Source organism: Somniosus microcephalus, unplaced genomic scaffold (assembly GCF_052327205.1).
Source record: "Somniosus microcephalus isolate GS21.2 unplaced genomic scaffold, FLI_Smic_1.0 scaffold639, whole genome shotgun sequence".
In the NCBI taxonomy this organism is placed as follows: Eukaryota; Metazoa; Chordata; class Chondrichthyes; order Squaliformes; family Somniosidae; genus Somniosus; species Somniosus microcephalus.
In genome coordinates this window covers 7,039-79,127 of record NW_028225826.1, presented here as the reverse complement: position 1 = coordinate 79,127, position 72,089 = coordinate 7,039, and the positions used below count along the sequence as shown (strand labels likewise).

Here is a 72,089-nt window from a genome sequence, read left to right as displayed (position 1 = left end):
ACCGTCACTCCGCACATTCCCACAGTCACTCCGCGCACAATCCCACCGTCACTCCGCACAATCCCACAGTCACTCCATGCACAATCCCACCGTCACTCCGCACAATCCCATCGTCACTCCGCACAATCCCACCGTCACTCCACACACAATCCCACCGTCACTCCACACACAATCCCACCATCACTCCGCACAAGCCCACCGTCACTCCGCACACAATCCCACCATCACTCCGCACAATCCCACCATCACTCCACACACAATCCCACCATCACTCCGCACACAATCCCACCGTCGCTCCACACACAATCCCACCTTCACTCTGCACAATGCCACCGTCACTCCGCACAATCCCACCGTCACTCCACACACAATCCCACCGTCACTCCGCACAAGCCCACCGTCACTCCGCACAATCCCACCATCACTCCACTCAACCCCACCATCACTCCGCACTCAATCCCACCATCACTCCGCACTCAATCCCACCATCACTCCGCACACAATCCCACCATCACTCCACTAAATCCCACCATCACTCCGCACTCAATCCCACCGTCACTCCGCACAATCCCACCATCACTCCGCACAATCCCGCCGTCACTCCACACACAATCGCACCGTCACTCCGCACAAGCCCACCGTCACTCCGCACACAATCCCACCGTCACTCCGCACACAATCCCACCGTCACTCCGCACAATCCCGCTGTCACTCCGCACACAATCCCACCATCACTCCACTCAATCTCCCCGTCACTCCGCACTCAATCCCACCATCACTCCGCACACAATCCCACCATCACCCCACTCAATCCCACCATCACTCCGCACACAATCCCACCATCACTCCGCACAATCACACCGTCTCACCGCACAATCCCACCGTCACCCTGCGCACAATCCCACCGTCACTCTGCGCACAATCCCACTGTCACTCCGCACACAATCCCACCATCACTCCGCACAATCACACCATCACTCCGCACAATCCCACCGTCACGCCGCAAAATCCCACCGTCACTCTGCGCACAAACCCACTGTCACTCCGCACTCAATCCCACCATCACTCCGCACAATCCCACCGTCACTCCACACACAATCCCACCGTCACTCCGCACAATCCCACCGTCACTCCACACACAATCCCACCGTCACTCCGCACAAGCCCACCGTCACTCCGCACACAATCCCACCATCACTCCACTCAATCCCACCATCACTCCGCACTCAATCCCACCATCACTCCGCACTCAATCCCACCATCACTCCGCACACAATCCCACCATCACTCCACTAAATCCCACCATCACTCCGCACCCAATCCCACTGTCACACTGCACAATCCCACCATCACTCCACACAATCCCACCGTCACTCCGCACAGAATCCCACCTTCACTCCGCACAATCCCACCGTCACTCCGCACTCAATCCCACCATCACTCCGCATAATCCCGCCGTCACTCCACACACAATCGCACCGTCACTCCGCACAAGCCACCGTCACTCCGCACACAATCCCACCATCACTCCACTCAATCTCCCCGTCACTCCGCACTCAATCCCACCATCACTCCGTACACAATCCCACCATCACTCTGCACAATCACACCATCACTCCGCACAATTCCACCGTCACTCCACACAATCCCACCGTCACTCCGCACAATCCCACCGTCACCCTGCGCACAATCCCACCGTCACTCTGCTCACAATCCCACCGTCACTCCGCACTCAATCCCACCATCACTCCGCACAATCCCACCGTCACTCCACACAATCCCACCATCACTCCGCACACAATCCCACCGTCACTCCGCACAATCCCACCGTCACTCCACACAATCCCACCATCACTCCGCACACAATCCCACCGTCACTCCGCACAATCCCACCGTCACTCCGCACACAATCCCACCATCACTCCGCACACAAGCCCACCATCACTCTGCACAATCCCACCATCACTCTGCACAATCCCACCATCACTCCACACACAATCCCACCATCACGCCGCACAATCCCACCGTCACTCCGCACAATCCCACCGTCACTCCGCACAATCCCAGCATCACTCCGCACACAATCCCAGCATCACTCCGCACAATCCCACCGTCACTCTGCACACAATCCCACCGTCACTCCTCACAATCCCAGCATCACTCCGCACACAATCCCACCGTCACTCCGCACACAATCCCACCGTCACTCCGCACAATCCCAGCATCACTCCGCACACAATCCCAGCATCACTCCGCACAATCCCACCGTCACTCTGCACACAATCCCAACATCACTCCGCACACAAGCCCACCATCACTCTGCACAATCCCACCATCACGCCGCTCAATCCCACCGTCACTCCGCACATTCCCACCGTCACTCCGCACACAATCCCACCGTCGCTCCGCACAATCCCAGCATCACTCTGCACACAAACCCACCGTCACTCCGCACAATCCCACCATCACTCCGCACAATCCCGCCATCACTCCGCACAATCCCACCATCACTCCGCACAATCCCACCGTCACTCCACACAATCCCACCATCACTCCGCACACAATCCCACCGTCACTCCGCACAATCCCACCGTCACTCCTCACAATCCCAGCATCACTCCGCACACAATCCCACCGTCACTCCGCACACAATCCCACCGTCACTCCGCACAATCCCAGCATCACTCCGCACACAATCCCAGCATCACTCCGCACAATCCCACCGTCACTCTGCACACAATCCCAACATCACTCCGCACACAAGCCCACCATCACGCCGCTCAATCCCACCGTCACTCCGCACATTCCCACCGTCACTCCGCACACAATCCCACCGTCACTCCGCACAATCCCAGCATCACTCTGCACACAAACCCACCGTCACTCCGCACAATCCCACCATCACTCCGCACAATCCCGCCGTCACTCCGCACAATCCCGCTGTCACTCCGCACACAATCCCACCATCACTCCACTCAATCTCCCCGTCACTCCACACTCAATCCCACCATCACTCCGCACAAAATCCCACCATCACCCCACTCAATCCCACCATCACTCCGCACAAAATCCCACCATCACCCCACTCAATCCCACCATCACTCCGCACACAATCCCAACGTCACACCGCACAATCCCACCGTCACCCTGCGCACAATCCCACCGTCACTCTGCGCACAATCCCACTGTCACTCCGCACACAATCCCACCATCACTCCGCACAATCACACCGTAACTCCGCACAATTCCACCGTCACTCTGCGCACAATCCCACCGTCACTCTGCGCACAAACCCACTGTCACTCCGCACTCAATCCCACCATCACTCCGCACAATCCCACCGTCACTCTACACAATCCCACCATCACTCCGCACACAATCCCACCGTCACTCCGCACAATCCCACCGTCACTCCACACAATCCCACCATCACTCCACACACAATCCCACCGTCACTCCGCACAATCCCACCATCACTCCGCACACAATCCCACCATCACTCCGCACACAAGCCCACCGTCACTCTGCACAATCCCACCGTCACTTCGCAGAATCCCACCGTCACTCCGCACAATCCCACTGTCACTCCGCACACAATCCCACCGTCACTCTGCACAATCCCACCGTCACTCCGCACAATCCCACCGTCACTCCGCACACAATCCCACCGTCACTCCTCACAATCCCAGCATCACTCCGCACACAATCCCACCGTCACTCCGCACACAATCCCACCATCACTCCGCACAATCCTGCCGTCACTCCACACACAATCGCACCGTCACTCCGCACAAGCCCACCGTCACTCCGCACACAATCCCACCGTCACTCCGCACACAATCCCACCGTCACTCCGCACAATCCCGCTGTCACTCCGCACACAATCCCACCATCACTCCACTCAATCTCCCCGTCACTCCGCACTCAATCCCACCATCACTCCGCACACAATCCCACCATCACTCCGCACAATCACACCGTCACACCGCACAGTCCCACCGTCACCCTGCGCACAATCCCACCGTCACTCTGCGCACAATCCCACTGTCACTCCGCACACAATCCCACCATCACTCCGCACAATCACACCATCACTCCGCACAATCCCACCGTCACGCCGCACAATCCCACCGTCACTCCGCACACAATCCCACCGTCACTCCTCACAATCCCAGCATCACTCCGCACACAATCCCACCGTCACTCCGCACACAATCCCACCGTCACTCCGCACAATCCCAGCATCACTCCGCACACAATCCCATCGTCACTCCGCACAATCCCAGCATCACTCCGCACACAATCCCTACGTCACTCCGCACACAATCCCACCGTCACTCCGCACAATCCCACCATCATGCCACACACAATCCCACCATCACTCCGCACAATCCCACCGTCACTCTGCACACAATCCCACCATCACTCCGCACACAAGCCCACCGTCACTCTGCACAATCCCACCATCACGCCGCTCAATCCCACCGTCACTCCGCACACAATCCCACCGTCACTCCGCACCATCCCACCATCACTCCGCACAATCCCACCGTCACTCCGCACAATCCCGCTGTCACTCCGCACAATCCCACCGTCACTCCGCACAATCCCGCTGTCACTCCGCACACAATCCCACCGTCACTCCGCATAATCCCACCGTCACTCCGCACACAATCCCACTGTCACTCTGCACAATCCCAGCATCACTCCACACACAATCCCACCGTCACTCCGCACAATCCCAGCATCACTCCGCACACAATCCCACCGTCACTCCGCACACAATCCCAGCATCACTCCGCACACAATCCCACCGTCGCTCCGCACAATCCCACCGTCACTCCGCACAATCCCACCGTCACTCCGCACAATCCCGCTGTCACTCCGCACACAATCCCACCGTCACTCCGCACAATCCCACCGTCACTCCGCACACAATCCCACCGTCACTCCACTCCGCACAATCCCACCGTCACTCCACACACAATCCCACCGTCACTCCGCACACAATCCCACCGTCACTCCGCACACAATCCCACCGTCACTCTGCACAATTCCACCGCCACTCTGCACACAACAACAACACCAACAACTTGAATTTATATAGCACCTTTAAATGTCCCAGGGCACTTCACAGGAGCGTTAGCAAGCACAATTTGACACTGAGCCACATAAGAAGATATTAGGGCAGGTGACCAAATGCTTGGTCAAAGAGGTAGGTTTTAAGGAGCGTCTTAAAGGTGGAGAGAGAGGTAGTGAGGCAGAGTGGTTTAGGGAGGGAATTCCAGAGCTTATGGCCAAGGCTGCTGAAGGCACGGCCACCAATGGTGGAGAGATTATAATTGGGGATGTGTAAGAGGCCAAAATTGGAGGAGCACAGAAATCTTGAAGTGTTGTAGGGCTGGAGGAGGTTACAGAGATAGAGAGGGGGCGAGGCCTTGGAGGGATTTGAAAACTAGGATCAGAATCCGAATTACACCATCACTCTGCACACACAATCCAAATTTCACCATCAATCTACACACAATCCTAATTACACTGTCACTCTATGCTTCACTGAACGAAGTTCATGTCATACCATAACACTACACGCAAACTTAGTCAAATCACTACGCCACACACAATCCAAGTCACACCATCTCCTTACACCACTAGTCTACATTTCACTAGTGACTGAGAACAGGTACACCACTAATCTCCATTCCATTCCAGTCACTGAGAATAGGAACACCACGACCTTTACCCGACTACTGTCCCTGAGGACACCCGCACAAGTAAATACCACTATGGTGGATGACTACAGACACACCAGTACCTCAACCACTGAATGACAGAACAGCCGCATTGTTAACCTTTACTGAAGGCATGCACGAACTAACCTCCACTACAGTGATTAACAACAAGCACTTCACTACTGTAACCAAGGACAGGCACACCACTGAGCTTCAAAGATCCTTGGGCACTCTTGATGAAGAGGGAGTCTTCCTGGTGTTCCGGCCAACATTCCTGCATCATCGAACTCTGCTGAAACCAGGTTAACTAGTCAGTCACCTTCATTACTTTTTGTGGCATTATGTTATGTGCAAAATGGCTGCTGCATTACCTTCATTCAACACAGTGTCTGTCTATCTCCCCAAACAGGGTTGATCTCTCACTCTCTCCCTCTCTCTTTCCTCAACTAGTTCTCTCCACCTTTCTCATCTGCTCTACCAACCCAATGATGTCGGCGGGAGGCTAGATCGATTTTTGTGGTTGGACCTCATTAGCATTAAATAGGTGAACGCCAGTGTCTAAAGGCAGCACACCATTTGGGAGGGCATGAAATTCAATGGGGCAGACATGGACCATGAAGCAACACCTTAAAGGACAGGGATGGAAAGGTCAGAGGGTCAATGGAATAGCTTATTATACCAGATCCTAGCAATCTCCATTAATACCAGGTCCTAAATGGTGAAAAGCTCGAAACAGTGGAGGTCCAAAGAGACTTGGGGATCCATGTACATTGTTAAAATATCATGAAAAGATGCAGAAAATAATCAAAAAGGCTAATGGAATGCTGGCCTTTATATCTAGAGGATTAGAGTACAAAAGGGTAGGTCATGCTGCAGCTATACAAAGCCCTGATTAGACCACACCTGGAGTACTGTGTTCAGTTCTGGGCACCACACCTTAGGAAGGATATATTGGCCTTGGAGGGAGTGCAGCGTAGATTTACTAGAATGATACCCGGACTCCAAAGTTTAAATTACGAGGAGAGATTACACAAACTAGGGTTGTATTCTCTGGAATTTAGAAGGTTTAAGGGGTGATTTGATCGAAGTTTTCAAGATTTTAAGGGGAACTGATAAGTTAGATAGCGAGAAACTATTTCCACTGGTTGGGGAGTCCAGGACTAGGGGGCTAAAAATTAGAGCCAGACCTTTCAGGAGTGAAGTTAGGAAACACTTTTACATGCAAAGGGCAGTAGAAGTTTGGAACTCTCTTCTGCAAATGGCAGTTGATGCTAGATCAGTTGTTAATTTTAAATCTCAGACTTTTGCTAACCAAAAGTATAAAGGGATTGACATGAATCAGTCATTCATGAAAGAAAGACTTATGAAATAATACTGAGTGGCCTACGGGTGGCGCTGTCCAGGGAGAGTATAAATACTCGGGCACGGGCCCAGCTTGCGCAGGACATTCTTAACAGGAACTAGTGAAGGACACAACTAGACCTCCATGTTGTAAAACAGTTGATTAAAGCTTTGTGCCTAGTAGTTTTCTTATGTCAGGGATTTCTTTTATTCATTTATGGGACATGGGTGTCACTGGTAAAGCCAGCATTTATCGCTTATCCCTAGTTGCCCTTGAGAAAGTGGTGGTGAGCCGCCTTCTTGAACCACTGCAGTCCGTGTGGTGAAGGTACTCCCACAGTGCTGTTAGGGAGGGAGTTCCAGGATTTTGACTTAGCAACAATGAAGGATTGGCGATATACTTCTAAATCAGGATGATGTGTGACTTGGAGGGGAACTTGGAGGTGGTGGTGTTCCATCACACTCCTTACTTGTGCTTTGTAGATGGTGGAAAGGCTTTGGGGAGTCATGAGGTGAGACACTTGCCGCAGAATACCCAGCCTCTGACCTGCTCTTGTTGCCACAGTGTTTATGTGGCTGGTCCAGTTAAGTTTCTGGTCAATGGTGACCCCCAGGATGTTGATGGTGGGGGATTCGGCGATGGTAATACCGTTGAATGTCAAGGGGAGGTGGTTAGACTCTCACTTGTTTGAGATAATCATTGCCTGGCACTTCGTGTCGCGAATGTTACCTGCCACTTATCAGCCCAAGTCTGAATGTCATCCAGGTCTTGTTGCATTTGGCATGGACTGCTTCATTATCTGAGGAGTTGTGAATGGCGCTGAACACTGCAGTTAGCGAACATTCCCATTTCTGACCTTATGTTGGAGGGATAGTCATTGATGTAGCAGCTGAAGATGATTGGACCTAGGACACTGCCTTGAGGAACTCCTGCAGTGATGTCCTGGGGCTGTGATGATTAACCTTCAACCAGCACAACCATCTTCCTTTGTGCGAGGTAAGACTCCAGCCAGTGGAGCGTTTTCCCCCCAATTCCTACTGACTTCAATTTTACTAGGGCTCCTTGATGCCACACTCGGTGAAATGCTGCCTTGATATCAAGGGCAGTCACTCTCACCTCATCTCTGGAATTCAGCTCTTTTGTCCATGTTTGGACCAAGGCTGTAATGAGGTCTGGAGCCGAGGGGTCCTGGTGAACCCAAACTGAGCAGCGGTGGTGAGCAGGTTATTGGTGAGTAAGTGTCACTTGATAGCACTGTCGACGACAACTTCCATCACTTTACTGATGACTGAGAGTAGACTAATGGGGCAGTAATTGGCCAGATTGGATTTGGCCTGCTTTTTGTAGACATGGCCACAGTAAATAGTAATTCTAATAGGTCTAAGAGCATTAAAAAAACAAGCCTGAAGGCTTTGTGTCTTAATGCGAGGAGCATTCGTAATAAGGTGGATGAATTAGCTGTGCAAATAGAGGTAAATGAATATGATTTGATTAGGATTACGGAAACATGGCTCCAGGCTCCAGGGTGGCCAAGGCTTGGAACTCAACATCCAGGGGTATTCAATATTCAGGAAAGATAGGCAAAAAGGAAAGGGAGGTGGGGTAGCATTGCTGGTTAAAGAAGGGATTAACACAATTGTAAGGAAGGATATTAGCTCTGATGAAGTGGAATCTGTATGGGTAGAACTGAGAAATACCAAGGGGCAGAAAACATTAGTGGGAGTGGTATATAGACCGCCAAACAGTAATGCGGAGGTTGGGGATGGCATTAAAAGGGAAATTAGAGAAGCGTGCAATAAGGGCACAGCAGTCATCATGGGTGACTTTAATCTACATATAGATTGGGCTAACCAAATTAGTAACAATACTGTGGAGGAGGAATTCCTGGAGTGTTTAAGGGATGGTTTCCTGAACCAATATGTTGAGGAACCAACCAGAGATCAGGCCATCTTAGACTGGGTATTATGTAACGAGAAAGGATTAATTAGCAATCTTGTTGTACGAGGCCCCTTGGGTCGGAGCGAACATAATATGATCGAATTCTTCATTAAGATGGAGAATGAAGTAGTCGACTCAGAGACTAAGGTCCTAAATTTAAATAAAGGAAACTACGATGGTCTGAGGAGCGAGTTGGGTAGGATTGATTGGGGAATGTCACTCAAAGGGTTGACAGTGGATAGGCAATGGCAAACATTCAAAGACCGCATGGATGAACTACAGAATTTGTTCATCCCTGTTTGGCATAAAATAAAACAAAAAAGGTGACTCAACCGTGGCTAACAAGGGAAATTAGGGATAGCATAAGATCCAAGGAGAGGACATATAAATTGGCCAGAAAAAGCAGTAAACCTGAGGATTGGGAGCAGTTTAGGATTCAACAAAGGAGGACAAAGGGATTAATTAAGAAAGGGAAAATAGAATATGAGAGTAAGCTTGCTGGGAACATAAAAACATAAAAGCTTTTATAGATATGTGAAGAGAAAAAGATTGGTGAAGTCAAGCATAGGTCCCTTGCAGTCAGAATCAGGGGAATTTATAATGGGGAACAAAGAAATGGCAGACCAATTAAATACATATTTTGGTTCTCTCTTCACAATGGAGGACACAAATTACCTCCCAGAGATGTCGGGGAACATAGGGTCTGATGAAAGGGAGGAACTGAAAGAAATCAGTATTTGTAGGGAAATGGTGTTAGGGAAATTGATGGGATTGAAGGCCGATAAATCCCCAGGGCCTGATAATCTACATCCTAGGGTACTTAAGGAAGTGGCCTGAGAAATAGTTGATGCTTTGCTGATCATCTTCCAGCATTCGATGGAATCTGGAACAGTACCCATGGATTGGAGGGTAGCTAATGTTACCCCACTATTCAAAAAAGGTGGTAGAGAGAAAACGAGGAATTACGGTAAGCCTGACATCGGTAGTGGGGAAAATGCTAGAGTCCATTATAAAAGATGTAATAGCAGAGTGATGTAAGAAAAAGGAGTCTCACACATCAAGTAACTTTAAAGTAAGCTTTAAGCAACTTATAATCACACTATATACACAAGAGAGGTCTTCACCATGCCTCTGGTAGAAGCCCCTTACAATACTAAGCAGTTCAGTATTTATACCAGTCCAACAGGAAGTGATGTGTGACAGGAAGTGATGTATGTACAAAGTTCATAGTTCACAGTTCACAGTTCACAGGAAGTGACACATAACTTCCCGGAAGTTATCATTATTATCACATTCTTCCCTCCTGCAGGATTAGAAGGCTGTGGTCTTCCTTTTGTTCCACAGCCGCCGAACGAGGAAGCGTCGCACCCGTTTGGGTTCCCGTCATAGAGGGTCGCTGGTCCGCTTACATGCGGTTGGCCATTGGTCAGAGTCTGTGTGGCCTGGATTACCCTGTGAAGGGGCGGGGAGATCATGGCTTCGTGTACGAGCCCCAATAGGTTCAAAGTCGGTCTGCCTCTGTTCAGAGGGAGGTGCAGGGCTGGTCTGTGGTGGATCAGTACTTTCATGCGCGGTACTGGGAGGGTCACAACTTTGAGTACGGGGTTCTACCGGCACCAAGCTAGTTGGTGTCCGATCAGGATCCTGGAGAGGGGTACCCGATAGGTTCCAAGAGTTTCCTGGTAAAATACCATCACCCGATGTCCCACTAGGTCCTGGTGGGCAGGGAGCCAGATCCCGTAATGATACGGTAGATTCTCGGCCGTCGGGATATCGTATGTTTGCATAGGTGGGGTTGGCATCGGTTAGTTCGACCTCGTCTACGAGAGGGTCATTTTTAGACGTCCGAACGTATCTTCGGAGTAGAACAGGTCCAGGAGTAGTTAGCCATGATGGGAGTGATGTCCCATGAGATGAGCGACGCTGGAATCCAAAGAACCGCTCATGAGGTGTAGTATTTGTGGCTGTAGAAAGAAGGGACCGTATAGAGTGCAATGCATCCGGAAGCACTGCTTCCCATTGCTGGTCTGGTAGGCCCCGAGATCTTAAAGCAAGACGTACGGAATTCCAGGTGATACCGTTATACCTCTCTACCTGCCCATTTCCGATGGGATGGTATGGTGTTGTTTTGCTTGTAGCAACTCCCCGTTCTGAGAGGTAGTCCTTGAGTTCCCTTGACATAAAGGATGGACCTCGATCTGAGTGAATATAAGCCGGCATGCCACAGAGAGAAAATACCTGCTCAAGGCAGCAGATTACTGTGGATGCCAGCATATTGGAGCAGGGGAAGGCAAATGGAAAACATGAATATTCATCAATCATGGTGAGCAAATATGTGTTCCGAGTGGAAGAGGGCACTGGGCCCTTAAAATCGATGCTAAGTCGTTGCATCGGTTGGGTTGCGTGTATGAGCATACCATCTGAGGGGTGGAAGAACTGAGGTTTTAATTCCGCACAAAGCCGGCATTCTGAGCATATTTTCTTTACATCTCCAGTAGAAAAAGGGAGATTCCGTGATCGTACGAAATGTAGCATGCGCGTAACGCCAGGATGACACAATTCGTTATGGACATCTATGAGAGTAGAGGATGACATAGCGGAGCAGAATGCCTGTGTGAGGGTGTCCGGGGCCACATTCTCCTTGCCAGGTCGATAGTGAATGGTATAACCAAAAGAGGCCAGTTCCATCCTCCAAAGTTGTATTTTATTATTCTTAATTTTGGTTCGTTTTCGATTATCGAGCATGAAGGCGACTGATCGCTGGTCCGTGATTAATGTAAAGTGCTGGCGAGCTAGAAAATGGTTCCACTTCCGTACTGCCTCTATGATGGCTGTGGCTTCCTTCTCAACCGGAGGATAATGTAGCTCGGCACCTTGTAAGGTCCTGGACATAAATGCTACAGGACGACCTTCCTGATTTAGAGTAGCCGAGATCGCCACCTCCGAGGCATCACATTCGACTATGAAAGGGAGATTCTCATCGATGGAGTGAAGAGCCGCTTTCTCCAACTGTTTTTTGAGAAGGTTAAAGGCTGCAACAGCCGCTGTTTCCAATGGAAATGATCTAGCATGCAGCAAGGGTTGGATTTTGTCTGAAAAATGAGGAATCCATTTAGCGTAGTATGCAAACAGACCGAGAGCCCGACGTAAAGAAGCCGGATTCTTAGGTGACGGGAGCTCTTGGAGCGGGCGAAGTCTTTCTGGGTCTGGCTTAATGATACCATTGCCTACGCAGTAGCCAAGGATGTTGATGGTCGGTTGCGACTCAACAGATTTAGATTCATTCAAAGTTAAGTTACGGCGATGGAGGGCATCCCGAAATTTTTGGAGGTTGGCGTCGTGTTCCTGTTGATCGTGACCTGCAATAATAATGTTATCAAGATAGGGAAAAGTGTCCCTTAGGTTTTTCTGTTTAACCAGGCCATCCATTGCCCGTTGGAAGACAGCCACTCCATTAGTAACCCCGAATGGGAGGCGACGAAATTGGTACAGCCGTCCATTAGCCTCAAAGGCCGTGTACTGCTTATCTGAGACCTTCAAGGGTACTTGATGATAGGCACTTTTCAAATCGTAAGTTGAGAACACTTTGTATTCGGCCAGTTTATTAACCATATCATCAATGCGTGGCAATGGGTAGGCGTCCAAGTCAGTATATTGATTGATGGTTTGCGAATAATCAATGCATAGTCGTTGTTTGTGAGGTTTTAGAGGGTTCTTGACAATGACGACTTGAGCCCGCCAGGGCGACGAACATGGTTCAATGATATCCTCTGCTAGAAGTCGAGAGATTTCAGCCTCAATAAAAGATTGGTCTTCCTAATTAAAGCGCCGCGATTTCGTTATTATTGGTTTGCATCGAGGCGGAATACTGGCAAATAATGAGGGTTCATCAAGTGAAGCTGCTGATAATGCACAAAACGGTAATTTAGACGGTATATTAAAAATAGTAAGTCCAGGTTTGGATCCGCCGAACTCAATGGTGAGTTTCTTATGCTGTTTTTGGAAATCCATCCCTAAGAGGAGATCACTACATAAGTCCTTGAGCACCGAAAGTCGGGTGGAGGGATACAGGCGACCATTAAGTGTCATATCAACAACACAAAAGCCGGAGGTTCTGGTATTAAGTGATGACTGAGCCATCGCAATTGCCTGGTCCGATGGGAAGACACGTAGTTTCAATTTCGCAACAATCTGTTCTTTAATGAAACTATCAGTACTTCCTGAGTCAATTAAGGCACCTAAGGTATGCCCTTTAATTGAAACTTTTGTAGCTGCATGAAACAGGTTCTGTGGGCAAGCAGCTGTAATTGGTGTCATTGCACAGAGAGTGGCTGAAACTCTCGGTGTGCTTCTTCGGGAGAGAGCGCGAGAGGAAGCTTGATAGGTCCTAGCTGGAGCATCTTGATAGGCCCTAATTGGGGCAGTTCGGTAGGCCTTAGCTGGATAGGCCCTCGTAGAGGCTCTTGATTGGCAAACTTTAGCAAAGTGTCCTTTTTTTCGCAATGACTGCAGATCGCATTGCGAGCAGGGCAGAATTTCCTAGGGTGAAAAGAATCTCCACAAAAGAAGCATTCCTTCCTAGATTGCCAAGAGGCTGCTAAAGTGGGGTCATCCTCCTCTTCTTCATCAGAATTATCAGGATTAGATTCCTCCATGATAGGGTTCACCTGAGACCACTTGAATTGTCTGGTTGCAGTTACAGCAGCAGATCGAGATCTGGGCAGCTGATAGAGGTCTGCATTTCTCTTTGCCAAATCCAGAGAACAAGCTAGGTCAAAAGCTTTTTGTAGCTCAAGTGTTTTACTTTCTAGTAGACGCTGGCGTATAAATGGAGAGGCAATCCCGCAGATGAAAGCATCACGAATCATTTCTTCGCGGTACAGCTCAGCTGAGGCTGCCTGAAAGTTACAATCTATGCTGAGCCTGCGAAGTTCTTGAAGGAATTCGTTAATCGATTCCCCTGGCCCTTGTCGGGCTGTGGCCAGTAGATGTCTAGCATAGACCTCATTTGGAGTCTTGGCATACAGTTTCTTAAGTGCCCGAATCACCTCATCGTAATTATCCCATTCATCAACATATTCAAACACTGTTGGGGTCACATAGTTGATAAGTATCCTCAGTTTAGTAGGAGCATTCGCTTTACATTCATCCAGAAAATTCTCAAAAGTACGGTACCAATGCTTCCATACCCTGCCAGCTGCTGGTGTGTTTGGGTCCAAGTCCAGACGAGTAGGTTTAAGGATGTTTTCCATGATGGGTGGTTCCCTGGATCCTTAACTCCGAGTTTGTCCGAAGGTCTAGTATTTGTGAGTGTAAATACTAAGTTGCTTAAATTGATGTAAGAAAAAGGAGTCTCACACATCAAGTAACTTTAAAGTAAGCTTTAAGCAACTTATAATCACACTATATACAAGAGAGGTCTTCACCATGCCTCTGGTAGAAGCCCCTTACAATACTAAGCAGTTCAGTATTTATACCAGTCCAACAGGAAGTGACGTGTGACAGGAAGTGATGTATGTACAAAGTTCATAGTTCACAGTTCACAGTTCACAGGAAGTGACACATAACTTCCCGGAAGTTATCATTATTGTCACACAGAGCACTTGGAAAACAGTGACAGGATCGGACAAAGTCAACATGGATTTACAAAAGGTAAATCGTGCTTGACTAATCTACTGGAATTTTTTGAGGATGTAACTGGTGAAATAGATAAGGGAGAACCAGTGGATGTGGTGTATTTGGACTTTCAGAAGGCTTTCGATAAGGTCCCGCATAAGAGATTAGCGTGTAAAGTTAAGGCACATGGGATTTGGGGCAAGGTATTGACTTGGATAGAGTACTGGTTGGCAGACAGAAAGCAAAGAGTTGGAATAAACGGGTCTTTTTCCGAGTGGCAGGCAGTGACTAGTGAGGTACCGCAGGGATCGGTCCTTGGACCCCAGCTATTATCTCCAAATTTCCCCAAATTTGCAGACGACACAAAGCTGGGTGGGCGTGTGTGTTGTGAGGAGGATGCCGAGAAACTCCAGGATGATTTGGACAGGTTGGATGATTGGGCAAAAGCATGGCAGATGCAATATAATGTGGATAAATGTGAGGTTATCCACTTTGGTGGCAAAAACAGGAAGGCAGATTATTATCTGAATGGCAATAGATTGGGAGAAGGGGAAGTGCAACGAGACCTGGGTGTCCTTGTGCACCAGTCGCTGAAGGTAAGCATGCAGGTGCAGCAGGCGGTTAAGAAGGTAAATGGCATGTTGGCCTTCGTAGTGAGAGGGTTTGAGTACAGGAACAAGGATGTCTTGCTGCAGTTATACAGGGCTTTGGTGAGACCACATCTTGAGTATTGTGTGCAGTTTTGCTCGCCTTTTCTGAGGAAGGATGTTCTTGCCATGGAAGGAGTTCAGCGAAGATTCACCAGGCTGATACCTGGGATGGCAGGAATGACGTATGAGGAGAGATTGGGTCGATTGGGCTTGTACTCGCTGGAGTTTATAAGAATGAGAGGGGATCTCATTGAAACTTATAAAATTCTGACAGGACTGGACAGACTAGATGCAGGAAGGATGTTCCCAATGGTCAGGGAGTCCAGAACCAGGGGTCACAGTGTAAGGATAAGGGGTAGGCCATTTAGGACAGAAATGAGGAGGAATTTCTTCACCCAGAGAGTGGTGAACCTGTGGAATTCTCTACCACAGAAGGCAGTAGAGGCCAATACATTAAATATATTCAAGAAGGAGTTGGATATATTTCTTAAGGCTAAAGGGATCAAGGGGTATGGGGAAAAAGCAGGGACCAGGTACTGAACTTGGATGATCAGCCATGATCGCATTGAATGGCGGAGCAGGCTCAACCCTGGTGGGGGGGGGGGAGAGCGGGTGGGTTCCAATCCAGTGGCAGGGGGGGAGGGTCTGATCCCGGAGGGAGGGCTGATGGTGGGGTGAGCTTGGGGAGCTGGGAGGAAGCACTCCTGCTCCTCCCGGCCCACAAGGATTGGTCCCCGAGTCTGTCCTTGCCTCTCTTGTTGAATGGCGGAGCAGGCTCGAAGGGCCAAATGGCCTACTCCTGCTCCTATTTCTTATGTTCTTATGATCCTGTGACTTCAGCCAACCACATTCCTAAAATCTGGGTGTACCATACATTTTAAGTTGTTTATGTTCTGAGGCTCCCCATGCTGTACAACATTCTCTAGACAGTTAATGGGCGTCCAGTCTTCTGCCAAAGCAGCTCTTGATCCGATTGCAGGGACGTGGGGAAGAGAGGCCAGGACAACTCTTCCTCTGATTCTCACTCTTTCCCTGTGGCAATTGTTTAACATTTTTCTAGATGGGAGCCAATTTTTATCTTCAGGTCGAAGTCGGTTCGCAACTGGCGCAATTCCCGCCTGAAAGGTCAATAGCGCCCAATTATCCCGATTCGTAGATGGTACCAAATCGTGTGGTGGAGTCAGGAGCTTAGAAGCAGGAAATCGATTACAACTGGATAGAATGAAGAAGTGGGCCCAAGATTGGCAAATGTTTTTCAATGGAGATAATTGTGCAATTATGTAGATAGGTGTGCAGAATTCAGGTGTACAGTACAGCACGAGTGGGAGCAGGTTAAACTTTACAGGGAGAGTGAGAAATTTGATCGTTGACTGTTCCCTAAATGATCAAGCTCATTGTCAAGTGGCCAAAGTGAACATGACCCTGGGTTGTATTGCCTGCCCTGTTCAGAATAAAACTAGGGCTATATACGGCTTTGGTGAGACCTTGTCCAGAGTATTGTGAACCAATCTGGTCCTCTCACCTCAAAGAGGATGTTGTGGATCCAGAGAAGGTACAGGTTACGCCAACATGGATGATCCCTGGCCTAAGTAGAGTTGTCAGCCATGACTCAGTGGTAGCACTCTCGTCTCTGAGTCAGAAGGTCCTGGGTTTACATTCAACTCCAGACACTTCAGTACAAATTCTAGGCTGCCACTCCAGCGCAATACTGAACGAGTGCTGCACTATCAGAGGTGTCATCTATTGAATGAGAGGTTAAACCGAGGCCCCGTCTGCCCTCTCGGGTGGATGTAAAAGATTCCATAGCGCTATTTGAAGAAGAGCAGGGGAGTACTTCCTGGTACCCATCTCCCCTGTGCTCGCTGACCTACATTGGCTCCCAGTTAAGCAGCGTCTCAATTTCAAAATTCTCATCCTTGTTTTCAAATCTCTCGCCCCTCCCTATCTCTGTAATCTCCACCAGCCCCACAACCCCCACCCCCCCTGAGATATCTGCGCTCTTCTAATCATGCTCTCTTAAGCATCCCTGATTATAATCGCTCAACCATTGGTGGCCGTGCCTTCTGTTGCCTGGCCCCTAAGCTCTGGAATTCCCTCCCTAAACCTGTCCGCCTCTCTACCTCTCTTCCTTCCTTTAAGACGCTCTTTAAAACTTTCCTCTTTGGCTAAGTTTTTGGTCACCTGCCCTAATTTCTCTTAATTTCGATCCGTTATCCCCCCCTTCGATTTCCTCCCCCCATTTGATCCCCTCTCCCCTCCTTTTGATCCCCTCTCCCCCCTTCGATCCCCTCTCCCCCCTTTGATCCCCTCCCCCCTTCTGATCCCCTCTCCTCCCCCTTTGATCCGCTCTCATAGAGTCATAACGGCACAGAAGGAGGCCATTCGGCCCATCAAGTCCATGCCAGCTCCCTGTCGAGCAATCCAGTCAGTCTCATTCCCCCGCTCTATCCCCATGGCTGATCTTGTACCTCATCTCCACTTTCCTGCACTATCCCCATATCCCTTGATTCCCTTAATATTCAAAAATCTATCGATCTCTGTCTTGAATATACTCAACGACTGAGCCTCCACAGCCCTCGGGTAGAGAATTCCAAAGATTCACCACCCTCTGAGTGAAGAAATGTTTCCTCATCTCAATCCTAAATGGCCGACCCCTTATTCTGAGACTGTGACCCCTAGTTCTAGACTCCCCAGCCAGGAGAAACATCTTCCTGCATCTACCCTGTCAAGTCCTGTAAGAATTTTGCATGTTTCAATGAGATCACCTCTCATTCTTCTAAATACTAGAGACTAAAGGCCGAGCCTACTCAATCTCTCCTCTGATCAGAAGATTACAAGATAGGTAGGGATGAGGGAGGAGATTTAACCCATATTAACTCATCCACCAGGAATAAAAACCTACATTTTCCTCCATCGTATCATCTAACTGAGCACTGAAAAATCTAATGTCCTACCTGGACAACCATTGCAAGTGTTAATCGGCCTTTCTGTGAAGTGCTTCTGATATCTGTCCTGGATTTCACTTTCACTATTTTAACCTCCTTCTGTTTGGTCTAGTATCCTGGCATAGTTTGTCTATGCCTTTTAATCATAGAATCATATAGTACAGCACAGAAGGAGGCCAGTCGGCCCATTGAGTCTGCGCTGGCTGGTTCAAAGAGCAATTTAGTTAGTCCCTCTCCCCTGCCCTTTCCCTGTATCCCTGCATTTTTTTCCCCTTCAAATATTTATCCAATTCCCTTTTGAATGTTACTATTGAGTCTGCCTCCACCACCCTATCAGGCAGTGCATTCCAAATCCTAACCACTCGTTGCATAAAAAAGTTTTCCCTCCTGTCGCCTCTGGTTTGCCAATCACCATAAATCTGTGTCCTCTGGTTATCGACCCTTCAGCCATTGGAAACAGTTTCTCTTTATTTACTCATCTAAACCCTTCATGATTTTAAACACCTCTATCAAATCTCCTTCTCTGCTCTAAGGAGAACAACCCCAGCTCCTCCACGCAACTGAAGTTCCTCATCCCTGGTAAATCTCTTCTGTAGCGCTATTCACTTGCAAAGTACTTCATTGGCTGTAATGTAGGGAAAGGGCAGCCAATTTGCACACAGCAAGATCCCACAAACAGCAATGTGATAATGACCAGATAATCTGGGCTTTTTTTTTAGTGATGTTGGTTGAAGAATAAATATTAGCCAGGACAGGGGAAGAACACCTGTGCGTGGGTTCAACATCCTACATAGTTCTGTAAAGTCCGCTCTCAGTCATCCTCTTTCAAGTGTTAAGAGCACAGCCTCTCTGTATTTCCTTGTAATTTAATCCTTTCAGCCTCGATGTTCTTGTCGACACCGCCTCAAGGTGTGGGCACAAACTTCCTGTAAACTCCTGTCCTTTCAGTTTCTATCCATTCCTGTTCAAATATGGCTTCTGTTTTACCTCAGAAAACTTTGGAGGGAGAGCGAACGTGACCCCTCTGCCTGTAGAATTACAGCAATCCTGTGAGACTGAGCTGTGATCACAGCTTCTGCCAGCCTTGTGTCCAGTCCTGGGACAAGTCTGTGACTGGTGTTCACTCCTGTCCGCAGTGTGGAGAGCCCCCGGGTCCTGGTCTGCTGAAGGACCTTCAACTGGAGGACTCGGTGCAGGAACATCAGGACCTGGAGGTCTCCCACGATGTTGCTTCTGTGTAACTACTGCACCGAGAAACCGCGCCCCGCCGCCAAGACCTGCCTGAAATGCGAAGCCTCGATGTGCCCTGAACACCTCCGGCACCACACCGAGAGCGCTGTGTTTAAAAACCACCTGCTGGTAGATGCCACTGCAGACGTGTCCCGGTGGAAGTGCACAGAGCACCAGGAACTGCTGAAGATTTACTGCAAGGATGATCAAGTGTGTGTCTGCACTCTCTGCACTTTAATCGGGAAACACAAGGACCACCGGTGTGGGAGCATCAGCGAGGGAGAGAAGGAACTGCGGGTAAGTTTTGTGTTAGTCCTAGGGGCCCTAAAATTCCTTGGGATTTCTCTCGGCCTCCCGCTGTACCTGGAGATGGGGAAACGCCAGGGGAATGGGATCAATGGTTGTTACAGGAGGCGATCGGGAATTCTCAGCGGAATTTCAGGGCACTGCGTCCATCAAGGATAGTTACCACATTAACCAGAGGACAAAACTCATCTGCGGAAACTGGCCTCGATTTTAACACCCCCACCACCCCACGATGGGTGGGGGAGCGGGTCGGAGGATGGTTAAAGAGTTAAATACGGGGAACGCAACCCCAAAACGCCTTTTTTACGGCGGCATATATCGAGTCTTGAAACTGGGCTCTCGGTGCAATTGGGAGCCCGATTTGAAATTGACTGCTGCTGCGTGTTTTTTTAAAAATTCGTTCCTGGGATGTGGGCGTTGCTGGCAAGGCCGGCATTTATTGCCCATCCCTAATTGCCCTCGAAGGTGGTGGTGAGCCGCCTTCTTGAACCGCTGCAGTCCGTATGGTGAAGGTGCTCCCGCAATGCTGTTAGGGAGGGAGTGCCAGGATTTTGACCCAGCGACGATGAAGGATCCAAGTCAGGATGGTGTGTGACTTGGAGGGGAACTTGGAGGTGGTGTTCCCATCTGCTTGCTGCCCTCGGCAGTGAAAGGGAGGCGGGAGCTGCCGGCTCCACGAGGGAAGTGCCTTTTCCAGAGCTCCTTGTGGGCCAGGTGGAGCATGAGTGTTTCCCGCCAGGCTCCTCAAGACAGCCTGCAGCCTCCTCCCTGCCGATCGCAGCTTCTCTCTCCCCCACCTGCCCCAACCTCCAGACCTGATGACCGATCTTAGCCCTCCCGTCCCCACAGTCCCGATGTCAGATCCCCCCCCCCGCCAAGTTGCAATGGCCGACCGCCCCGCCATCCGGTAGCTGGGGACTGTCTCAGAGGGTCGCTGGGGACTGTCCCAGAGGGTCGCTGGGATCTGTCCCAGAGGGTTGCTGGGGTCTGTCCCAGAGGGTCGCTGGGGTCTGTCGCAGAGGGTCGCAGGGGTCTGTCTCAGAGGGTCCCTGTCGCTGGGGTCTGTCCCAGAGGGTCGCTGGGGTCTGTCCCAGAGGGTCGCTGGGGATTGCCCCAGAGGGTCGCTGGGGTCTGTCCCAGAGGGTCGCTGGGGTCTGTCTCAGAGGGTCGCTGGGGTCTGTCTCAGAGGGTCACTGGGAACTGTCCCAGAGGGTTGCTGGGGTCTGTCTCAGAGGGTCGCTGGGGTCTGTCCCAGAGGGTCGCTGGGAACTGTCCCAGAGGGTCACTGGGGTCTGTCTCAGAGGGTCGCTGGGGTCTGTCCCAAAGGGTCGCTGGGGACTGTCCCAGAGGGTCGCTGGGGTCTGTCTCAGAGGGTCGCTGGGGATTGTCCCAGAGGGTCGCTGGGGTCTGTCCCAGAGGGTCGCTGGGGTCTCTACCAGAGGGTCGCTGGGGTCTCTCCCAGAGGGTCGCTGGGGTCTGTCCCAGAGGGTCACTGGGGTCTGTCCCAGAGGGTCGCAGGGGTCTGTCTGAGAGGGTCCCTGTCGCTGGGGTCTGTCCCAGAGGGTCGCTGGGGATTGTCCCAGAGGGTCACTGGGAACTGTCCCAGAGGGTCGCTGGGGTCTGTCCCAGAGGGTCGCTGGGGTCTGTCCCAAAGGATCGCTGGGGACTGTCCCAGAGGGTCGCTGGGGTCTGTCCCAGAGGGTCGCTGGGGTCTGTCCCAGAGGGTCGCTGGGGTCTGTCCCAGAGGGTCGCTGGGGTCTGCCCCAGAGGGTCACTGGGGCCTGTCCCAGAGGGTCGCTGTGGTCTGTCCCAGAGGGTCGCTGGCGTCTGTCCCAGAGGGTCCCTGTCGCTGGGGTCTGTCCCAGAGGGTCGCTGGGGTCTGTCTCAGAGGGTCGTTGGGGTCTGTCCCAGAGGGTCGCTGGGGATTGTCCCAGAGGGTCGCTGGGGTCAGTCCCAGAGGGTCGCTGGGGTCTGTCTCAGAGGGTCACTGGGGACTGTCTCAGAGGGTCCCTGTCGCTGGGGTCTGTCTCAGAGGGCCCCTGCCACTGGTTTTCCCAGCCTGTCCATTTGGCTGGCTGCTAGGCGGGAAATGGATCACAAAATATTAATGGGGTCTTGCCATTAAATTCGCAGAACCTCCATGTCGCCAGCCTTGCCGAGTTCTTCGGCCATTTTTGGCATCCCGCGCATCCTCCCTGCCTCCCTGTAAATATCGGGGCCATTGTTTCAGTGAGCGAGTGGTCAATTTATGGAACAGGCTGCCGAAGGAGAGTGGAAGCTGATAGTATTTATTCATTCAAATGCAAATGAGATTGATTTCCTTCACAGGAACAGGAACTGGAGGAGGCCATTCGGCCCCTCGAGCCTGTTCCGCCATTTAATTGGATCATGGCTGACCTGTATTTTAACTCCATCTACCCACCTTGGTTCCGTAACCCTTAATAACCTTGTCTACTAAAAATCTATCAATCTCTGTTTTCAAATTTTCAATTGAACCAAGCATCAACAGCTTTTTTGGGGAGAGAGTTCCAGATTTCCTCTACCCCTTGTGTGTCCTGACATCACCCCTGAATGGCCTGGCTCTAATTTTAAGCTTCTGCCCCCTTGTTCTGGACTCGCCCACCAGAGGAAATAGTTTCACTCTATCTACCCTATCATCATAAACACCTCAATTAGATCACCCCTTATACACAAAGGAATACAAGCCTAGTATAAGCAACCTGTTCTCCAAATTTAATCCTTTTAGCCATGGTATCATTCTGGTGAATCTGCACTGCACCCCTTCCAAGGCCAACATAACTTTCCTGAGGTGCGGTGCCCAGAACTGAATGCAGTGTTCTAAATGACATTTTGGATACAGTATATGAGTACGGAAAACTTTATGCTATCCGGCACCGACGGGACCGAGCTGTTGCCGTTCCCTCAAAACTGCTGGACACTCCAGTGCTAATGTTGAAAGATACGGAAGCTTCTGAGCTCCGTATCTGTCAACAAACCCTGTTGCTTAGCAACAGCTTCTAAACAGTCCAAACGTCTCTGTAGCATCTCTGTAGCTTATCAACAGCTTCAGCAGACCTTGCAGAGCTTGACTGTTGAGGAAAAAAGCAACGAGAAAAAAAAACCTAACGAAAACGGCACCTGACTTTTGCCGGTGGCTCGAGCATTCCGGACAGTTAGCCTCCGGATAACACAAAGTTTCCTGTAATTTGAGACGTGACGTGTGGTAAGTGCAGCGAGCTCGGGAGGAACAGGTGACTTTGGACCTATGGGGCGCAATTTTGCCAGCCCTGGGGAGGCGGGTTTGGAGGCGGGACTGCCAGGAAAATGGCAGAATCTGGGGCGGGTGCCCATCCCGCCCCCAACCTACCTCCGCGCCATCTTCCCAGGAGGCGGGTAGCTGACCCACGCCGGGTCCCGTCTCCTGGAGGCGGGACGGGGATTACAGCCACTTAACTGCCTGTTAACAGGTAGTTAGTTAACAGGCAGGTAAGAGGATTATCCCCATTTTACCCACACAAGTGTGGGCTTCCCGAAGGTTGTGAACCCCACCAGGGTCACCGAGGCAAGCAGTGGGCCTGTGGGGGTCGGAGGGGTGCAAAAGTGCAATGTGAAGGTAAGTAATGGGTGCAAGTGTGGAGAGGTGAGTATGCGAGGTGAGTGGAAAGTGTTAGAAAATGTTTACTTACCTTTGTTTCTTACTGCAGGCTTCAATTGTTGGGGATGCGGAGAGTCTCGCATCTCCGCAGCAGAGATGACAGATGGCTGCTGCATTCTCCGATGCAACAACCATCTAATTCCTGCTAAAGAAAGAGGTTTGATGAGTCTTGAATACAAGAACTCATCAAACAACAGAGAATGTCAGTGTTTGACAGCTTCACAGAGCTGTCAAACGATGACAATTTGACAGATGAAACATCATATGCTGACGTTCTCTGTAATCAGCTTCCCCTTAATTGGCCTGCTAAGCCCGCTGGGCAGGCTTAACATGGTCAATCAAGGGAAAATAGCGTGGGTTGGCCAGAAGTTGATGGAGGCGGGACTGAAACCCGACAAGTGGGAATCCCGCCTCCAAAAGCTCCCCATTGGCAAAATCCAGCCCAGGGTTCTTGAAGCTCTCGACCACTGGGGGTTTTCTTCGCCTCGTGTCTGGGTCTGTTGTAGACTCATTGATAGAGATTGATCGCTGTGATTGGTCAACAACTCCATTATCATTGTATCATGTGACTACCAGGCTGGTAGAAGATGAACTAGATGGACCTCGGTCTTTTTGCCTATCGCAATTCCTACGTTCCCAGATAAAGGATCGATCTTTCTAACTGTATTTCAGATTGACTTACGTGATCAGCTGCAGCACACGCAGAATAATATTGAAGCTGTGCAAGAAGCCCTCAGAGATCTTAAGGGAAAGAAACCTTACACTCAGGTGAGTTCAAATGTGGTAGAATAAACTTCCCTATATAGCTCAGTGAGTGGCTGATTCATGTAGAGCAGGATAGTGTCAGGTTCAGTTCCTGATCTGTCCTGAGTTCACTCATCTCAAGCAAGGCAGGAGCTGGAGTACCACATTTAGCCTCAGTCCCCTGAGTTAGGGAGGGAAAATCAGCCAGTGCTAACAAAAAAAGATGAAACAGAAGCTGTTGGGTTTAAGCCATATTGCTCTAGAAATGACTGGTTGTGAATTAACAGACAAATGCTCAATGTGTTCGAATGGCATTTCTCATTCATTCGAAATGGGTTTATCTCTCTGTCAAAATGCCGGGCAAAAAAAAAGTTAGGACTCTTTTCTCTAGGAAAGATAAGGCTGATAGAGGTCTTTAAAATGATGAAGGGTTTTGATAGGGTAGACAGAGAGAAAATTTGAGGTGATTTGATTGAGGTTTTTAGGATTTTGTAAGGTCCTGAATTTAAATAAAGGAAACTACGATGGTATGAGGCGCGAGTTGGGTAGGATTGATTGGGGAATGGCACTCAAAGGGTTGACGGTGGATAGGCAATGGCAAACATTCAAAAATCGCATGGATGAACTACAGAATTTGTTCATCCCTGTTTGGCATATAAATAAAACAAAAAAGGTGACTCAACCGCGCCTAACAAGGGAAATTAGGGATAGCATAAGATCCAAGGAGAGGACATATAAATTGGCCAGAAAAAGCAGCAAACCTGAGGATTGGGAGCAGTTTAGGGTTCAGCAAAGGAGGACAAAGGGATTAATTAAGAGGGGGAAAATAGAGTATCAGAGTAAGCTTGCAGGGAACATAAAAACTGACTGTAAAAGCTTTTATAGATATGTGAAGAGAAAAAGATTGGTGAAGTCAAGCGTAGGTCCCTTGCAGTCAGAATCAGGGGAATTTATAATGGGGAACAAAGAAATAGCAAACCAATTAAATACATACTTTGGTTCTGTCTTCACAAAGGAGGACACAAATAACCTCCCAGAGATGTCGGGGAACATAGGGTCTAATGAGAGGGAGGAATTGAATGAAATCAGTATTTGTAGGGAAATGATGTTAGGGAAATTGACGGGATTGAAGGCCGATAAATCCCCAGGGCCTGATAATCTACATCCTAGGGTACTTAAGGAAGTGGCCCTACAAATAGTTGATGCATTGCTGGTCATCTTCCAAAATTCTATAGACTCTGGAACAGTCCAAAGATGTGCGGGTTAGGTTGATTGGCCATGATAAAAAAATTGGCCCTTAGTGTTAGGGGGGATTAAATATGTGGGGTTACGGGGTTACGGGGATAGGGTTTGGGTGGGATGGCTGTCGGTGTAGGGACCGGGTGCTAGGGTTTGGATGATCAGCCATGATCTCGTTGAATGGCGGAGCAGGCTCGAAGGGCCGAATGGCCTACTCCTGCTCCTAGTTTCTATGTTTCTATGTTCCTATGGATTGGAGGGTAGCCAATGTTACCCCACTGTTCAAAAAAGGTGGTAGAGAGAAAATGGGAAATTATAGACCGGTAAGCCTGACATCAGTAGTGGGGAAAATGCTAGAGTCCATTATAAAAGATGTAATAGCTGAGCACTTGGAAAACAGTGACAGGATCGGACAAAGTCAACATGGATTTACAAAAGGTAAATCGTGCTTGACTAATCTACTGACATTTTTTAAGGATGTAACTGGTAGAATAGATAAGGGAGAACCAGTGGATGTGGTGTATTTGGACTTTCAGAAGGCTTTCGATAAGGTCCCGCATAAGAGATTAGCGTGTAAAGTTAAGGCACATGGGATTGGGGGCAAGGTACTGAGTTGGATAGAGAACTGGTTGGCAGACAGGAAGCAAAGAATTGGAATAAACAGGTCTTTTTCCGAGTGACAGGCAGTGACTAGTGGGGTACCGCAGGGATCGGTCCTAGGACCCCAGCTATTCACAATATATATTAATGATCTAGACGAGGGAACTAGATGTAATAGCTCCAAGTTTGCAAATGACACAAAGCTGGGTGGGCGTGTGTGCTGTGAGGAGGATGCCGAGAAACTCCAGGATGATTTGGATAGGTTGGGTGATTGGGCAGATGCATGGCAAATGCAGTATAATGTGTATAATTGCGAGTTTATCCACTTCGGTGGCAAAAACAGGAAGGCAGATTATTATCTGAACGGCAATAGATTGGGAGAAGGGGAAGTGCAACGAGACCTGGGTGTCCTTGTGCATCAGCCGCTGAAGGTAAGCATGCAGGTGCAACAGGCAGTTAAGAAGGCAAATGGTATGTTGGCCTTCATAGCGAGAGGATTCGAGTACAGGAGCAAGGATGTCTTGCTGCAGTTGTACAGGGCCTTGGTGAGACCACACCTTGAGTATTGTGTGCAGTTTTGGTCGCCTTATCTGAGGAAGGATGTTCTTGCCATGGAGGGAGTGCAGTGAAGATTCACCAGACTGATACCTGGGATGGCAGGAATGACGTATAAGGAGAGATTGGGTCGATTGGGCTTATACTCGCTGGAGTTTAGAAGAATGAGAGGGGATCTCATTGAAACTTATAAAATTCTAACAGGATTAGACAGACTAGATGCAGGAAGGATGTTCCTGATGGCGGGGAAGTCCAGAACCAGATGAGGAGGAATTTCTTCACTCAGAGAGTGGTGAACCTGTGGAATTCTCTACCACAGAAGGCAGTTGAGGCGAATTCATTAAATATATTCAAGAAGGAGTTAGATATATTTCTTAAGGCTAAAGGGATCAAGGGATATGGGGAGAAGACAGGGACAGGGTACTGAGTTTGGATTCTTCTTATCGTGTCCACGGACAGTCTATACATAGCCCAGCCAGAACTGGACACATTTTTGCGCCTTGTTGTTGAATTCGGCAAGATCTGCAACAGTGCAGGGTTCCTCTAACGATGGGCATTGCAGGAGATGTTGCACAGTCTGTGCCTCAGTTCCACGTTCACAAGTTGTCGGGCTGGTTGAATATCCCCATTTGCTTAGTGACACCTTTGAGCAACCTACACCGGTCCTAAGTCTGTTAAGGCACTTCCAGGTTGCCCAGTTGCAATTAGCTCCTGGGGGAAGGCTTTCATCAAGTAAAATTTCCATCGCTGGGGGTTGTTCGAGACTGGCGAGCCGGTCTTTCCACAAGGCGATGCGGGCTTCAGATGAGGTTGATTGTAATGGAACAACACTGTTCATGAAGCTCTTTCTTGACTTTAGGTGGCTGGGTATAGGTGTATGACAATGCAGAGGGTGTCTCTCATCTGATGTTTGACGGAGTCGCTCTTTCTTGCTGGCTACCATTCTTCTTATATCAGGGGGAGCGATACCCGCCAGGATATATAGGCTGTTGGCGTTTGTTGGTTTTAAGCAACCTGTGATAAATCGGCAGCTTGCATTCAGAACGGCATCCATCTTCTTGGCATGAGTAGACCTTTCCCAGCAGGGCAGGCGTATTCGGCAGTGGAATAGCAAAGAGCAAGTGCACTGGTTCGCAATGTTTTCGGGCTTGTTCCCCATCTTGTGTTAGTGAGCTTATTCAGGATGTTGTTTCGTACGCTTGTAGGGGGTTTCTCTTGCTTGCTCTGGTCTCCTGCCAGGCTTCTTGCAATAATTACCCGTGAGTGGTTCGACCCACTCGCCCCTACAGTTCTAGACCTTGGACTTAGGTGCAGGGAGCTGTAGTGCAGAAAAACTCAATAGACCAGGTCGAATAGCACGAAATGGATGCCTTTATTGAACAGTTTGCAGCATTATAAAATACATGTCATAAGCACAGATTAAAGCAACTACAAGCATGCACACATCTATAAACTTAACTCTATAGAAATGGAGAACACACGGCACACCGTGGAAGGGGTAACACATTACAATTACCCTTAACCCCCTCCCCTAACCCTAACTAAGTTTCAATTTGAGGGACTCGGGATCATGCTCACCACTTTAAGAATTGCGAAAAAAAGCTTTGCAGCCTTTCGACACAGCTTTCCGTCGTCACGTGGGTTTGGAAGCTTCTGGCGCAGCTTGTTTTCCTCTTGGTTCTCCTGCGATGAGCGCTCGCCGATGTGATGTTGAAGAACTGGAGTACCGGGCCCTGAGTGTCTTCTTCTCCGGCCTGGGTCGTCGATGATCTCCCAACGGTCTTCCCCGGGGCGGGACGCTGGTTCCGAAATGACTCTTTATACAGTCAGAATTGTCCTTCTGATTTCTCCAACGGTGGAGCAGAACTGGAGTACCTGGGCCCTGAGTGTCTTCTTCTCCGGCCTGGGTCGTCCATGATCTCCCGACAAAAGTACCCGGGCCTCCCTCATCGTCTTTCCGTCGTGGCCGGGCCTTGCCTGGCCGAGCTGGCTTCCAAGCCGAATTCTTCTCGTCGTCTTCTCGTCGTGGCCGGGCCTTGCCTGGCCGAACACCGAACACGTTCCGAACTGAAGTTTCGATGCTCCGAACCGAAGTGCTGTACCGAAGAGTCTGTCCCCAAGCGTACCAATGGAGAACTCACTGATGGACTTTACTCAATCCACAGTTATACCTTTTGGAACATGCTTATCTCCCGCCAAATCATAGTCCTGTCTTTGTAATAATTTTGGCGGGCAGAACTCTCTGCAGGGGTGTTTTGTCTTCATAACGGGAGTCGGTGATAGCTGAACTGGCCTTCCTGGGCCGATAATGTCTTTGCTTTGTCACCGTAACTTGGTTTGTATATTGATCGGTCTGGAGATTGCCCTGGATGGCTGTTAAACGGCTTCTCTTTGTACAGTGTAATGGGCTAAAGCTTTCGTTCAATTGTCCGCCCATTTCTTGATGGGTCTCATCCTGCCACCCAAATCTGTCCTGTACTTATAATCTAATCAATATGTATGCTCAGTTCCATGAGTTTCGGCTTCCCGAAACTGGTTTCCGCGGGCTTTTAATGTCCTCAATCCACAAGCCTGTCTGGCTTGCAGTAACAGAAATTCAAATGGTCCCAGAAGCTGGTCACGAGGTCTGGCGGCCATTTTGTGTGCCCTTTTATTAAAGGTTTCTCTGTATAAGCTTCTTTTGGTCAATAAAGCTGTTTTATTAACCCTACTTTCCTACGTGATTATTTAATGAAAAATTTCGCGAATCTTACATGCTCACTTTTGCCTTTGTCTTCTCGATGTGGTTCTTGAAGGTGAGGCATCGGTCAAGGGTGACTCCTAAGTAGATAGGGTGCTCGCAATGCGTCAGTGTTGCTCCACACCAGGTTACTTTCAGCTGGCGTTTGGCTTCACGGTTTCTGAGGTGGAATGCACAAACTTGCGTCTTTGATGGGTTTGCGCGAAGGTGGTTTTCTTCATAGTAGGATTTTAGTCCCTCCAAGGCCTCAGAAAACGTTTTCTCCACGGTGTTAAAATCAGTGCTTTGGGCAGTGGCACATAAGTCATCATCAGCATATATAAAACGGCGTGTAACACCGTCTATAGGTTGGTCATTCGTGTAGATGTTGTACAGCAGCGGTGCAAGCACGCTTCCCTGAGGAAGACCATTCTTCTGAATACGCCACCTGCTGCGCTTCCCACCTAGTTCAACATAGAACTGGTGATCCTGAAGCATGCTTTCTAACAGCTCTGTTAAGTGAATCTCTTTTGTCATCTCTAGAATCTTGCAGAGGAGCCGTCTATGGTTCACTGTATCGTATGCTGCTGACAGGTCTACAAAAACAGCACCTGTTACCATCCCTTGCTCAAAACCATCTTCGATGTGTTGTGTGAGGTTGAGCAGTTGGCTTGTTGTTGATTTGCCGGGGCAGAAACCTGCTTGCTCTGGAATGATCTTCTCATCTACAGTTGGTGCTATCCTATTGAGTATTAGGCGTTCAAACAGCTTATAGGTGTGGCAAAGCTGTGAAATTGGCCGAAAACTCTTAGGATCTGAGGGATCTTTTCCAGGCTTTAATAGTGCTATTACATGTGCCTTCTGCCAGATATTAGGTAGCTTGTGTGTTGCCAGACAGTGGTTGAACAATTGTAGGAGCCATTTCTTTGCTTTCTGTCCAAAATGCTTTATCTGCTCCGTTGCTATGTTGTCAAGACCAATTGCTTTCCCGTGTTTTAGACTAGATATACCAGTTTCCAGCTCTTCCATGGTGAATGGTCTAGTGAAGCCAGGATCATCGCTGTACTTCTTCCTATCTAGTTGTGCTCTTGGTTGTTTCTTGTTGATTTTTCCATTTAGGAGCAACTGGTGTGCAACTTGGTTAGCAGACACATTTGGATGTTGGGCAGCTTTCTTGGGATGATCAGCCATGGTCTCATTGAATGGCAGAACAGGCTCGAGGGGCTGAATGGCCTACTCCTGCTCCTACGTTTCTATGTTGAGAACTCACCTGGATTTATTAGAGTTAACATCAGACTCGAGGGATATCCTACTATTAAGTATATAGACATGTAACTTGTTTCTACTTTCTGTCAATATTAATAAAACCAGTAAGTTAATTATCTCTGGCATCTGAACCTGTATAATTTGGATTAATCTACTCGGTTGATTTAACAGGGAGCAGCCCAGTGTGACTCTAACCCATTTCCTCTATTTTCTGAAGGAAGCATCACTATATTTAAATGAAATTTGTGTATACTCTGGGTCTTGGCGTGGGACTAGCATTTGTCATTCAGAATGCATAATTTCCTGCAACAATTTGAGAGCTAAATTAATCGATTATTTCATCTTAAAAACACTGAGAAAAGCTTTACAGGGTGAAATGGTCTGCCCCTTTCAATAACGCAAACCTTTCCACTTTTTTTGAAGAGCTACATAACGGAAGCAAAGGTGAAGATTAACGGAAACTGCAATTCACTCAGAAAACGCATTGACAATCTAGAAAGAGAAGCTTTCCAACATCTGGACAAGGAGCAGAGTCGCATAATGGCAGAAACCGACACCCGAATCCTCAAGCTGAAAAACCTACTGAAAGATTATGAGAATAACTTGGCTGACCTCAATTGTATTTCAAACAATGAGGAGCTTGTGTTTATACAGGTAATGTTCTTTGTGTGATAGAATATAAACATCCTCATCACATTAATATGTGCAAAATACTATATTTGTGAGAATAATTCTATAATCTTTGATGATCTGTATACAACACAGCCAGTTTCCACTTCTATTGAAAATGCAATGTACAGTTTCTGTACTTGAGCACATTATCCAGGCTGGCACTCCAGTGCAGTACTAAGGAGGTGCCGTCTTTCGGATGTGTAGGGGGTGGCGTGTGTGCAGTCAGCTCGCCTCTGACTGGGTTCCCAAGCGGTTCAAATCGCTCCCACACCCCTGGGTTCTAGACACCGGACTTAGGTACAGGCGGAGTAGACAACTGGTTTGGTACAAGAAAACTGTATTTTTATTAAAAGGCACAATAAAAATTACAAACTGGAAAAATTACTGGAATAGCTACAAGCATACAAGAGTACACTTAATTAGGGATGGGGAACACACGGCACATTGAGGGAAAAATCACAGTATTACTTCCCTTACCCTTGTCCCACCCCCTATATCTAACTAATTGTGCTGTGAGGGGCCAGGGATTATGCTCACCAGTAAGGGTTTCTGGATAGGTCGGATCCTGTCGATTAAGCCGGTTGCGGTTTTGGGGTTCGCTCTTGGTGTCCTTTGGGGCCTGCCGTCGTCACGTGGTCCCAGGGCGCGGCGGTGGAGTTGTCTGAGTAAAGTACCCTCTTTTCCTCTGTTAGAGATAGGGAGTATTGTAAGGGGGGGGTTTTGGTTTGGGGTTTTTGCCTGGTCAGTCAGCCGTATCTGAGCTGCTCCAGCCCCGTGTGGTTCGAATCGCTTCCCCTTTGGTTCTGACCGCCGGACTTATTTCAGTAGCAATATAGACAAAACGAGACCAGTGGTTTGGTGCAAAGAAAACCAATGTTTTATTGAAATAAAGAATAAATTGCTATACAGTGAAATTAATTACGAATACAGCACACTTTTACTTAACGGGGAGGAGAAAAGACGGACACATCGAGGGAAAATTGACTAAAATTACAATTTAACAAAATCCCCCTTTAGTTCCCACCCCTTATACCTATCTAACAGAAAGTTTATGCTCACCAGTCTACGATGTTGAAACGCTTGCTCCATGCCCTGCGGTCTGCCTTAGATTTTTCACCGCCCGAAGTAGAGATACCCCAGTAATTCAAAAGTAACTGCGGGTATTCCACTTCTTTGGGCGGGCTGTGACGGTCCTCTTGGAGGCAGGGCACCGGAGGTGAGGCAGTAGAGAGAGAGAGAATGGCTTCCTGAGGGGCTACCTTTATACCCCATTGGGAGCCCTTATCTTCGTGCCCAAATCTGGACGTATCTGGGTTACACAGAAGGGACCGATCTGTCCCCATTGACCGTAATGGGTTTGAATGCGTTTCCCATTCGTTTAACTGGTTTGTGAATGGAGCTGTCCCAGTTTTGAAATGTCCCGCTGGTCTCTTAAGTGCTAGGTAAAAAATCCTTGAGTGCGCGTGTAAACAATCCTTTGTCCTGTGGTTACCGCCCAACCGCAACTTGATTGACAGCAACCACTTAAGCCCTTGAGTTAACACTGCTGAGGGCTTGTGTAAACAGAGTCCTTTGTTCCGTGTTGAAACTTTCTAACCGCAGTTGATTGACAGCTTCAAGTACTTAAGTACTTCAGAAGCTGTTTTTTTTTCAATCCTTACGTCAGCCAGTGCTGGGAGATCCTTCTTCCATATTCATACAGGCTGTCTTCCTCTTTTGCCACGGGGCCGGCTACAGCCATCTTTGATGTCCTGGGTTTTTAAAGTACATTCCAACCAGGTTTTCTTTAATCAAATAATCTTCAGGGGCTGCCGAAATTTTGTGAACCTTACAGAGTAATGGAAACTTCGGGTTTTGTTCTTCTGGTGGTGGTCTGGTCGTCGAAGTTTTTGTTGCGGTTGGGGTTCGGTTGGCGGTCTTCAGTGTTGGGTTGGTCGCGGTGGCCTAGATCATTACCTGTGCAGTGGTAATGATCTGAAGGTATGGTTTACCCGGCCCTTTGTTACCGCGGTGCTCATGGTCGTCTGCTTCTTTGAGTTTTGAGTATCTCTGGACCTGAGCGTGTGCCTGCTTGTCCCCCAACGCTTCTCCACGCTGCCCTTCTCTGCTTATCGGCCTTGCCGTTCACCTCATCTCGCCTGCCCGCTTGCTGCCCCATGTGTCCTGTGTCCCTTTTGGTTACCGGTGGGCCTACAATTATACTATTTCGGAGGTTCGTTATCTGCGCGCCAAATCAGGGTTAGTTCTTTGTCTAATTTTTGGCGGGCTTGTTAAAGTGATTATAGTCGTTCACTTTAACTGCTTTTTGGGTGGTTGCCCCGTTGCTAAATGGCCTTTAATGTCTCGGTGTTTGTTATGCATAATGTGAATCTGTATCTTCCTAGCTCGGTAGCCAGTTTAAACTGTAAGTGATTATTTAAGCAAAGGTTTGATGGGTTCAAGATGAAGTCTTTCCTGAGTTGATTGGTTTCAAAATGAAGAATGCGTATTCTGCATTATCTATTGTCTGGCTTCAGCTCTCACAGGCCCCGGCATGTCATCTGACCTGCCGTTTTTGCAGGGCCCTGCTTTCCAATCTTGCAGGCTTCTGCCACGAGGTCCAGAAGCCATTTTGTTTAGGGTTCCCTTATAACTTCGTCCTTCAGGGTCCCTTTATTAATAACTCTGGGGAATGTGTGAATTTTGAGAACCCTACACTCCCCCCTGTTGATACTAAACTCGGTTTAAGTATCATACCTATGAAGGTGAGCAAAATTCCGACCCGCCACAGCCAATCTTCCCCGTAATTACCTATCTATAATCCCATGACACTTGCATTTCCCATTCTTTGAAAATGTAGCGTACACAAGCATACATAGGTAAAATACAATTGTTTACACACATCCAAGCATGGAGGGGGCCCAACACCCCTGCACTACTTGGTACATACACATCTTTATTAAAAATAACAAAAAACACAAAAAAAACGACAATCTTTATTCAAAAATACAAAATAAAAGATTCAAACAGGTGTATCTCCCTTCACTTTAACATAATGCTCTTTCCACGTCCTTTGGTTTCGGAATTCTAGTATTTGGCCTTTTCCCTTGCACTGAGTGCACACTAGGTACAATACTATTCCCAGCTGGCAAACCACGAGGATGTGGGAAGCCATTCTAACCCATGAAGGGACCTCTATATTTTCAAAAATGTCCCACCTGGGTGGAACTACAATGTCCAGTATCTTGGCCCCTATCTCTACTGTCTTCTGCTCTAATGTGTAGAAATGTTTCTGTGAGACAATTACTGCTTTTAGTATCTTGGTAAGATGTTCTGGGAGTGGGGGGATTTCGTAGCCGAAATGCGCTACATATTTTTACAGGTTGGTAAAATTCTCTTTTACAGTGAGGTGAACAGTGGAGGGTTCTGGAATGGGGACAATTCGTTCCTGGGCCAGTTGAACTTCTGCCTCGGGTTTAAAGCAGAAACTGCTGTCACTTACCGGACACCAGCTATGCTGTCCTTGCTGGTAGTGGGGTGCACCTGTGGTGACACAATATGTCCCACCTCCTATATATGCTACCTGTGGGGGAACATGGTCTTGTGCAATTACCTCCATGGTACAGTTTATAGGTTTTGCGCCAGCAGCTTTAAACCCACACTGTGGTTTAGAATAGGCGTTCAAGTGCTGGGGACACAGTATTATGTGTGCTCCCCGGCTCCGGCACCCCAAGAGGTCAGTACCTGTCATAGCGTGCTCCCACTTTATGACATAAGGTGGGACCGCTGTGAAACGGATGTGTGCACCCCCTTGAATGACTCCAATGTTCTCTACCCTGTATACCGGCGCGGGTCGGGCTGTCCCACCCATAACCGGCATCCTCACTACTATTCCCATGATGGTGTGGTTGGAGCGCCCACAATCTACTGGGACAGGGTAAGCCTCAGAAGCTAGCCGGAGTTGACATGGGCTCAATGCATTCTCAAATGGATGGAGGGCTGCGAGGTGCTTGTTGCTGATCCAGGAGGGGACTAAACCCTGTTTTAAATCCTCCAGGTTACTGCGGCCCTCGCCCAGCAACCATGCCCCGTACAGTACGCACACCTCATTCTGTGCAGCCTGATCTGAGGCATTTCTGTCCTCTCTTATGAGGGCATTTACAGTCTTTGCGTGCTTCTCCAGCTCAGCAATGATCTCTTTTAAATGGACCGTCATAGCTTGGTCCTCGTGTAACTCTGAGCCTACTACTGTATTTTCATCCATTAGGATTTTTCGCAATTGTGTTTTCAAACCATTTATTGTGTCTGTAATTCTATGTCATCTAGGCTGTTTATGACAGAGGATCCTGTGTTAAACGTTGTGAAAACATCATTCCAGGCTCCCCTTCTTTGTCTCCCCGCACTACCAAAATACTCAGTGTGTGTAGTGTATAGTTCTGTCTTGTCTACATTGGCAAAATCGAACTCGTAGAATTTCCTAAACATTTCTTTTACACCTGGTATAGCTGCTCTGTCTCTTTGGGGCACCACTCAGGTAAGTGTACCTCGGTGAGGTTCAGGGTCACGGAACTACCACGTAGTGTACTCCCTGGTATAGCACCTTTTCCGTCGGCACTAGTACCAGCCCATTCCCTGGTCCCTTGGTGGTGGCAGGGCACCCCTCTCTGTGTGTCCTTGCTGCCTGGGTCGTGGGCAGGGGCTTTCGGGCACGTGCCACGTGCCACGAGTTCAGTGGCTTTGACTGGGGCTGGGTAACGTGGGACTATGCAAGTGTGTAGGTGGGAATCCCATTCCACCCCCTCCCCCTCATCCTGCCATGATGCGGAGAAGATGATGGATATGCCTGTGGGGCAGGTCCTTTGCGACCCCCACATGCAGACATAAATTCCCTGTTCCGACTCCCACCACTTATCCCAGCATACTCTAGTCCCCCCTCCGGTCCCTTGACCGTCTGGTAGGTGTCGTTCCCTAGACGTACCCAGTCAGCAGTACGGTCCCCCATGTCTCTGCTCAGCTTTCTGAGCCACCACCACCTTCCCAGGGGAATCTGTCCTTTGCAGGTCAGGCACACGCGTTTCCCCTCAGTGACCCCAACCCGTGAGGCCACAACCTGTACACTGGGGCAGGGGAGGGAGGCCTCCCCGTAGGTGAACCCGGTCTGGCTAGAGTACTGGGTGGAGTTGGATCCCAGCCACCCTGGCCATCTTCCCTCATGGGAATAGATAGCGAGCTCTTCCACGCCTCGTTCACCGCCCCCAGCAGTCACAACTGGTGCTCTCTCTCTCCTGAGCATCCATAAATGTGGGAGTCCTCCATGTCACCTCGCTTCCCAGTACTCATTCCTATCAGGGTGAGTAGGAGTACGCCCCCCTTCATCTCGAAGTCCCTTCTGTAAAGAGACACAAGAGCATATAGCCAGGTCCTGAGAAGATTCTCTGGCTTGGGTAAAGCATAGTCGAGTCTTGCGACCTCGACTCAATACAAACACTCTTAAAACAATAACACTTAAACTACCAATCACCTTGTTTAAAATTAGACTAAAACACCCAAACTTAACTTAAACTAAAACACCCAAACTTAAGTAACAGAAGCTATGTACATCCGCCGCCCGTCTCCGGGCGGCCAGGCTAATCCCTGTTCGGGCTGCAGCACACTACTCCCTTCGGTGTGGCTGCTCTGTCCTGTTCCTTCGGTCCCTCGCAGCCTGTGGCTGCTGGCTGGGGCCCTCTGTCTTCAGACTGATCCCTGACTTTAGAGGCTGCCCGTTTAAACTGGGGAGCCGGTGACCACGGTTTCCTTGGCCGTGGCGTTCGTGGGGACCTTCTAGGGACTTTGGCTGGTGGGGTTTTTCTGGCTGGTGGTCCTTTAACACGAGCCACTGCCCCCTCCGGTGCGGTCTGTGGGCTCTCCACTGCCGCCGGCTGGGAATTTTCATCCTCAGCCTTTACCTCTCCTAAACCTGTGCTAGGGGCAGGTAACTCTTCGCAGCCTGGTGCTGAAGGCTGAGGGTCCTCGCCCTCAGGTCCCAAATCTGGGACGGGGCAGGGTCTTCGCCCTCAGGTCCCACCTCCTCTAAATCCCAGAGGAGTGGGGGAGTGTCCCAAACGGTGGGTGGGATGGCCCCTCCCTTGAACCAAGCCACTGCACCTGCCTGTGCAGTCGGTGGGTTTTCTCCTGCTGCAGGCTGAGGATTTCTATCCTCAGACCTTGCCCCAACTGGCTGTTCTCTTTTCTCGGGCTTAAACAATTTACATTGATTAATATGGAACCATTTGATGCGCCGAGGCATCTTTATGGCGTATACCATGGGGCTGGCCTTGTCTACAATGCTGTAGGGCCCCATGTATAACGGTTCTAGACTTCCTACCCGAGCAAAATTCCTCACCATAACCTGATCCCCTATCTCCCACTCGTGGTGTTTTCGGGGTTCTAACAGCAATCGGTTACTCCGATGCTGCCTTCCCATGTTCCCAGCCGCCTGCTCATGGACCTGTTTAAGGTGCTCGAAGAGGTTCCTGGCGAACCTGTCCCGGTTTACCTCCCTGAGCTGACCTTCTGTGAGCACCGGGGCTAGTACATGGGTGGGGGTCCGCATGACTCTGCCAGTCATCAGCTCGTGCGGGGAGTACCCCATGCTTTTTGACTGGCTGGCTCGGATCCCCATCAGGACCAACGGTAGGACCTCTGCCCATTTTCTAGGTGAGTCCACCGTCTCTTTCCTTAGCCTTTCTTTCAAGGTCCTGTTCATCCTCTCCACAATCCCTGAGGACTGTGGGTTGTGTGCAACGTGTCATTTCCCCTCGATGCCGAGTACCATAAGGGTATTCTGCATGACCTGCCCGGTAAAGTGACTCCCTTGGTCGGACTCCACATACTGTGGTAGCCCCCATCGCGAGAACACCTCCCTGACCAGGATCTTGGCTGTACCCAGAGCTGTGGCTGTTCTGCAGGGGAAGGCTTCTACCCATTTCGTGAACACATCTACCAGGACTAGGCAGTACTTGTAGCCTCCCTGGGCGGTGGGTAGGGGCCCGATGTAGTCGACCTGGATTGACTGCCATGGTCCCTCTACCCTCCTGATGTGTCCCATAGGTACCTTCCTTTTGTGGGGGTCAGGGTTGTTAGCAGCACACACCAGACAGCTGGCGCAGAACTCGCGGACATCTTCCCTGAGTCCTGGCCACCATCCCGCCTGTTCCACCCGCTGCCAGGTGGTCTCTGGCCCGGGATGCCCCGCTCCTGGACCCTCATGGGCCAGTTGAAGGAATTCCCTCTGGTGCTGCTGTGGTACCACCCGTTGTTCTCCCCTAAACAGCATGCCTTCCTTCACAGAGAGGGCTGCTGTGCCGTAAGAGCCCTCTACTCTTTTTCCCTCAGTCACTGCACTGAGGACTGCCTTGAGGATGGGATCTTGGGTTTGGACCGTCTTAAGGTCTGGGGCTAAAGCTACGCCTGCACTCCCTTGTGTCACATTCCTACCCCTGACTGCTGCTACAGGACTGGACCCATATGGGTCCCAGAAAGTGCCTGTGCGGGCACCCTCCTTAGCTAGCACGTCGGCCTGCTGGTTGCCCTGACTACGGGGTTCCACAGAGGAATGGGCTTTCACCTTATGGATGAAAACCTCTGTGGTAAACCACTGTATTGTATATTGCCACCTCTGGGTGGCGCTGTGTATGGAGGCATGCCTCAGCTGACTCCACCCACCACTGTGTGGGTTTCGTTCAGACTTGTTCAGTCACTCACGAAGAAGCATGGTCTCTTCTTAGCTAATAAAAGCCTTATTCATCTCTTCTTTCGACTCATCATCTCTTCTTCGACTCATCACCTTTTATGAAGTAATTGATAAGCGTATCAATTTTATTAGCTAAAAGTTAAATGGCGACACCTGAGGAGCAACAACAGCAACGGATACAGCAGACATTGCTGAGAGCCCTCAGACCACCACGCCTGGACCTCGACCCTCAAGATGTGGGTGCATCAGCCAAGTTTGAACGCTGGCTGAGCTGCTTTGAATCCTTCCTCGCAATCTCACAGGTTACAGAGGAGGATCACAAACTGAAAATTTTGACCGCCCAGGTGAGCCATCAAGTATATATGCTAATCCGGGACTCTAATACGTACGTGGCGGCCCTCGAGCTACTAAAAGGGCAATATACGCGCCCAGTGAACACAATTTACGCCCGACACCTCTTGGGATCCCGCAGGCAGCAACCGGGAGAATCGGTAGGGGCATTTGCACGGGCGCTACTGGCACTCTGCAGAGACTGCGATTGTAAAGCGGTAACGGCTGTGGAGCACGCGCAGGGACTCGCCTGTGATGCCTTCGTCAGGGGCCTCCAGTCAGACCACACCCGGCAGAGACTGCTAGAAAGCAAGGAACCCGACCTGAAGACGGCCATTGCCCTTGCGCTCTCGTTAGAGGAGGCCCACCGAAACCTCGAGGCATACCCCCGTAACGGCGCCGAGACATGGCAATCGAAACCGTGGGACACGGGACCGCCGCCCCCGGCACCAACCGCTGCAGCGACCCAACCGAGACAGCAGCCTCCGGTAAGAACTGCTTCGATGCCCAGTAACCAGGCCCAAAAATGCTATTTCTGTGGCCAGTTAAAACATCCCAGAGCGCACTGCCCAGCTAAGACAGCTACCTGCTCGGGCTGCGGGAAGAAAGGCCATTACGCTAACGCCTGCAAGGGGAAGCCAGCCAGCAGCGCAGCGTGCGGGCCGTGGGAGCAGCCATCTTATCCGCCATTTTGTGTACCCCCGGCCGCATGGCATCCGCCGCCATCGTATCCAACGCACTCAACCGCCATTTCGTCACCGGAACCGACCACCGTCTCGGCGGATGACTATAGTGACTCACTAAGCCACATACTGGCCTCCGTGACGCTGGATCAAGCCCTCCCTCACCATCTATCCAGCTCCATGATGGATATCGCGGTAAACGGCCGCGCCACCAGTTGCCTGATCGACAGCGGGAGCACAGAGAGTTTCGTCCACCCCGACACGGTACGTAGCCACTCCCTCACGATTCTGCCAACGCACCATCGCATTTCTATGGCGTCCAAGTCCCAGTCAATGGACATCAGCGGTTACTGTGTGGTGACCCTGTCAGTAGGGGGCACTGAATATAAAAAATTTAAACTGCTAGTCCTGCCCCGTCTTTGCGCTGCCGTCCTGCTAGGGTTGGATTTTCAGTGCCACCTTAAGAGTGTCACACTAGCATACGGTGGACCCCTCCCCCCACTCACAGTCTGCAACCAACAACTTTTAAATCGCCCGCTGCAAACCACCTGCAGCCTTTCCACATTAAAAGTCCCCCCCCCTCCCCTGTTCGCTAACCTCACCCGCGACTGTAAACCCATCGCTACCAAAAGCAGGCGGTACAGTGCCGGGGACAGAGCTTTTATCAGCTCTGAGGTGGAGCGGCTCTTGAAGGAGGGCATTATCGAAGGTAGCACTAGCCCCTGGCGAGCCCAGGTTGTAGTCGTTAAAACCACTGCAAAACGCCGCATGGTAATCGACTACAGCCAAACCATAAACCGGTACACCCAGCTGGACGCGTACCCCCTCCCTCGCATATCTGATATGGTCAATCAGATTGCGCAATACAAAGTATTCTCCACCATCGACCTTAAGTCAGCGTACCACCAGCTGCCCATCCGCCATGAGGACCGCCAGTATACTGCCTTCGAGGCAAACGGCCGCCTCTACCACTTCCTTAGGGTCCCCTTCGGCGTCACCAACGGGGTTCCGGTCTTCCAAAGGGAGATGGACCGAATGGTTGACCAGAACGCGCTGCGGGCAACCTTCCCCTATTTGGATAACGTCACCATCTGCGGCCACGACCAGCAGGACCACGACGTTAATCTAGCAAATTTCCTCCGTACGGCCCAACGGCTGAACCTAACGTACAATAAGGAAAAATGTATGTTTCACACCAAGCGCCTGGCCATCCTCGGCTGCGTGGTGGAGAACGGAGTCATCGGGCCCGACCCCGACAGAATGCGCCCCCTAATGGAGCTACCCCTTCCCCACTGCCAAAAAGCACTGAAGAGATGCCTGGGGTTTTTCTCCTACTACGCCCAGTGGGTGCCCCTCTATGCAGACAAAGCCAGGCCCCTCATCAAAGCCACCTCCTTCCCCCTGACACCAGAGGCGTGTGCAGCCTTCACTCTTATCAAGAACGATATCGCGAAGGCCGCAATGCACGCGGTGGATGAGTCCATCCCCTTCCAAGTGGAGAGCGATGCCTCCGACTTCGCCCTAGCCGCGACCCTTAACCAGGCGGGCAGACCCGTGGCCTTTTTCTCAAGGACCCTCCAGGGCCCCGAGACGAGACACTCCTCCGTCGAAAAGGAGGCCCAGGCTATTGTAGAAGCGGTGCGTCACTGGAGGCATTACCTGGCCGGGAAACGATTTACCCTGCTCACTGACCAGCGTTCAGTAGCTTTTATGTTTAATAATAAGCAGAGGGGTAAAATCAAGAACGACAAGATCTTGAGGTGGAGAATCGAACTCTCCACCTACAATTATGATATCTTGTATCGGCCAGGGAAACTCAATGAGCCCCCAGATGCCCTATCACGTGGTACATGCGCCAACGCGCAGAGTGATAGGCTGCAGTCCCTCCACAATGACCTCTGCCACCCGGGGGTCACCAGGTTTTTCCATTTTATCAAATCCCGTAACCTGCCCTACTCCATCGAGGAGGTCAGGACCATGACCAAGAGCTGCCAAATCTGCGCCGAGTGCAAACCGCACTTCTATAGGCCGGACAGAGCAAGCCTGATCAAGGCCACCCGCCCCTTCGAACGCCTGAGCGTCGATTTTAAAGGGCCCCTCCCCTCCGCTGACCGCAATGTGTACTTCCTCAACATAGTTGATGAGTACTCCCGTTTCCCCTTTGCCATCCCTTGCCCAGACATGACCAGTACCACGGTCATCAAGTGTCTGAATGACATCTTCGCTCTGTTCGGGTTCCCCAGCTATATACATAGCGACAGGGGCTCATCGTTCATGAGCGACGAACTTCGGCAGTACCTGCTAACAAGAGGTATCGCCACGAGCAGGACCACCAGTTACAACCCCCGGGGGAACGGCCAGGTGGAAAGGGAGAACGCGACGGTTTGGAAGGCAGTCCTCTTAGCACTAAAATCTAAGGGCCTTCCGACCTCCCGCTGGCAGGAGGTCCTCCCTGCAGCGCTCCACTCCATTCGGTCACTGCTTTGTACTGCCACTAATGCGACCCCTCATGAGAAAATGTTCGTTTTCCCCCGGAAGTCTACATCGGGAACCTCACTACCGGCATGGTTGACTTCTCCTGGGCCCGTCCTACTGCGGAGGCACGTGAGGACGCATAAAACGGACCCCCTGGTCGAGCGGGTGCACCTCCTACACGCCAACCCCCAGTATGCCTGGGTGACATACCCAGACGGGCGGGAGGACACGGTCTCCATACGAGATCTCGCACCCTCGGGTACCCCTGAATTACCACCGTTATCCCCCTTACCACCGTTATCCCCCTTACCACTGTTATCCCCCACCACCCCTCCCAACCCAACCCTTGCAGACGGCATGCCAAAGCCCCAGGAATCTTCGCCAACCACCCAGACACCAGACCCGACGTCGGATGCTGTAACACCACCGCCGCCACCACGACGATCAGGACGTCAGACAAGGCCTCCTGATAGACTTAACTTGTAGTACCCTTCACCCCGCCGGACTTCACATTAAACAAGGGGTGAATGTGGTAAACCACTGTATTGTATATTGCCACCTCTGGGTGGCGCTGTGTATGGAGGCATGCCTCAGCTGACTCCACCCACCACTGTGTGGGTTTCGTTCAGACTTGTTCAGTCACTCACGAAGAAGCATGGTCTCTTCTTAGCTAATAAAAGCCTTATTCATCTCTTCTTTCGACTCATCATCTCTTCTTCGACTCATCACCTTTTATGAAGTAATTGATAAGCGTATCAACCTCCCCTTCCTCCCCCACTGCTGCTAAGAATTTCTCCTGCAGGGGTTTCACCGTGAGGGGTCTCCCGTCAGCAGAGGTGTATCTGCGGCGGGACCAGATGGCCAGGTACTCCGTACACGAATTGCACGTAAACATGCTGTCCGAGCAAATCGTGTATGGGGTGGGGAAGATTTCGGGGTGTGTAACGACGTACACTACCGCGGACAGTTCAGCCTGCTGGGCGCTCATGGTGCTGGGGAGCTTAATTGCCAGGGCAATGTTTGCCGCTGGGTCATAAACTCCACACCCTGTGAGTCGTTCCCCAGCAGATACCGTGCTGGAGCCATCCACATAGATTTCGCGCCCTGTGGGGTGTATCCCGGCCCGCAAACCTATGTCCACTTCCCAAACCCCTTCTATGGAATACCGGTGGGCTGTTCCAGGATATACCAGGTTAGCTGCGAGCTTTGGCTCGCAGAGCCCTTTCACCTTTAGGTCCATCTGTGAGAGAAGCAGGGTCCAGCGAGCAATGCGGGCACTGCTCACTGTCCCATCCTTGATTCTCCCGTTCAGGAGCATCTGGGTGGGCGCGTGATGGGTGAGGAGGGTGATGGGAGAGGTGCCCAATGTGTGGCCAAAAGATGTCTCTCACAATTGGAGTAGCTCTTCTCCACATCCGTGAGTATCCTGGAGGAGTAGATCACCGGCCTTAGCCTACCATGCCGCTCTTGGAGCAGCACAGCACTCAGGCTGTCCCCGCTGGCTGCTACCTCCAGGAAGAACTCTTTCCCCCCATCTATGGCCCCTAGAGCTGGTGCAGTCTGCAGATCTTCCTTGAGCCTGACAAATGCTGCTTGGCAACCCTCATCCCAAGCCCACTCCACTCCCTTGTGTAGGAGTCGGAGCAGAGGGGCAGCTGTGGCTGCATAGTCCTCAATAAAATCTCTGCAGTACCCGGTTAGCCCTAGAAAAGATCGCACTCCTGTGACTGTGTTGGGGACTGGTAACTCCTGTACCGCTTCCCTTCTAGCTTTGTCTATGGCCCTTTCCCCAGCGCGTACGGTCAGGCCCAGGAATTTCACCTCCTGCTGGCCGATCTGCGCTTTCTTTGGGTTTACTTTAAAACCCTCCTGCCTGAGCAACTTCAGCAGTTCGGCCAGTAGTGGGCCATGCTCCTGTCTCGAATCCATGAATAGCAGCAGGTCATCCACATACTGTACCAGCTGCCTGGGCTGGCTGAAGCCCTTTAAACTGTTTGTCATGCATTGATGGAAAATGCTAGGGCTATTGTGGAAGCCCTGAGGCAAGCAGTTCCAGGTGTACTGTTGCCCTTTAAAAGTAAAGGCAAATTTGTACTGATCCCCCCTCCTTAAAGGGATGGACCAAAACCTGTTGGAAATATCCAGCACCGAGAAAGTGGTCACGGATGCTGGGATACTTCCTATCAGGTCGGCAACTGCTGCTACCGTGGGTGCACAGGCTGGGATGTTACTGTTGCGCGCCCGATAGTCCACCGTGGCCCTCCAGGAGTTGTCCGGCTTTCTAACCGGCCATAGTGGAGAGTTTACGTGGGTGGCTATCGGTCTCAGGACCCCCGTTGTACCAAAGAGGACATGGCTGCTTCCATGTCTGGCTCCGCTTCCCTGAGGAAGTTATACTGTTTTTGTGGTCAAGCCATAGGGTCCCTGTCTACGCTGACCTCGAACCCGTTGACCCTCCCACAGTCGTGCTTGTGTGTGGCAAATGAGGCTAGGTGGGCTCGCACAAATGCCTGGAACTCCCTTGGGGTATTGTTGACCATGAGCTCGAGGTTATAACCCTCTTTAGGCTTCATGGTGCACAGGGTCCCCTTCCCCTGTTTCCCTGGGATGACTACAACTCCGCCGTCCTTTCCTGTACTTGCCCCCCATAGGCAATGATTCCTTAAATCCACCAGGACCCCGTGGCCTACAATAAAGTCAGCTCCCAGGATCCCTTTTCCACCCTCCACTTCCCACTTCATTAGGATACAGGTCCACTTAGAGCGGAGTGTTCCTAAGCGAATGGGCAGCGGGATGGAAAATGAGCCTGCCTGTTCCCTACCAGTGAATCCCGACAGACTGTATGGGACCCCGCTAGATAGAGGTGAGGTGGTGGGGTTATCTGAATGGATCACGGTGCATGATGCCCCCGTATCCAACAGATAGGTCCCCTTTACCTTTTCTACCTCCATCTCGACGAGGGGTCTCTTCCATAAGTCGTACTGCAGGGAACACAAGTAAACAAACTACGCTGGCTCTAGTCAGGGCTGTGGGTTGGATGGGGCTGATGGGGTCAGTGCACCTGTAGTGGCCACTACCCTCCCAGGGCCAGTCAATAGGGTCCTCATCGCGTCCAAAAATGACTCGACTGTGGCGGGAGGGATCCCTAACTCTGTCTTTTGGGCTGGGGCTGAGGAATTCTTTCCCTTGTTATCCTTCCAAGGGTTTTTGCACGACTTCCTCCAGTGTCCATTCTTCCCACACCCGTAACAATTAAGCTTCATGCGGGAAGGGTTATACCCTTCCTGATGCCACTCCTTCCTACCCTGTCCGGGTTTTACTTCATGCACCTTCCCTTTAGGTGGGTGTGCATCGGTTCCCCTACCATTCCTATAGGCTAGGGTCAACTGTCTGATCACCGTAAGTTCGGTAGTCAGGGGATTCTTAGGGTCAAACCAGACTTCCGCCTTGGCCCTGACCTGTGGCAAGCTGTTTGCCACCAATGTAAGAAGTCACACAACACCAGGTTATAGTCCAACAGTTTTATTTGAAATCACAAGCTTTCGGAGCGCTGCTCCTTCATCACCTGACGAAGGAGCAGCGCTCCAAAAGCTTGTGATTTCAAATAAAACTGTTGGACTATAACCTGGTGTTGTGTGACTTCTTACATTTGTCCACCCCAGTCCAACTCCGGCATCTCCACACCATGTTTGCCACCAGGCAACAGAGCCAGTGGGCCAGCTGATCCCGGTCCAGGAATGCCTGGTTAGGTACCCCTGTGCAGGCACTCCTATACACCGGCCACAACCGGTCCACGAAAGCCTGCGGGGTTTCCCCTGCGATCTGCATTGTCTTTTCCACTCGGGAGAAAGGACTTCCCTCATTCATCCCCATGGCCTCAAGAACTTCCTCCTTGAGTTCCCCATACCCACACTGTTCCTTCTTACACTGGTCAGAAAGGGACTGGAGGAGCTTACCCTCCAGGGAGAACAGCAGCATTTTGGCCTGTTCGGCATCATTGCACTCGTTGATGCTGGCTGCCTGTTCCACTTCCCTGAAGTGGACCGAGGGGTCCCCTTTCTCTGTGAGCTTTGGTATGTGGCTTACCATAGCTCTAAGCTGTTGGGTGCCGTAGGGAACTATGAGCTGGTTTTGGAGGGGTCCCTCTTCCCCGTCACGAACGGGTGGGCCAAACCTCCGCTGCCGGGCCGGGCACATCGGCCCCGGTTCCAGCCTCTCTTGCGGGGGTTGTTCCATCTCCACTTCTACCCCTAACTCCACCCCCCCCTTGCTGCCGGACTTCGCTAAAACCTGGCGCTACGGGTGGTGGTCGTGGGACCTCCTGTTCCTCAACCGGGTCGTCCCTTGGCACTACCACTGGCGTCTGAACCGTTCTCCCCTCGTTCCCTGTAAAATCCGCCTGGGCTGCCTTCGGGCTTATGAGGCACACCATGCCCTTTGCCTTCCTTAGGGCAAGGCTCAGATTCTCTATCTGTTCCTTGCAGGGGCCATGATCTGCATCTTCAAACCCCTGTTCGCTCGCTAACTTATAGACTGCCTTTATGTCTTTTACTTTCTCCTCCTGCTCTCTTACCTGTCTCGCTAGGCGGGCATTCTTCTCCCACAACCTCAGCTCATTGCACTTGGCTTCGCTGACCTGGCACTGTAGATATTCCAGCCTGGTCTTATGCTCCCCCATTAACTGTACCCTTTCCTGATTCAGGGCCTGCAATGCTACCAGCAACTTCTCCCCTGCTAGAGTCCTGTCTTGGACTTCCAGGGCTGACTCCCGTATCTCGGCTGCCTGTGCTTCAACGAGCCTGTCCAGAAGCTGGATCTGTTTCTTGAAGCACATCAGCCAGACTGCCTTTTCTATGGATTTCCTATGATCCTTTCCTTCTGTCCATTTAGCTGCAGCATCTACCGGACGCCCAGCCTTTAACAGATTAGTGATCCACTTCTTATTGATATTCACTTTACTGAATACATAGTCAGAAATCCTCTCTTCCATTACGGTTTACTCTCCCGAATCAGTGTCTACTGTATCGCACTCCTGTTGCCGGTGTCCTGCCGCGGTCGCCATTTCTGTAGGGGGTGGCGTGCGTGCAGTCAGCTCGCCTCTGACTGGGTTCCCGAGCGGTTCAAATCGCTCCCACACCCCTGGGTTCTAAACACCGGACTTAGGTACAGGCGGCGATACAGAATTGGAGTAGACAACTGGTTTGGTACAGGAAAACTGTATTTTTATTAAAAGGCACAATAAAAATTACAACACTGGAAAAATTACTGGAATAGCTACAGGCATACAAGAGTACACTTAATTAGGGATGGGGAACACATAGCACATCGAGGGAAAAATCACAGTATTACTTCCCTTACCCTTGTCCCACCCCCAATATCTAACTAATTGTGCTGTGAGGGGCCAGGGATTATGCTCACCAATAAGGGTTTCTGGACTGGTCGGATCCTGTCGATTAAGCCGGTTGCAGTTTTGGGGTTCGCTCTTGGTGTCCTTTGGGGCCTGCCATCATCACGTGGTCCCAGGGCGCAGCGGTGCAGTCGTCTGAGTAAAGTACCCTCTTTTCCTCCGTTAGAGATAGGGAGTAAAGTCTTTGTTGGGTACTTTACCTTGCAGAATGGAAACTTTGGGTTTTGTTCTTCTGGTGGTGGTCTGGTCGTCGAATTCTTTGTTGTGGTTGGGGTTCGGTTGGCGGTCTTCGGTGTTGGCTTGGTCGCAGTGGCCTAGATCATTACCTGTGCAGTGGTAATGATCTGAAGGTATGGTTTACCCGGCCCTTTGTTACCGCGGTGCTCGTGGTCGTCTGCTTCTTTGAGTTTCGAGTATCTCTGGACCTGAGCGTGTGCCTGCTCATCCCCCAACGCTTCTCCACACTGCCCTTCTCTGCCTTTCATCGGCCCGCCTTCGTCTGCTTCTTCTTCTACCCCTGCTTCGTTCCTCAGCTTCCTTCGTTGCGAGTATACCTGGATCAGGGTGTGTGCCTGCTCGTCGCCAATGCTTCTCCACGCTGCCCTTCTCTGCTTATCGGCCTTGCCGTTCGCCTCGTCTCGCCTGCCCGCTTGCTGCCCCATATGTCCTGTGTCCCTTTTGGTTACCGGTGGGCCTACAATTATACTATTTCAGAGGTTCGTTATCTGTGCGCCAAATCAGGGTTAGTTCTTTGTCCGTTTTTTGGCGGGCTCGTTAAAGTGATTATAGTCGTTCGCCTTAACTGCTTTTTGGGCGGTTGCCCCATTGCTAAATGTTCCTTAATGTCTCGGTGTTTGTTATTCATGATGTGAATCGGTATCTTCCTGGCTCGGCAGCCAGTTTAAACTGTAAGTGATTATTTATGCAAAGGTTTGATGGGTTCAAGATTAACTCTTTCCTGAGTTGATTGGTTTCAAAATGAAGAATGCATATTCTGCATTATCTATTGTCTGGCTTCAGCTCTCACAGGCCCCGGCATGTCATTTGACCTGCCGTTTGTGCAGGGCCCTGCTTTCCGATCTTGCAAGCTTCTGCCACGAGGTCCAGAAGCCATTTTGTTTAGGGTTCCCTTATAACTTCGTCCTTCAGGGTCCCTTTATTAATAACTCTGGGGAATGCGGGAATTTTGAGAACCCTACAGATGCAATGCCTGCCGTCTCAGGTGGACGTAAAAGATCCTATAGTGCTATTCGAAGAAGAACAGAGGCGTTCTCCATGACTAAAAAATAGATAATCTGGCCATTATCACATTGCTGTTTGTGGGAGCTTGCTGTGCTCAAATTGGATGCTGCATTTTTTACATTACAACAGTGACGACACTTCAAAAGTACTTCATTGGCTATAAACAAGAACTTGTAGTTATATAATACCTTTAACATAGTAAAACGTCCCAAGGCGCTTCACAGGAGTGTTATCAAACAAAATTTGACACTGAGCCAGATAAGGAGATATTAGGACTGGTGACTGAAAGCTTAGTCAAAGAGGTTTTAAGGAGCATCTTAAAGAGAGAGGTAGACAGGCGGAGAAGTTTAGGGAGGGAATTCCAGAGCTTAGAGCCCAGGCAACAGAAGACACAGCCGCCAATGGTGGAGCAATGAAAATCAGGGATGCGCAAGAGGCCAGAATTGAGGAGCATGGAGATCGTGGAGGGTTGTAGGGCTGGAGGAGGTTACAAAGATAGGGAGGGGGAGAGGCCATGGAGTGGCTTGAAAACAAGATTAGAATTTTAAGTTGAGACAATGAAGGTCAGCAAGCACTAAGGTGATGGATAAACGGGAATTAGCATGAGTTAGGACACGAGCAGTTTTGGAGGAGCTCAAGTTTACGGAGGTAGGAGGCTGACCAGGAGAGCATTGAAATAGTTGAGTCAAGAGGTAACAAAGACATGGAGGAGAGTTTCAGCAGTAGATGAGCTGAGGCAGAAGCAGAGACGGGCGATGTTACGGAGTTGGAAGTAGGCGGTCTTGGTGATGGAGATGATATCGGGTCGGAAGCTCAGCTCAGGATCAAATAGGACACCAAGGTTGCAAACAATCTGGTTCCACCTCAGACAGTGGCCAAGGAGAGGGACAGAGTTGGTTCACTAGGTAACGGAGTTTGTGGCACACACCAAAGACATTGGCCCCGATTGTGTGGTCAGTGGTGAAGGAACGGTGCTCGCTGTTCGTTATGCTTATAGCTGCCCAGACTTTTCGTGGGCTTTTGAGCAGTAACTTACAGCTACGCGAGATCCTTTTCAGTGCAGTGCCCTCTACAGGGGATCTGTGGCCTGTGTGAGCAGGGAAAGCAACCGCGTGTTTCTTCAACCAATCAGATTGAAGAACCCTCACTGAGACACGCAGAGTCTAAATCAGAAGTATAAATTAGAATATTTAATTCAATGTAAAATCATGTACAGAAAGCAAAATAAAGTGAAGGAAAATGGGATTAAGAGAGATAAAAGAAACAAGGAAAAAGTTTTAAAAAATTATATTAAAAAAAAAATCTCCAACAATAATTAAAATCTGAAGGAATGAGACTCCACACTTGTAAAAGTAAATTTTCAGTGCCAGAGAGGTTGTTTGGCAGTAATTAAGTAAAAAATTGACGTACACCTGAACGCACAATCCTTAACGTTTTCTGGCATGGTTAGTGGGTAAGTACAGCAACGTCACACCCTTCGTGTGTTCCAGTGCCGAGTCTCTCGGTGAGATACTGTTCTAGCGAAGTTTGTGGAGGAGCAGGGCAACTTAGACAGCAACTTCCTGATTTCTACATTTAACTGCGCATGTGCGGATGCCAGAAGTTGCTGTCCAATTTACGCCGTAATAATGGTGAGCACTGATAGCCTCATCGTTATTCTTAACGGAAAAACCAGGCCAATGGCTTGGGACTTCCCAATATTTAATTGGAGGAGATTTCTGCTGAGCCAATACTGGATGTCGGACAAAGCGCTTTGGGACATCGTACAGTTGTAAAAGGCGCTATATAAATGCAAGTTCTTTCTTTTCTTTCTTTGTGGTGGGTTCCAGCCTGTCAAAACTCAATGATGACTCCCCTTACAAAGTGCAACAACCACAAGCATTGATTCTGGCTAAGGTCAAGGTAGGAGCACCTGGGAGTGGGAGTAGAACAAGGGGGGGTCACAGGTTCAAATTGTAAGAGGTAAGCTTAGGACTGATATCAGGAAATACTTCACTGAGAGTGAGCCACACAAAGAATGGAATAGAAAAGTGGGGGTGAAAACCGTGGAAAATTGTAGGAAATTATTGGATGCTGAAATGGGTCGAGTTTTAGGATCTCTCGGATGGATGATCTGAGGTGGGTCAAATGGGCTTCTCATATCTGTAATTATCTTAAGTACAGTTCATGAGCAGAAATACCTGAGTTACTTTATTGTTTTCATTTTACAGGAGTTTAATTCTATGGGAGCCAGGTGAGCTATTACCATTAATTATTACTGATAATTAGTTAATTATTCAACGTCTGAATAGAGAAATGTGATGTATTTCAGAACCCAATCGATTTGAAATAGATAATGTTACTGTGATATAAATTATGCTTTTATTTCAGTTTGTAAATGAATCAAACACAATTTCTATTTCATTCTGGGACATGACCCAAAGGATCCTGGAACAGCCCACGATCTCCAAAATTAAATAAGAAAAGGATCTGATGCACTGGAGGAAAATACATTTTGTGCAAAACTGGGCTCAGATAATCAGGGGATTTTGATTAGAAACCAAGGAAGCAATAAGCTAATCCTCAGTGGGTAGCACTGTCGTCTCTGTGTCAGAAGGCCATGGGTTCAAGTCCCACTCCAGAGACTTGAGCACAAAATCTAGGTTTACACTCCAGTGATGGAGTGCTGCACTGTCAGAGGTGACGTATTTCAGATGAGATGTTAAAGCGAGGTCCTGTCTGCCCTCTCAGGTGTTTGTAAAAGATCCCACGGCCACTATTCGAAGAAGAACGGGAGATATCCCTGGCGTACTGGTCAATATTTATCCTCCAACCAACATCACTAAAACAGAATATTTGGTAATCTCGTTGCTGTTTGTGGGATTTTGCTGTTGCGATTGGCTGCCACATTTCCTACATTACAACAGCGACTGCACTTCATTGGTTGCAAAGTGCTCTGGGCCATCCTGATGTTTTTTTTCTTTTTCAATTCAACCCCTCCTTTCATTGGGAAATAGTTATTGATAACACTCGAGTGAGAAAGTAGGAAAAGTTCAGTTGTGGGCAGTTGATTACAGACCAATCACTTGCCTAGGCTAAAGTGCTTCTCCCCCTTTTGCAGACGGGAGAATCTTTTGTTATGTTAAGGTGCTGTATAAGTACAAGTTGCCGTAAGTTATTGGAATTTTAAACCACACTTGACTCAATATAATTTTTTAGACTGAAAGAAGTATCTCAACCAATCACTATACCTCCACTGCCTTCTGGTCTGGATGAGACTCAACTAGTAAAGCTGGAAGCTATTAATCAGAAGCTGGACAAAATGGTTTCAGAGCTAAGCATGGACAGAGATTGGCTGATATTACTGTGTAAGTACTCTTATTAGTTATTACTCGTCAGTCTCTTGTGCTATTAAAATCGGGGAGTCAAGCCTACAAGTCAAGCAAAACTGGAGGGCGGGGAAATTGACCAGGGCATCAGATGTAATTCAGTCCCCATTCTGCCTTTATTTATTTATATATAATATTGTGAGTTTGTATTATTTATTGTTAATTAGCCAAACTTACTGCAATTTTGGAAACAGAAAAGTAGACTTGATTGGAGCACAGGAGTTTCTCTGCAGTACAGGTTCAGGAGCTGGGAGATACAAGACTGAGGTGTTACAGCACTGCCACTGGCTGGAGAGCGTAATTGCAGTGTGACAAGTTTACATAGGCAATTTCCATTATAAATATAGATATAGGAATTTATAATGGGAAAGTTGACAAGAAGTGTGATGTGATTAAAAATGTGACAGCAGGATAAAGTGGGTGAAAATGTAAGATTTTCAATATATTATAGATATAGGGGGAAAAATTCGGTTGCTTTGCTCCTCCCGTTAGCCCTAAGAGGGTGCTAATGGGGCACAAAGCAACTAGTGCCCGGGTGCAGCGATGTTTGCACCGCTCACGAAATTGATCAGACATTTTGCGGCAGCACTAAACACTACCGCCACAATCTCCCGCCTGCAGATCGTGATGTCAGACGCGCATGCAATGCCCCGGTAGCGCCCCGGACCAGATATTGAGTGGTGCCCCCTGCCTTACCACCTGCTGCTAGCAAAGACAGGTTGAGGGGAGCGTTTTGCAGTCGGGAAGGGACTGGGGGAGCGCTATTTAAAGGCGACCGCTTCCTGCCTTTTTCTATCAGCGACATTTTTGGCACCACGCATTCTGAGAGAGCGAGAGAGACTTCTGGAGAGATTCAATGCTGTGTGAAGGAGTTTTGGGTACTGAGCAGCACTTTGCAGGTTCATTTTGAGTTGACCTTCCTTGCATTGATTTAGAAGAGACTATGGGGGCTGCACTCTGATCTCTTTCCCTGGGCCTCTCCATTGTTCTTTCCAGCAGAATTGATGTACAGGTCTCTCCAGGACGAGATTCAAGGCTGCAATGAGCAGGGTGTGGATGGAGAGCAAGATCGACCCTCCCCTTTAAGAATTGGCCGGCGCCAGTGTGTCTGTGATCCATTGCTGACTGACAGCACATGAGCTTCACCAGCGCTCTGAGGTAGCACCTTGCACCTCGGCATTAGCTCCTTGAGAGGTGTGTAGTACCAGATTTAGCGCTCAAAACACCTCCAGGGGCGATAGAAACCAAGTTTGCAGTCGGAGGCGATAATTAGCACCAGGCTCTAAACTTTGTACCCGGCCGATAATTGCGCCCCAAACGGGGCGATACCGAATTTCTCCCCCATAGTGTATGTGCTCCCAAATCATGTGGATAAATAATTATCTTGCACATTCGATACAGAATTTATTCCACATATATGAAATATCAGAACTACATTCCCAGGAGCTACCAGAAGTAAAATAAAATCACATAGGTGTGTGCTTGTTCTTTCCATCAGTGAGCTCACAGCTACATCCATTCAACTCATGCCCCATCACGCTTCATTGTACTCCCCTTTACACAGAACATTATACAGTGAGGCAACAGGTGCTGAGAATGAAGTAAACTTAACCCTGAACCCTAATATGCTTTGAAATAACTTTCATGGTACTGTAAAATATCAATAGATGGCAGAACACATCCAATATGTATAGAATATATCATTGGATTTTCCAACATTCAGTCCATATACATTTAAGGGTACTGGAACAATCTTTGTGTCTTAGAATAGAATGGAATGGTACAGCACAGAAGGAGGCCATAACACATAAAGTGTTGACATCACAAATGTGGTTTAACTCCAATTTGGGCCTTTATGTTTTGATGCCAGTGACTGTCCTGGCTGACACTTTGGTGCGGTGCTGCACTGTCGGAGGCGCTATTTCTCAGATGCGGCAGTGGCCGGGGTCCCGTCCGTCCTCTTGGGTGGATGTGAGGGTCCCACGGCATTGTTCGAGGAGGAGTATCGCAAGTTCTCCTGACCCTCTGGCCAATTTTCTTTTAAATCTCTTCTTGCCAACTTTGCCTATCTCACTCACTACATGGTTCTGCAATTCTCAATCAGTTGCCTGGATGTTGAACAGGAAGAGTGTGGGTGGACAGTTCTGTTGATGCATTTGGATTAAAAAATAACGAGTAATTATACTCTAAATGGAAATGGACTTGGTGCTGTGGAAGGGCAGAGGGATTTGTGGGTACAGGTTCATGGGACATTAAAGGATGATAAGGCTGTAAAAAAAAGTTAATGGAATTCTGTGTTTTATCATGAAGTGTAGAATATAAAAACCAAGAGGTAATGATGAGCATATATGAAACCTTTGTAAGACCATAGTTCGAGCACTGTGTGCTATATTAGGCTCCACACTATAGGAAGGATATTGAGGCTTTTCAGAGGGCACAATGTAGATTCACCAGGATGCTGCCTGGCCTGAGGAAATACAAAGAAAGGCTTGAAATATTGGGTCTTTTTTCATTAGAACAATGCAGATTATGGGATGTTATAATACCGATGTTTAAAATTATGAAAGGATGGGATGGCGCAGATTGAAACAAACTCTTTCCAGAAGTTGAGAGAGTCAAGAACGAGGGGCCATAGATACAAGATTAAATGCTAGAGATATAGAACAGAGGGCTGGAGAAACGTCTTCACACAGAAACAACAACTTGCATTTATACAGCACCTTTGACGTAGTAAAACGTTCCAAGGCGCTTCATAGTACCGTAATCAGACAGAAAATGACACTGAGCCACGTAAAGAGATATTAAGACACATGACCAGAAGCTTGGTCAAAGAGGTAGTTTTTAAGGAATGTCTTAAAGGAGGTAAGAGAGGTAAAGAGGCTGAGAGGTTTAGGGAAGGAATTGCAGAGCTTAGGGTCTCGGCAGCTGAAGGCACGACCGCTAATGGTGGAGCGATTAAAATTGGGGATGTGCAAGAGGCCAGAATTGGAGGAGTGCAGAGATCTTGGAGAGTTGTGGGGCTGGTGGAGATTACAGAGATAGGAAGGGGCAAGACCATGGAGGGATTGAAAACAAGGATGAGAATTTTGAAATCGAGGCACTGCTTAACCGGGAGCCAGTGTAGGTCAGTGAGCACAGGGGAGATGGGTGAATGGGACTTGGTGCGAGTTAGGACACGGGCAGCCGAGTTTTGGATGACCTCAAGTTTACGTAGGGTGGGATGTGGGAGGCCGGCCAGGAGTGCGTTGGAATTCAGGTCACACTGTAAGACTTGAGCCCATAATCTACGCTGACACTCTAATTAAATCCTGAGGAAGTGCCGCATTGCAGAGCTGCTGTCTATCAGGTGAGAGGTTAAAGCAAGGCTCTGTCTTCTCCCTCAGATGGACAGGCAAGATCCCATTTGAGTTGTCTTCTACGTGAGCCTACAAAACAACAGTGAACTCACTTCAAAATTAATTAATTGGCTGTGAAGTGCTGAGGGTGTGAAAGGTGCTGTGTAAATTTACAATACTCCTTTCCTTCTATTCTTTAATTCACAGATGGACAGAGACCAACTCTGAATGAAAACACAGCTTATCCAGATATTGTGTGCAGTCCCACATCTGTGTCGGGATCTGGCCAGCAGTTCTTGTGCCTGGATGATCCAGAGAGGTTTGATTGTTACGAGCAGATCCTCTGCACTGAGGGACTGACCGACGGACGTTCATATTGGGAGGTGAAGATCACAGAATATGCCACATGGTGGGGAATTGGAGTGAGCTACAGGAGCATAGTCCGCAAAGGCCAGGGCAAAGAATGTGAATTGGGAATGAACAGTAAGTCTTGGTGTCTCTACTCAATTGAGGGTGAACTTTCTGCTCTCCACAAGGCCAAAGTGACTTATCTAACCACTGGAAACCCCACCAAAGTGGGAGTGTACGTGGATTTTGAGGCTGGAACGATCTTGTTTTACAGTGTGTCAGACAGGAAACTAACCCTGATACACACGTTCCAGCAGCAAGCATTCACTGAGCCCCTCTACCCAGCTCTGGGAGTTGGTGTTGATACATCATTGTCTTTGGAGGAAAAATTTGGTTGATTTGCGCCTTCCTAAGAGGGCGCTAATGGGGCGCAAAGTAACTAGCGCCTGGGCGTGGCACCGCTAACGCCTCCCGTGAAATTCAGCGGGAGGTTAGTGGTGGCGGTAACCGTTAGCGCCCCGCTCGCGCCTTGGCTGCGATCTTTGGTAGCGCCCCCTGACTTACCGCCGGACGCTATGTCCACCGGGGTCAGGGGGGCCTACCTGTGGCTGGGGTGGCGCAAATTAAAGGGAAGGTGCCAGGTGGCCATTTTTGTTGCTGGCCACCTGCCAGCACCTGCCCGCTTTGCTGTCCCCGGCCTCCTGTGCAGCCCCCCGTGGGGTGCTGGCTGCGGTCCGTGAGCCCGGCACTTCTCTTGAGTGCCGGGCTCTTTTGCCAGCACTCTGATGCCTGGTGGCCCAGCTGGGCTCCTGGGTCGCGCTGCGCTAGGCCCCTCCCCTTTAATAAGGGAAGACCTGCAGTTCCGCGGTGCGACGTGCCGCAGCGCGTGGCGCTAAGGCACGTAGCGCCGTGATATTCACTCGCAGCGCCCCAAAAGGGAGGGGGGTGCCTCCAGTAGCACCCCACCTCCCTTTTGGGGCGCTACTGGTGAATTTCGGGTGCAGGGGAGCTAACTTTTTCAGGGCAAAGTTAGCGCCCCAAAGGCGGCGCGACCCAATTTTTCCCCCTTTGTCTTTTTCAAAGAGTAACAGATCTCCCATGACAAAAGCAAAATACTGCGGATGCTGGAAATCTGAAATAAAAACAGAAAATGCTGGAAACACTCAGCAGGTCAATGGGGCAAGGAGTAATTATAGAGAGTTGGGGGGAGAAATTCGGTACCTTAGCGCCTCCAGTTAGCACCGGGAGGTCACAGAAGCTCTCTACATTAGGAGAAGGGACTACATTTCCTTCCCCATTACCAGAGAGAAGCAGGACAAGCGTGCATGTGGCTTTGCCAGGATAGTGGGATTCCCCATGGTGCAGGGCACCATTGACTGCACCCACGTAGCTTTGCGGGCACCGCCTAGCAATCCTGAGATCTTCTGTAGCCACAAAGGCTACCACTCACTTAATGTGCAGTTGGTGTGCGACCACAGACAGCGAATCCTCAATGTGAATTCCCACTATCCTGGCAGCAGCCACAATGCCTTCATCCTGCGCTAGACTGTGTGCTAGCACTCTTCCAGCCATTACATCAAGCTCATGGCTGGCTGGTCGGAGACAAGGGCTATCCGCTCTCCACCTGGCTCGTGACTCCCCTCCACAACCCTAACACTCCTGCACAGCACTCATATAATGAGAGCCATACTGCCACCAGGAACATCATTGAGCAGAGCATCGGGGTGCTCAAGCAACGGTTCCGCTGCCATGACCGCTCAGGCGGAGCCCTCCAGTACTCGCCAGAGCGGGTGTCCCATTTTGTGGTGGTCTGCTGCATGTTCCACAATCTGGCCCAGCCCTTGTCACCAGGGATTGCGGGACCACCTCAGGAGGAGGAAGAGGGAGAGGCGGAGGATGAGGATGAGGAAGTTGAGGAGGAGGAACAGGAGCGAGGGAAGAGCCAGCCACTCAATCGGCCTTCCGGCCTCATCAGACTGTGGTTCCAGTAAATTCAACCCCAGATCCCTGTTGCTCACCACACCCCCATCATTCCATCCCTGTCACAGTGCAGAGGACTACAGGCTGCATTTTCCTCAAATCCACCAGTAGAACATAAGGATTTCAGTTACTGACAGCTCCTTTCCATGCCATGCGATACCACTTCCAACGTGAAAGGAAAGAAGGAAAAGGCAAAGAGACAACAGCAAAAATAACATTGGGCAGAGAGCCACAAAACAAGAGTATGAGAGAGACTTACCAAATAACAAATCCACTGGAGATCCACTAGTATAAATAAAGATATGTCTGGCACAGATGTCACACTTGTAGATTTTGATGTCTCACTTTTTAATTTAAAAAAAAGTATTAAATCAATAAAAACATTGTCAGTATTAGTAATTAACCTTTAATTGGTCTTAGACTGTGCCTTTTTCTGGCAGTTAGATCTTGTGAACACGCTTGATTACATGTAGCTCCACCTTAGTAGCAGAATAATACATTGTCCATTACTTGATATAACAAAACAGTAAATCCGTCTTACCATGAGCAATGCCACAGGAGATCTGCTAATGTTAATGCTAATTGACATGAAAAGACGATTATTTTTAAAAATAGTAATATTTTATACTATATGTATTTGAGAAGATATTTCTTTTCAAGCTTTTTCATTAGTTTATCATCGCCTCTGAGTGCAGTTTACAAAAGTTATCTTGTAAAATTCTTTTAACTGTACATGCCAGGCAGTCTCTTCTTATGCTGTGTGTTACAATATGTAATAAATTCCTAGCTGTGTGTTGTCATATATGTAATTTATTCCTATTTGTATGTTATCCTATGTGTAATACATTCCTAGCTATGTGTTGCCTTATATATAGAGTCATAACGGCACAGAAGGAGGCCATTCGGCCCATCGAGTCCGTGCCGGCTCTCTGTAGAGCAATTCAGTCAGTCCCATTCCCCCGCTCTATCCCCATATTTCTCTCAAGTGCCTATCCAGTCTCCCCTTGAAAACATTGAGTGTCTCCGCTTCCACCACTTCCGTCGGCAGCGAATTCCAGGTCATCACCATTCGCTGCGTAAAAAAGTTTTTCCTCACATCCCCCCTGTATCTCTTGCCCAAAACCTTAAATCTGTGTCCCCTAGTCCTTATACTGTCAACTAGTGCGAACAGCCTTTCCTCATCTAGCCTATCCAAACTCATCATAATCTTGTACACCTCTATCAAATCACCCCTCAACCTCCTTTGCTCTAACGAAAACAAATCCAGCTTCTCCAACCTGTCCTTGTAGCTAAGATCCCCCACCCCCGGAATCATTCTGGTAAATCTCCTCCACACCCTCTCAAGGGCCTTCACACCCTTCGTAAAATGTGGTGACCAGAACTGGATGCAATACTCCAGTTGTAGCCTAACCAGTGCTTTATAAAGGTTCAGCATAATTTCTCTACTTTTGTACTCAATACCTCTATTTATGAAGCCCAAGATCCCATATGCTTTGTTAACCACTCTCTCAATATGTCCTGCCACCTTCATGGACCTATGCAAATTAACTCCCAGGTCCCTCTGTCCCTGCACACTCGTTAAAACTGTGCCATTCAGTGTATATTGCCTCTCGCTGTTCCTTCTGCCAAAATGCATCACCTCACACTTCTCTGTATTAAATTTCATCTGCCACTTGTCTGCCCATTCTGCTAGCCTTTCTATGTCCTGTTGCAGGCGATTGGTATCATCATCACTGTTTGCCACACCCCCAAGTTTGGTGTCATCAGCAAATTTAGAAATTCTACTCTGTATTCCAATATCTAGGTCATTTATATATATAATCATATCAAAAAAAGCAGTGGCCCCAGCACTGACCCTTGGGGAACACCACTGTACTATCCTCCAGTCTGAAAACAGCCATTTACCACAACTCGCCGTTTTCTGTTCTTAAGCCAATTCCTTATCCAAGCTGGCTCTGACACTTAAGCCAATTCCTCATCCAAGCTGCCACTGACCCTATTCCATGAGCCTCAATTTTGTTAACCAGCCTTCTATGTGGTACTTTGTCAAACACCTTCCAAAAATCCATGTAGATAACATCCATTGCATTCCCTTCATCAATCCTCTCTGTTACTTCATCAAAAAATTCAGTTAGATTAGTCAAACACCATCTGCCTTTTACAAATCCATGTTGGCTCTTCTTAATTAGCTTAAACCTCTCCAAGTGCCCGTTAATTTTTTCCTTGATTATTGTTTCTAAAACTTTACCCACCACTGATGTTAAACTGACCAGCCTGTAGTTACTAGGATTGTCCTTACACCCTTTTCTTGAACAATGGTGTCACATTTGCCACTTTCCAATCCTCAGGCACCTCCCCCGCATCTAGGGAAGATTGGAAAATTATGGCAAGCCCTTTCGCTATCTCCTCCCCCAATTCCCTTAGCAATCTGGGATGCAAGCCATCTGGACCAGGTAACTTGTCCACTCTAAGTATACCCAGCCTTTCCAGTACATCCTGTCTATCAATTTTCACCCCTTCCATTGCTTCTACCTTTTCCACTTCTACCAATATTTTGTCAGCATCCACCTCCTTAGTGTAGTGTATGTACCTTTAAGAGGAACTATGTTTTTGAAGCCCCTGTATACTGTAGTACCAGTAGTGACCACTCGGGTATATAAGCCCGTGTAGCGTCTTGTGTAGTTAGTTTACCTCCAGACTTTGTTCAGTAAACACTTGTTAAATCAACTCCTGCATTCTGTGTCTCCATTAACACACGGATCTAACATTGGCGACGAGTTAGAAACGAACTTACCTGCAATTCGGCAGCACCTCAAGGGGATCGATTCCTCAGACGAAGGTCGAAGCCAGAAGCAAGAAAAAAAAACAAAAAAACTGTGGTTTCACCAGCTAAACGGGCTGGTGGCAGGTAGTGCACTGATCCTTCCTGGGCTGCGGTGGGCTAGAGCTCGCTCGGGTGGCTCTGCAACGGGGCCGGGCAGCGAGTCGGGAAGCAGAAGCAAAGAGAGAGAGAGGGTGGAGCACTCAGGGCGTTCGGCAGGTCGGCGTTCGGACCGAGCAGAGGGAGGGGAAAGTCCCAGAGGGTCCGCTCCACGACGGGAACGGTTCTCCAAGCAATGGGGAAACTATTGAAGAGATATATATAAAAAAAAATAGAAATACCGCGAAAAGCTGCAGGTCGCAACGGGAACCACAGAGAACAGCGTTGGCAGCAGCGGCAGCGGCGGGAAAGCGCGGGAGGCGCCATCTTAACTCGGTGGGGAAGAAAGAAAAGCGCGGGAGGCGCCATTTTGATCCATCGGTGATGGAGGAGAAGCGCGGGAAGCGCCATTTTAGATTTTCAAGATGCCGAAGACTGGCAATATTACTGCTTTCGATAGTGATATAGAAGATTGGACCACATATGTGGAAAGAGTGGAGGTATATTGCAAGGCGAATGAAGTAACGGATGATAAAAAGGCATCGGTACTTCTAAATCTGATGGGCGCAAGGACATACGGGCTGTTACGAAACTTGATCACTCCAGCCAAACCGATGGACAAGAATTTTAAGGAGATTGTTGATACCTTACAGGAGCACTTAAACCCAACACCGCTGCTGATAGCGGAACGATTCAAATTCTTCAGGAGGAATCAGCACAAGAATGAAAGTAACGCTGATTACCTCACCGAATTACGAAAGCTGTCAAAGCACTGCCAATTCGAGGCAGGACTGGCAGATTCTCTACGAGACAAATTCGTCTGTGGTCTCCTAAGCGAAGGAACACAGAAAAGACTACTTTCTGAGAAAGATTTGACACTGGACAAGGCTTTCAGTGTGGCTGTATCATACGAAGTAGCAGCAAGAGGAGCTGCAGAGATACAGCAAAAGCCACAGGACTTCGGCACCCATGAAATGACATGGGGTTTCGAGAGATGTTATCGCTGCGGCAGATCCACCCATGACCAGAAGGACTGCTGGTTCAAGGACAAAGCATTCAGGCAATGCGGAAAGATGGGACACATTGCATGTGTATGCAGATCTGGAAAAAAATCCGCTGACAGTAAAAAGGTCAATAAGGAAAAGTACAGAAAGGTACAAATGATGACGGACAGTAGCTCCGAAGACCAGAAGAGCGATAGCGACTCCGGAAACAAGAGACTAAGCTGTCTCAAATTACATAATGTAATTGCCAAAGAAGATTACCAGACTATTTGGGTTACCCTCACGATAGCGGGGTCCCCAGTCAAAATGGAGCTAAATACAGGATCAGCTCTGACCGTCATGAGTCGACGGGATTACGAGCGGCTATTTCCGCATATACCTTTGAAAGACACATCCATTATCTTGAAGACATATACGGGGCAGAAAGTATACCCCAGAGGGAAAATAAGGGTGCCTGTTGTATACAACGGCAAGGAAATACAGAAGTTGTATTTATACGTTCTGCAAGATGGTGGTCCACCGTTGTTGGGACGTGAATGGATCAGAAAGATACGTTTAGACTGGCACTCCATTCAGGCACTGACGGTGACCAGTAAGAAAAAAAATGATGATGACGTCATACCTGGACGATTAAAAGAAATCTTGGGTAACGCCAAAGAAGTGTTTCAACAGGAACTAGGAACCCTGAAAGGCGCCACCACCTCAATAAAAGTGGAAGATGCGGCAATTCACAAGTTTTTTAAGGCAAGGCCGGTGCCATACGCAATTTGTCCAGCCGTCGAGGCAGAGCTGGAGAATTTGGAAAAAGCAGGCGTGTTATCCAAGGTAGATTGGAGCGAGTGGGCAACACCCATCGTCCCGGTCATGAAGAAAACGTTGAATAATGATAAATCTGAAGAACAGAGAAAAATTCGCATCTGTGGGGACTTCAAGGTGACTGTAAACCCGGTTCTTCACACGGTACAGTATCTTCTTCCGAGGATAGAAGATATTTTTGCCTCACTATCCGGAGGGAAACGTTTCACCAAAATTGACTTAGCACAGGCACATCTACAGATGGAGGTTGAGGAGGCCTCTAAAAAGTATCTCACGATAAACACACACAAAGGCCTGTACCAGTACAATCGACTGGTTTTCGGAGTGGCATCAGCTCCGGCTATCTGGCAAAGAGCTATGGAGCAAGTCCTGCAAGGGATTCCGGGGACTCAATGCTACCTAGACGACATCCTTGTAACGGGAGAAAACGACAACAAGCACCTTGCCAACTTGGAGCAGGTGCTCACGAGGCTGAGAGAACGGGGCCTACGAGCAAATCGCCCCAAGTGCGAATTTTTCCAGAAACAAATATCATATTGTGGCCATGTCATTAACGAAGAAGGGTTGCATAAGTCACCTGAAAAAATTTAAGTGGTCGTAAAGGCCCCAGCGCCTGAAAATGTCTCACAATTAAGGTCGTTCCTGGGATTAATAAATTACTATCATAAATTTTTACCAAACTTGTCGACGGTTCTGCACCCTCTTAACGCACTGCTACAAACGGGAGTAGTTTGGAAATGGAGCGAAGACTGTAAACGTGCCTTCCATAAATGCAAAGGCTTGATCACGTCCAGGGAAGTGTTGGCTCATTACAACCCATCACTGCCAATCAGACTGGCGTGCGATGCATCCCCTTACGGCGTGGGAGCGGTATTATCGCATAGATTCCCTGATGGCTCGGAGCGGCCGATAGCTTTTGCGTCACGCTCATTGAACTCAGCTGAGCGTAGCTATGCCCAGATCGACAGGGAGGCACTCAGCCTGGTGCGGGGGATGAAGAAATTCAACCATTACCTACACAGACAAAAATTTACCTTGTTGACTGACCATCAACCCCTCATCTCCATATTGAACCCTAAAAAGGGTGTTCCCATTATGACAGCGCAAAGGCTACAGAGGTGGTCCCTTTTCCTAGGGGCACACCAATATGACATAGAATACAAAGGAACAAAACAGCATGGGAATGCTGATGGGTTATCGCGCCTACCGTTGCCAACGGTAGAAGAGGCACCTACAGTGGACCCAGTGGAGATGTTCCACTCGACCATAATGGAATGTCTACCAGTAACAAATCCTACCATTGAAAAGGAAACGAGAAATGACCCGACTCTCTCACGAGTCTACGATTTAACGGTGAAGGGATGGCCAGCACATGGCGAACCACTGTTGCCAGCATTCTCGCAAAGAAGAGAACAGCTGTCAGTATGCCGAGGAACCTTGATGTGTGGATTCAGAGTGGTGATTCCACCCAAACTCAAGGATAAAGTGCTAAAGGAGCTTCACGAGGGGCATCTGGGTGGAGTGAAAATGAAGAACTTAGCCAGAGCGTTTGTGTGGTGGCCAGGTATCGATGGAGACATCGAAGAAATGACCAAGAGCTGTCTAGGATGCCAGAAGGTCCAAAACGCCCCACCACAAGCCCCTCTACATCCATGGGAGTGGCCCTCATCTCCATGGCAAAGGGTACATATCGACTTTGCTGGTCCATTTATGGATTCAATGTTCTTAATCGCGGTGGATGCACACTCCAAGTGGCCGGAGGTAATAAAGATATCCTCCACCGCCACGGAAAAAACCATCACAGTATTAAGGACCATATTCGCCAGGAATGGGCTGCCTGAACAGATCTGTTCTGATAATGGATCGCAATTTGTATCCGAAGAATTCAGGAAGTTCTTAAAAAACAATGGGGTTAAGCACTACACGTCCGCCCCATACCATCCCGCCACCAATGGATTGGCTGAAAGGTTTGTCCAGACCTTCAAGAAGGCCATAAAGGCCATGGGTAATGAAGACATAAATCTACAACATAAGGTAGATAACTTCTTGTTTGCGTACAGGAATGCAACACATGTGGTTACAAACCAAACCCCCGCCATGATGTTTTTCAATAGAAGACTAAGATGCCGGCTGGATTTGGTCAAGCCAAACGTCAGCAGGGATGTAGAGAACCGGCAATTTCAAAGCATGAATGAAAGGCCAACTAGAACCTTCCAGATAGGTCAACCAGTTTTGGCCCGGGACTACCGTACCGAGAAATGGCAGCCTGGAACTATTTGCACACGACTAGGACCGCTGATGTATACCGTGGACATTGGAGAAAGCATAATAAGGCGCCATGCTGACCAGATCATAGAGTCATCCGAAAAAGGACAACCTACACCACAACTCTATACGCCTAGTGATGAAGCAGAGATACCCATAGTATCTACCTCCGATCCGGTGATACTGGAACCAGATGAACCCGACACTGGCATTGAAGCCGAATCGACCTTGCCAAAAGAACCTACTACACCACCGAAACCGACTACACCACCGAGGCGTTATCCGGACCGAGTCAGGAAGCCTCCAGAGAGACTGAATTTTTAATTGATTAACTTCAGCAAATGTGTAGATTATTGTTTTTGTAAAAATGTTATTTAATGATTACTTAAAATGTTATGTACTATTTATCTAAAAGGGGAGGAATTGTAGTGTATGTACCTTTAAGAGGAACTATGTTTTTGAAGCCCCTGTATACTGTAGTACCAGTAGTGACCACTCGGGTATATAAGCCCGTGTAGCGTCTTGTGTAGTTAGTTCACCTCCAGACTTTGTTCAGTAAACACTTGTTAAATCAACTCCTGCATTCCGTGTCTCCATTAACACATGGATCTAACACTTAGTAAACACCGATACAAAGTACTCATTGAGTATTCTAGCCTTGCCCTGCGCCTCGAAGCATATATCACCTTCTTTGTCTCTAATAGGCCCCACGTCGCCTCTTACTACCCGCTTACTATTTACATGCCGGTAGAAGATTTTTGGTTTCCCTTTTATGTTAACCGCCATTCTATTCTCATATTCTCTCTTTGCCAATCTTATTTTCATCTTCACATCCCCTCTCAACTTATTGTATTTGGTCTGGTTCTCCCTTGAAGAATTCACCTGACATGCATCATATACCCTTATTTTTTGTTTCATCATATTCTCCATCTCCCTCGTCATCCAAGGAGTCCTTGCTTTGGTTCCCTTACCCTTCCCTCTTGTTGGAATGTACCTAGCCTGTACTTGGAACATCTCCGCCTTAAAGATCACCCATTGTTCCGTTAGTTTTTCCTGTCAGTCTTTGGTTCCATTTTACCCTGTCTAGATCCTTTCGCATCCCATTGAAGTTAGCCCTATTCCAGTTTAGAAGTTCCACTCTAGATTGTTCCTTGCTCCTCTCCATTGCTAATCTAAATCTTATGATACGATGATCACTCGTACCCAAGTGTTCTCCCACAGACATTTGGTCGACCTGGCCCACCTCATTCCCCAGCACCAGATCCAGCAATGCCTTCTTCCTAGTTGGGCCAAGAACATATTAGTCAAGGAAATTCTCCTGAACACATTTCAGAAATTCCTCCCCCTCCTTTCCCTTTACCCTAACATTATCCCAATCGATATTTGTGTAATTAAAGTCCCCCAATATCACCACTCAATAGCTCTTGTATACCTCTGTGATTTCCCTGCAGATTTGCTCCTCTACCTCCCTCTCACTATTTGGAGGCCTATAGAAGACCCCCAATAGCGTGATCATACCCTTTTTGCTCCTCAACTCTAACCAAATAGATTCTGTCCTTGTCCCTTCAAGAACATCTTCCCTTTCCAACACTATAATGTCTTCCTTAATCAGCACTGCCACCCCACCTCCCTTTTTTCCTTCCCTATCTTTTCTGAACACCTTGTACCCTTGAATATTAAGTGCCCAGTCCTCACCATTTTTAAACCACGTTTCCGTTATTGCCACAACATCATATTGCCACACGGCTAATTGTGCTTGTAGCTCACCACCCTTATTCACCACACATTGTGCGTCTACGTACATGCATTCTAAACCCATTTTTGAATTTTTCATAGTCTTTCTTAGTCTGCTCCTATCTAATATGGTACTACTTCCACCTCTAGTACTATCTTCTCTAGTACTATCCAACACACTCACTCTTTTATGCAACTTATTCCTCTTTTCTACTCCTATATGCTGGTGCCCATCCCCCTGCCATGCTAGCTTAAACCCTCCCCAACAGCACTAGCAAACCTCCCCGCGAGAATATTGGTACCGGCTCTGTTGAGGTATAACCCGTCCAGCTTGTACAGGTCCCCTCTTCCCCAGAAACAGTCCCAATGCCTCAGGAATCTAAAGCCCTCCCTCCTGCACCATCTCTCCAGCCACGCATTCATCTGTTCTATCCTCCTATTCCTGTACTCACTAGCACATGGCACCGGGAGTAATCCGGAGATTACTACCTTTGAGGTCCTGCTTTTTAATCTCTCACGTAGTTCCCTAAACTCTGCCTGCAGGACCTTATCCCTCTTTTTGCCTATGTCGTTGGTACCGATATGGACAACGACCTCTGGCTGTTCACCCTCGCCCCTCAGAATGATCTGCAGCCACTCAGTGACATCCTTGAACCTGGCACCAGGGAGGCAACATACCATCCTGGAGTCACGTCTATGGCCGCAGAAATGCCTGTCTGCTCCCCTAACTATCGAATCCCCAACCACTATTGCTCTTCCAATCTTTTTCCTCCCCCCCCACCCCGTGCAGCTGAGCCACCCATGGTGTTGTGGGCTTGATTCTGGCTGCACTCCCCAGAGGAACCATCGCCCTCACCATTACTCTGAACAGAATACTGGTTGGAGAGCGCGATGCACTCCAGAGACTCCTGCACTACCTGCCTGATCCTCCTCTTCTGTCTGGCAGTCGCCCATTCCTTTCTGCCTGCATACTCTTAGGCTGCGTGGTGACCACCTTTAGAAACGTGCTATCCATGTAACTCTCAGCCTCACGGATGCACCGCAGTGACTCCAGCCGCCGCTGAAGCTCTGAAACTATGTAGTTGATTCGGAGTGGACGGCTGCATACAATCAAGCTTTGCTTGCCAGAACACATGCCTTCACACATTTTCTGAAGGCTACATCACCAGGAGAGTGATCTTCACTTCTTCAGAGCGGCTGGATTCTCAAAAAAAGTCAGGCTTGATTGATGGTTCTCCATGTGACCATTCAATTTCTTTTGTGCTGCACTGTCGGAGGTGCCGCCTTTTGGATGAGATGTTAAACCGAGACCCCGTCTGCTCTCTCAGGTGGACGTTAAAGATCCCATGGCACTATTTCGAAGAAGAGCAAGGGAGTTATCCCCGGTGTCCTGGCCAATATCTATCCCTCAACCAACATAACAAAAAACAGATTATCTGGTCATTATCTCATTGCTGTTTGAGGAAGCTTGCTGTGCACAAATTGGTTGCCGTGTTTCCCACATTACAACAGTGACTACACTTCAAAAAGTACTTCATTGGCTGTAAAGCACTTTGAGATGTCTGGTGATCGTGAAAGGCGCTATAGAAATGCAAGTCTTTCTTTCTCTTCCTTTTCAACAATTGAATCATGGTCGTGAATAGGAAGGAATTGCATCTGTTAATGTGCAGGTTGTATGTGACTATTGGACCTGCAGCTTGCAGGTTGATGCCAGGTACCCTGAAAGCTGCAGCGATGCATTTATTGCACGCCTGTCTACAGTCACAGCCTTATTTCAAGGCCATTCTGCCCGAAGTGGATGGATTCTGGATGACAGGGTTACCCTCTGGAGGCCTCGCTGATGATACCAGTGTGGAATCCCAAAACTGTAGCTGAAAGTAAACATAATGAGGCACACGCCTCCACAAGGAGCTAAACAGAACACACAATTGGATTATTCAACAATTCTGCTGCCTGGATTGGTTCGGAGGGCGAAGGGGAGGGGATGCTGTACAGCCATAAAAATGTGACCACAATTATCATCCTGTGCTGCATTCTGCACAGTCCGTCTGTTTGGAAAGGAAGAGGGATCACCATGCAACAGGGGCAGGAAAGAAAGAAGTTGCATTTATATAGCACCTTTCACAGCCTCAGGATGTCCCATAGTGCTTTACAGCCAATGAAATACATTTTGAAGTGTAGTCACTTTTGTAATGTGGGGAAATGTGGCAGTCACTTTACACACTGCAATGTCCCACAAACATAATGTGATAATGATCAGATTATCTGTTTTAGTGACGTTGGTTGAGGGATAAATATTGGCCAGGACACCGGAGAGAAGCTGTTCTTTGAATAGTGCCGTAGGATCTTTTACGTTTACCTGAGAGGGTTGGTCCCTTCGTAGCATGTTGAAAAGGCACCCTATCTCTCAAATTAATTCCAGTCTGGGCTGAGGTATAATTGGCTGCATCAAAGAAACCTAAAGCAGACAGACCATGTGGGTCAGTGTAAAATAAAGCCGATTTAATCTGTTCAAATGACTGGGACTAACTGAAACGTTTTGTGGTTGGAAATAAATTGGGTTCAGTTTAACGTCTCACCCGAAAGACAGCACCTCCGACAGTGCAGCACTCCCTCAGTACTGCACTAAAGTGTCACCTTCAAGTCTCTGGAGTGGTAGTTGACTCTGACTCAAATGGGAGAGCGCTATGACTGAGCCAAGGCTGGCTCACAATTATCTCCCCCTGCCTCCCTTCCAGAATTTGACACTAAAAGATGGGTCTCGCAATGCGCCCCAATCAGGTTAATAATGCCATCATGCACATTTCAGTAGCTATTACGTGTGATGATGTCATGTTGTGGTTCCAGGTAAATTGCCTAGTGGCAGAATGCATGAGTGGAGCATGAAGCCCCCTCCAATAGAGAATACAGTGTGTCCCAGATGAGCCATTCCAAATGTGAGATGTGCAGTGCCTGCTCCAGTTTTCACCCTCTTCTATTATGGACTTCTTTTGCCTGCAATCATATAGGTGAAATGCAGACAACGCTTGCGTCTGCGTATACTTGGAGGTCGAACACCAAACCATCATTAACACCTTCACCGAAGCGTACGAGAGCATGAGCCTTACACTAAACGTCCGTAAGACAAAGGTCCTCTACCAACCTGCCCCCGTCACACGGTACTGCCCCCCGATTATCAAAATCCATGACAAGACCTTGGACAACGTGGACCAATTTCCATACCTCGGGAGCCTACTGTCAACAAGGTCAGACATCGATGATGAAGTCCAACACCACCTTCAGTGTGCCAGTGCAGCCTTCGGTTGCCTGAGGAAGAGAGTGTTTGAAGACCAGGACCTCAAGCCCGGCACCAAGCTCATGGTCTACAGAGCAGTAGTAATATCCGCCCTCCTGTATGCCTCAGAGACATGGACCATGTACAGCAGGCACCTCAAAGCACTGGAGAGGTACCACCAACGCTGCCTCCGCAAGATCCTGCAAATCCATTGGCAGGATAGGCGCACCAATGTCAGTATTCTCGCTCAGGCCAGCATCGAAGCTTTGACCATGCTCGATCAGCTCTGATGGATGGGTCACATCGTCCGCATGCCCGATACAAGACGCCCAAAACAAGCACTCTATTCGGAGCTCCAACACGGCAAGAGAGCCCCAGGTGGGCAGAGGAAACGCTTCAAGGACACCCTCAAAGCCTCCTTGAAAAAGTGCAACATCCCCACCGACACCTGGGAATCCCTGGCCCAAGACCGTACAAAGTGGAGGAGAAGCATCCGGGAAGGTGCCGAATACCTCGAGTCTCTTCGCCAGGAGCAAGCGGAAGCCAAGCACAAACAGCGGAAGGAGCGCACGTCAACCCAAGCACCCCACCCACCCGCCCCTTCAACCACCATCTGCCCCACCTGTGACAGAGACTGTAGGTCCCGCATTGGACTCATCAGTCACTTGAGAACTCATTTTTAATGTGGAAGCAAGTCATCTTTAGTTACGAGGGACTGCCTAAGAGAAGAAATGCTGACCATTTCCTGAACCTTGCCACAGCTATCCAATTGTCCACTGTGTTTTGCAAAACAAGAGTGCATGAACATGCAGCGTGCAAGTGGGTATTGGGGGAGTTGGCCAATGTCTCACCCTTCACTGTGAGCAGTGAGAGGTTTGCAGGAAAGGTGAATGGTGCGTCATGCACGAATAGGGGGTTGCATGTGCTGGTTTGGAAAGAGAGCAAAAAGGTCTGTAAAATGAGGAAACATTCCATGTGAGTGTGGTGTTGGTTGAGACGAAAATCTGTGTGAGTGTTCCACGCATGTCACAATAAAGCGTAGTTACGAGATAAGAACAGCAAAGTCACTTACCTTGGCAAACATCTTCAAGGCGTTGTATTTCTTCCTCCTATGGGATAGTTACCTCTTCACTGCAGGGACACTGCCTCCTCCCTCCAGGCAGTCACGACTGCTGGTTTCTGAGGATAGTACTCAGACAACCCAGCCCTCCTTGCTATGACCTTCAGAGCTCCAGGGCACTCTCAGAAAGGGGCGCTCCCCTCCCTTCCCTCTGTCAGCTGGCAGATCCCTGGCTCATCTCCCACATTACCCAACGGAAGCAAAAGGAAGCTATTTACATCTAATAGGAAGTGCAGGTGGTGCTTTAAGGAACATGACTTGCATATTTAAGCACCATCCCAAGAAATCATGCCCCCAGGCCTCCACACTCCCAGTGTGACATGCAAACCTTGCTGGAAGCGCACAAGCAGTGTGCATGTGTGGTCACCTTCAGTTCCTTGGGAATACCTGTCCCTGGTCCAGATGTGTTCAGATCATTGTGCAACAAGTTAGCGCAACTTTGTAGCAGCCTATCGTACGAAGCAGATGTGACAATAACTTGTCCAAGTGCATGTTCCAGAGTTATTCTTGGGATGTCGACAACACTGGCAGGATCACAATTATTATTCCTCCCTCACTGCCCTGAGAAGGTGATGGTGGCCCGCCCTCTTGAATTGCTGAAGCCATTGTGCTAATTGAGCTCACAGTGTTGTTAGGTAGGGATTGCATGATGTTGACCCTCTGACAATGAAGGACTGGCAATATACATCCAAGTCAAAATGGTGTGTGACTTGGAGGAGAACTTGGAGGTGATAGTGTTCCTGCAACATTGCTGTTCTTGTCCGTCTCAATTGTAAAGATTGCAGGGGAGGGAGGTGCTATTGAAGTAACCTTAGTGAGTTCATGCATCCTATAGATTTTACATACTGCAGCCGGTGATGGAGGG

The 72,089-nt window shown here is 49.1% G+C and overlaps 1 pseudogene; it reads left to right on the top strand.

The window, feature by feature from the left end:
- The first annotated feature begins 19,194 nt into the window (after positions 1-19,194).
- On the top strand, positions 19,195-56,560 carry LOC147081227 (E3 ubiquitin/ISG15 ligase TRIM25-like; annotated as a pseudogene).
- The last annotated feature ends 15,529 nt before the right edge of the window (positions 56,561-72,089 follow it).